Here is a 71756-nt window from a genome sequence, read left to right as displayed (position 1 = left end):
ACCAAGACAAAGATGCCCATTGTCACCACTTCTATTCAACATAATACTGGAAGTTCTAGCCAAAGCAGTCAGGCAAGAGAAAGAAATAAAGGACATCTAAATTAGGAAAGAGGAGGTCAAACTATCCCTGTTTGCCAATGATATGATCTTATATCTAGAAAATCCTAAAGACTCCACCAAAAGACTCCTAGAATTGATATATAAATTCACCAAAGTCTCAGGTTGCAAAATGAATGTAAATAAATCAGTAGCATTTCTATATACTATTGACAGTCAATGTGAGAGTAAAATCAAAGGACTCAATACCATTTATAATATAATAGTTGCAAAAAAAATAAAATACCTAGGATTATATATAACAAAGGAAGTGAAAGAACTCTGTAAGGAAATGACACAAGTAAATGGAAAAACATCCCATGTTCATGAATTGATAGAATCAACATCATTAAAATGTCCATACAGCCCAAAGTGATTACTGATTCAACACAATTTCCATCAAAATATCAGCATCCAATTTCACCAGTCTAGAAAAAAAATAATCCTAAGCTTCATTTGGAGCCAAAAAGGAGCCCAAATATCCACAGCAAAAGGAACAAATCTGGAGGCATCACATTACCTGGCTTCAAATTATACTATAAGGCTAGAGTAACTAAAATAGCATGGTACTGACATGAAAGTAGAGACATAGACCAATGGAACAGAATAAAGAACACAGAAATAAAATCATCTACCTACACCAACTGATCTTCAACAAAGCAGACAAAAACATACACTGGGGATAAGACACTCCTTTCAATAAATGGTGCTGGGAAACTTAGATAGCCACATGCAAAAAAATGAAACAGGACCCTATCTAGCCACATACAAAAATTAATTCAAGATTGATTAAAAACTTAAATGTGAGGCATGGAATGATAAAAATTCTAGAAGAAAACATAGGGAAAACTCTTCTAGACATTGTTTGAGGCAAATAACTTATGACTAAGTCCCCAAAGACAAATACAGCAACAACAAAAATAAATAAATGGGACTTAATGAAATTAAAAATCTTCTGCACAGCAAAGGAAATAATCAACAGAGTAAAAAGACAACCTACACAATGGGAAATATATTCACAAACTATACATCTGACAAAGGACTAACATCCAAAATCTACAAAGAACTCAAACAAATCAGCAAGGAAAAAACAAAACAAATCCATCAAAAAGTGGGCCAAAGACATGAACAGAATTTTTTCAAAGAATGTAGACAAATGGCCAATAAGCATAAGAAAAAAATATTCAACATCATTAATCATCAGGAAAATGTAAATTAAGACCACAATGAGATACCACCTTACTTCTGTCAGAATCACCATTATGAAAAAGTCAAAAAAACAATAGATACTGGTGTTGGTACAGAGCAAAAGGAATGCTTATATAGTGTTGGTGTGTCTGCAAATTAGTACAACCTCTATGGAAAACAGTATGGAGATTTCTCAAAGATATAAAAGTAGACTTACCATTGGATCCAGCACTCCCACTACTGGGTATCTACCCAAAGGAAATGAAATCATTTTTATCAAAAGGATACCTGCACTTGAATGTTTTTTTTTCCCACACAAACAGCTTTTATTGCAGAAAAGAAGGGAGCTATACAAAGCAAGAGTACATTCCATAGAGGAACAGGTAAGTCTCCACGAGTGGAGAAAGACTGCACTTGAATGTTTATTGCAGCACAATTCACAATTGCAAAGATATGGAGTCAACCTAAGTGCTCATCAATTCATGAGTGCATAATGAAAATGTGGTGTGTATATATATGCGCACACACACACACATACACACACAGCTTGAAGTACTACTCAGCCATAAAAAGGAATAAAATAATGTCTTTTGCAGCAACTTGGATGGAACTTGAGACTGTTGTTATCCTAAGTGAAATATCTCCAGAATGAACAAACAAATACCACCTATTCTCACTAATAGGTGAGAGCTAAATGATGGGTATGCACAGGAACAAAGAGATATAAAGAACACTGGAAACGCAGAAGGAGGGAGGGTAGGACAGGGGGTTAGGGATACAAACTTACCTATCAGGTACAATGAAGACTATTCTGGTAATGGGCACACTGAAAGCCCTAACTTTATCTTTATGCAGTGTATCCATATAACAAAAACATTTTTACCTCCATAATATTTTGAAATTAAAAAAATGATTAAAGGCCAGGTGTGGTGGCTCACACCTGTAATCCTAGCACTCTGGGAGGCTGAGGCGGGAGGATCGCTCGAGGTCAGGAGTTCGAGACCAGCCTGAGCAAGAGTGAGACCCCGTCTCTACTAAAAAAGAGAAAGAAATGATCTGGGCAACTAAAAAAATATATATAGAGAAAAAATTAGCTGGGCATGGTGGCACATGCCTGTATTCCCAGCTACTTGGAGGCTGAGGCAGAAGGATTGATTGAGCCCAGGAGTTTGAGGTTGCTGGGAGCTAGTCTGACACTACAGCACTCTAGCCAGGGTAACAGAATGAGACTCTGTCTAAAAAAAAAAAAAAAAAAAAAAAAAGAAATTAAAAAATTGGGAATATTTTCAGCCATAATTTCTTTATATAAGCTCTTGGCCCAATTTTTTCTCTTTTTCCTCCTTCTAGTACTTTTATAATGTGTATATTGGTACACTTGATGGTGTCCTGGAAATCCTGTTGGCTATCTTCCCTCTTTTTCACTTCTTTTACATTTTTTCTGACTAAATCATTTCACATGACCAGTCTTTAAGCTTGCCCATTGTTTCTACTGTTTGGACACATCTGTTGTTAATCCTCTTTGTGAATTTTTCTATTTAATAATTGATTTCTTCTGCACTAGAATTTGTTTGATTCTTTTTTATAGTTTCTATCTCTGTGTTGATAATCTCAATTTGTGGCTTATTATTTAATTTTTTTTTTATTTTTTTTATTTCAGCATATTACGGAGGTACAAATGTTTAGGTTACATATATTGCCTTTGCCCCACCCAAGTCAGAGCTTTAGGCATGTCCATCCCCCAGATGGTGTGCACCATACCCATTAGGTACCCATCCCCTCCTCCCCCCTCCCATCTGCCCAACACCCATTGAATGTTATTATTATATGGGCACTTAAGTGTTGATCAGTTAATACCAATTTGATGGTGAGTACATGTGGTGCTGGTTTTTCCATTATTGAGATACTTCACTTAGTAGAATGGATTCCAGCTCTATCCAGGATAATACAAGAGCTGCTAGATCATCATTGTTTTTTTGTGGCTGAGTAGAACTCCATGGTATACATATACCACATTTTATTAATCCACTCATGTATTGATGGGCACTTGGGTTGTTTCCACATCTTTGCAATTGTGAGTTGTGCTGCTATAAACATTCTGGTGCAGATGTCTTTTGCTGGATCAAATGGTAGCTCTTTGAGGTATCTTGTACCTCTTTGAGATATCTCCATATTACTTTCCACAGAGGTTGTACTAGTTCATTTAATTTTCTATCTGTGTTCTCTAGTAGTGCATAGAGGTTCTTTATGGTGATTTTGTTGAATTCTTTCTCAGATAATAAATAGGTCTCTGTTTCTTTAGGGTCAGTGTCTGGAGATTTATGTTATTGTTTTGATTGGGCCATGGTTCCCTGTTTCTTTGTGTGCCTTTTTTTTTCTTGTTATTGTTATATTTGGGGTGGGGGGGTGAACAGCTATCTTTTCTAATCATTATGGACTGTCTTCATTCATGGAATGAACTTTACCAGTTTGGCCTGGCTAGACATTCTGGGGATTCTCACACCTTTTATGAAGATGCATCTTCTTTGGGTTTGTGCATGTAATTTCCTAGTTAGAATCTTGCCAGTTTCTTTTTCAAGAGCTTATAGTCTCTTGCTCCCTCTGGTGCCTCACTGAAGTACTGTAGGTTCTCTGGAACTTCCATAAGCCACTAAACATTCTTTTGTTTTCAGTGGCTCCCAGGCATTGAAAGTATGTTGGTTCCTTGCCACCAGTCTGAGTCAGGCATGACAGAAATCAGTCTTTTGATCAGTCTCTGGAAAAGCCAAAACGTTGAACACACATTCAGCTCTTCTCTTTTCTTCCCACTAGTGAATCCATGAGCTAGTTGCTTTTTCCCAGTTATAGCAAGCTGTGTCAGCTTCTGTCTGTGGTGTTAAAAGATACTCAGGGCTGCCACAAGCTGCTGAGCCCTCTTTTGATCTCAGTGGTCTCTAAGCATTCAAAGTATTTGCATTCCCCATAAGCTCTCAGAGCCAGGTGAGGCAGAATCAGCCCTCAGGCAGCCATTCAGAAAGCCAGAAAGTTGGACATATGTTCTACTATTCTCTTTCTTAAAGAAGGAACTCTGTGTTGGACTTTTCTTCCCAATTGGTAGATGTGCCAACTTGAGGGAAGGGCTGATGTGGATGAAATGCAAAACATTTTCACATGCATTTCAATGCAGATGTTCTTAGCTTTGAGCTTGCCTGGGGTCCTGTGACTTCCTGACTGGTTTCTTATGTTCTCATAAAGGCTTTTTGGACTTTATATTCTTGTTTAGTGTTTTTATGAGGGACTGAGTCAGAGGCTTCCTATTTTGCCATCTTGCTCATGTAACCATATTTATGTGTACAGTTCAATGGTATTAAGTACATTCACATTGTAGTACAACCAATCTCCAGAATTCTTGTCATCTCGCCAAACTGAAATTCTATACCTATTAAACAATTCCCCATTCCTCCTTCCCCCCAGCCCTTGGACACCACCACTCTATTTTCTGTTTTTATAAATTTGACTACTTTAAGTACCTCATATAAGTAGTTTGTCTTTTTGTGACTGGCTTATTTCACTTAGCATAATTTCCTCAACTTCATCCATGTTGTAGGAAGTATCAGAATTTTTTTTTCCTTTGAGAACTGAATATTTTACTTCATGCATACACCACAATTCTTTTATTCATTCATCCATCAATGGACACTTGGATTGCCTCCATCTTTTGCCTATTGTGAATAATGCTGCTATAAACGTTGGTGTTCAAATATATCTTCAAGGCTCTATTTTCAAATATTTTGAGTATATATTGAGAAGTGGGAATTCTAGATCCTATGGTAATTCTATTAAATATTTTTCATTTTCTGAGAAAGCTCCATACTGTTTACCATAGTGGCTGCACCATTTTACTTTCTCAGCAACAGTGCACAAGGGTTTTAGTTTCTCCATATCCTCACCACGACTTGTTATTTTTTGGTTTTGCTTTTTTTAAATAATAGACATCCTAATGAGTGTGAAATGGTATTTCATTTTAGTTCTGAGTTTCATTTCCCTAATGATTAGTGATGTTGAACATCTTTTCACATGTGCTTATTGGCTATTTGTATATCATCTTTGCAGAAATGTCTATTCAAGTCTTTGGCCCATTTTTAAATCAGATTGTTGGTGTTTTTGATGTTACGTTTTAGAAATTCTTTATATATTCTAGATATTAAACAACTTTCAGATATATGATTCAAAATATATTCTCCCATTCTACATGTTGCCTTTTCACTGTGTTGATTGTATCCTTTGACACACAGAAGTTTTTAGTTTTAATGTAGCCCAGTTTATCTATTTTTACTTTTATTGCCTATGCTTTTGATGTTGTATCCAAGAAATCATTTACCAAATCCAATGTCATGAAGCTTTTCCCCTGTTTTCTTCAAAAAGTTTTATAATTTTAGGTCTTATGTTTAGGTCTTTCATTCACTTTCAGTTAATTTTTGCCTGTAGTGTACAGTAAGGGTCCAACCTCATTCTTTTATATGTGGATATTTAGTTTTCTCAATACCACTTGAAAAGTCTGTCCTTTCCCCATTGAATTATCTTGGCACCCTTGTTGAAAATCATTTGACCATTTGTATGAAGGTTTATTTGTGAGCTCTCCATTCTATTTCATTGGTCTATAGGTCTATCTTTATGCCAGTGCCACATTATTTTGATTACTGTTATTTTGTAATATGTTTTAAAATCAAGAAGTGTAAGACATCCAACTTTTTTCTTTTTCAAGATTGTTTTGGCTATCCTGGGTCCCTTGAGATTCCATGAATTTTATGGAGTATTTTCTTTTTTGCAAAAAACCGCCATTGGGATTTTTTTTTTTTCTTGAGACAGAGTCTCACTCTGTTGCCCAGGCTAGAGTGCCATGGCGTCAAGCTAGCTCACAGCAACCTCAAACTCCTGGGCTCAAGCAATCCTCCTGCCTCAGCCTCCTGAGTATCTGGGACTACAGGCATGTGCCACCATGCCCAGCTAATTTTTTCTATATGTATTTTTAGTTGTCCATATAATTTCTTTCTATTTTAGTAGAGACAGGGTCTCGCTCTTGCTCAGGCTGGTCTTGAACTCCTGAGCTCAAACAATCCACCCCTCTCGGCCTCCCGAAGTACTAGGATTACAGGCATAAGCCACCGTGCCCGGCCTCCATTGGGATTTTGATTGGGATTGCATTAAATCTGTAGAACACTTTGGAAAGTATTGATATCTTAACATTATTCAGTCTTCCAATCCATGAATATGCAGGGTTTCCTTTTGAGATGATGAAAATGTTCTAAAATTGACTGTAGTGATGGTTGCACATATCTGTGAATATACCAAAAATCACTGAATTGTATGTTTTGAATGGATAAATTGTATGCTATGTGAATTACATCTCATTAAAGCTATTTTTTAAAAAGACTGAATATACAGTGTCTTCACCAACAGCTGCACCTGCTGCTTTTATGTATGCAAAGACATGGTTTGATGTGCTGTAGATGAGTTCAGAACATTTCACGTGGTACCTAACTTTGCAATAAAGATGGTTTTATTGTTATAGTTTATTTATTTATTTATTTATTTATTTTTTTTGAGACAGAGTCTCACTCTGTTGCCCGGGCTAGAGTGAGTGCCGTGGCTTCAGCCTAGCTCACAGCAACCTCAAACTCCTGGGCTCAAGCGATCCTCCTGCCTCAGCCTCCCGAGTAGCTGGGACTACAGGCATGCGCCACCATGCCCGGCTAATTTTTTGTATATATATATTTTAGTTGTCCATATAATTTCTTTCTATTTTTAGTAGAGACGGGGTCTCACTCTTGCTCAGGCTGGTCTCGAACTCCTGACCTCGAGCGATCCACCCGCCTCGGCCTCCCAGAGTGCTAGGATTACAGGCGTGAGCCACCGCGCCCGGCCTATTATAGTTTATGATATATCATTTTATCCTCTCAAAACTCAATTATGTAGGTAAGGCAATTACTGTTATCTCCACTTAACACATCAGGATACTAAAATGCAATGAATTTATGGGACTTATATAAGATCTTATAGCAGTGAAGTAGCACAGCTAAAACTTGAACATACATCTGACTATAGTGTCAGCACACTTCCCACCACACCACACTACTTATAATGACATATTAATTTTGCAAACTTTTTGAGGTTAGGGACTATTTATACATTTGTGTATCACAAATAATTCCTGGCCTATAGAAAGTACTTGATAAATATTTATTGGGTTTTTAAACTCATCTTTACATATTGTCTTATTTAATTTTTACCATGACCAAATAGATGGTGTTATCCTCACATTTTGGATATTGAAATTGAGGCTCAGATGGGAGGGGAGGGAGATGAAAAAATAAAATAAGATAAAATAAAATTAATGCTCAGAGAGGTTAAATAATTTTCCCAGAGTCTCATAGCTATAAGTGTAATCAAGACTATAGCTTCTTGGCAAGCTTTGAAATTAGGAAGCAAGAGTCCTCCGACTTTATTCTTTTCTTATCAGATTATTTTGGTTATTCAGGCTTACATTTCTGTATAAATTTTAGTATCAGCTGGCCAATTTTTGCAAAAGAGACAGCGAGGATCTTAGTATGAATTGCATTGAATGTGTAGATCAATTGGGGTAGTATATTCATTTTAATAACATTAATCTTCCATTCCATGAACATGGGATGGATTTTCATTTATTTATGGCTACAATTTATTTCAATTAAATTTTATAGTTTTTGGTGTACAAGTCTTACATTTATTTGTTAAATTTATTACTAAGTATTTTATTCTTTTTGAAGCTATTGTAATTGAAATTGTTTTCTTAATTACATTTTGAGATTGTTCATTGCTAATGTATAGAAATAGAATTAGCTTTTTATACTGATCTGGTATTCTGCAACATTCCTGAAATTGTTTATTAATTATAATAATTCATTTGTGGATTCCTTAGCATTTTCTACATAAAATATCATGTCATTTGCAAATGGAGATAGTTTTACTTCTTTCTTCCTGGCTTGGATGTCTTTTATTTGTTGTTCTTACCCTACTGTCCTGGCTAGAACTTTAAGAACAATATTGAATAGTAGTGGAAAGAGTATTTGCACCTGTTTTGTTCCTGAGATTAGGGGGAGAGTTTTCAGTCTATCACCATTGAGTATGATGTTAGCTGTGGGTTTTTCTTAGATGCCCTTATCAGGTTGAGGAAGCTCCCTTCTATTCCTAGTTTGTTGCATGTTTTTATTATTAAGGGATGTTGAGTTTTAACAAAGGCTTTATCTATATCAATTGAGATTATCCTGTGGGTTTTGCCCTGTATTACATTATATTGGTTGCATACAGTGATTTTGTTTATTACATTTTGTATATTACATTGATTGATTTTTGTGTGTCGAATCAACCATATATTCCTAATGATCCCATTTAATCATGGTGTGTAATTTTGATATGTTCCTACATTTGATTTGCTCATATTTTGTTGAGGACTTTTGTGTCTGTATTCATAAAGGATATTGGTCTAGGCTGGGTGCAGTGGCTGACGCCTGTAATCCTAGCACTCTGGGAGGCCGAGGTGGGCCCATCGTTTGAGCTCAGGAGTTCAAGACCAGCCTGAGCAAGAGCGAGACCCCACCTCTACTAAAAATAGAAAGAAATTATATGGACAGCTAAAAATATATATAGAAAAAATTAGCCGGGCATGGTGGCGCATGCCTGTAGTCCCAGCTACTCGGGAGGCTGAGGCAGGAGGATCCCTCGAGCTCAGGAGTTTGAGGTTGCTGTGAGCTAGGCTGATGCCACGACACTCACTCTAGCCTGGGCAACAGAGTGAGACTCTGTCTCAAAAAAAAAAAAAAAAAAAAAGGATGTTGGTCTATAGTTTCCTTTCCTTATGATATCTTTGTCTTATTTTGGCTCCAGGATAGAAGCCCCAGCACCTGAAGCAGTGCTGAGCAGGGAGGGAATGAAAAATTAGAACTTTCTAGCTTCAAAGATCCAAATTGGCATAGTGATTTCATAATGTGGAAGGGCAGCTTTTGGATCCCCTCCTAGTGACAACATCTAGATAAGAGAGGAATGCAAGGCCGGGTGCTGTGGCTCACGCCTGTAATCCTAGCACTCTGGGAGGCTGAGGCGGGCGGATTGTTTGAGCTCAGGAGTTTGAGACCAGCATGAGCAAGAGCGAGACCCCTGCTCTACTAAAAATAGAAAGAAATTATATGGACAGCTAAAAATATATATAGAAAAATTAGCCAGGCATGGTGGCGCATGCCTGTAGTCCCAGCTACTCGGGAGGCTGAGGCAGGAGGATCCCTTGAGCTCAGGAGTTTGAGGTTGCTGTGAGCTATTCTGATGCCACGGCACTCTAGCCTGGGCAACAGAGTGAGACTTTGTCTCAAAAAAAAAAAAAAAAAGAGAGGAATGCAAGCCCAAGAGCAGTACTACTTTAACATCATGTTCCAACAATATAGTTGTTGGTAAAGCAGCCTATCAAGCTTGGGGCCTGATGGACAACTGGTATAGAACTTTATAGTTTATAAATAGCTTTTACGTGTTTCACATTTAATCCTTACAAAATCCTATGAAATAGGTACCATCGTCATTCCCATTTTACAGGTGAAGAAACTGTGGCTCAGAGAGGTAACATAGTTTTCCCCAGATCACATAATTAATCATGGTAGGGTTAGGACTATAATTTAAGTCTCCTGACTCTCATTCTACTACTGTAGTTGCTGCTTATTATTAAGTGGCTCATTCCACTTTCTGCTATAGCCAATAGTAACAATATCTTACATTTACACAATTTCACAGTTTATAACATCCTTTCAACATCCATATTCTAATTTTATCCTCACACCAGTCCTCTCAGAAGACAGATAAGAGTGTCCTCATTTTCTGGGTGAGGAAACTGAGACTCAGAGGTGATGTGACTTGCATAAAATCACACAGCTCTACTAAGTGGTAGAGGAAAGATTTGAACCCAGATTTCCTGACTCCAGCTCGAAATGCAGAAGGCTTCTCACTAAACTCAGACTCTTCTTGCTGTTCCTGTATGTAGCCTTGAAGGATCACTTGCATCTTAGGTTGATGGGGCAACCAGGAGAGTACCTATGTCATAGTATGGCTGACGTACTATTTGATATAACATATATTGCATTATTAAGCATTCCTTGTTCTGAAAGCCTCTGAAATATTTTTAAAACTATATTTCTTATGACCTTCACTGGCCACAGAAGTACTCCTGATGCTGAGATAGAACAGAGCAGTTGTTGAAAAAAAGCAATACATAACTGTCTGAGAAAAGAACTGAAAACAAGTAGTGTGTTGATGGAAATGAGGAGAATTAAGGCTTATGAAAGCCTGGTAATCCCTAAGACCCTTCTATTTCCCCTTTTCCTCGTATTCCCATTTGCCTCCCAATGCATCTTGAATTTCATCTTCAAGATTTTCAGAGCTAACCAGACTTGAGCTAACATCATGGCTGCAATACTGCAGCCACCCCTCAGAATTGCCCTGATAATTGTGTCCTTTCTCATTTTAGTCTAATGATTTGAGTATAAAGACAGAAAATAGAATGTACTCTATTCCACTCATTTTGCCAAGCAATCGAATTGGAGAGAATCAAGAAGATCAAGCCCATTGTCATTAACTGAATGGGATGCTCAAGATATGTTTATTGCTATTAAAGTCATAAGCAAGGCACTATTTTTTCCAATTTACTGTATGTTATGAGATGACACAGCCACATTTCCCTATAGCTTTTGACCAAGAATTTTGCGATGGGAGTAGGTGCCACAGACAGAAAAAGAGAGGGAGGAGAAGAAGGAGAAAAGGGGAAGGGGAAGGAGAAGGAGAGAGTGAGACAGAGACAGAAGAAACTTCACCAGTGAATCATAGAAGTATTCTCTGGAGAAGCCACTTTCATAACAGCTTCTCAGACATCACTACTGGCCAAAGAACACACATTCACTGAACAGTTACTCTAGCAGAGACCATCTCCTATAGCTTATGATGCAGCTTCCTGCATGAATTTCAAATGATCTTTCTCTAGACCTTCTTCATATAGAGAAAAGAAAATAGTAAGTATGTATGTAACCTGCAGCTTTCTTGTTCTTCTGTAGTGTCAAGCTTTAGGAATGTTTTTGTGTGGGGGAGATTGAATCCAGTATAAATTAAGGTTACATTTGTCAGTGTGGTTTTAATTAGTTTGGACAACAATTAAACAAGAGTGTGTGTAATGCAAGATGATTTAGATGTGCTGTGGACATTGGTCCTTCCTAATGGGATAAGTGGCAGTGAAAGGCAGCAGGAAAATGAACCCTAGTTCAAAACCGGGGGATAACTGGTCTTGAAATCAAATCACGTGTCTATTTTCTTTGAGGTCTTAAAAGGATGAATGGGTAATGAAAGTCAACAGACTGTTGCTTTCCTATAAACATTTTGCCTAAAGCATCAACATTTGATGTGAGAGAGGGGGGACAAAAATTGAGGTATTGAAGATAAAAGGTAAAAAAAGAAAGAAAAAGCCAATTTTGTTTGGAGGATAATGTAAAACAAGACAGGCTGACGAGTGCTCTTACTGCTAGAGGGAAATCACACTTTTATAAGCCACAGAAAATATGCTATTTCTTAGACTTATTTCTTTGCTAAGTGTTACTACCTATAAACCATTCGACAGCACACAAATAGGTAGGGGTAGTTGGAGGTTGAGGAAGCAATCTTTATCTCCTTTATGATATAATTGCTATATGTGATTGATTTATTATAAATGAAAATTGGAATATTTGAATTTTGGATTTTTCTCAGAGTGCCTTCATGAGAACCTTTTTCATTTTGAAAATCAGTAAAGTTTTCAACCCCTTTGCCTCCCAAGCATTTGAGAAAGCCTTCACTTTGTATTTCTCCCTGAAATTTGTGTAACTTCTTTAGCTGATGTGCTTGACACAGTGAATTGGAGGTGGGCTATAAAAGTCATAACATCTCAAATCTGGATTTTGTAGGTAATGACATAACTCTATTTAGAGCATGCATGCGAAAGCACTTAGGCAACTCTAAGATGCAATGCAAATGTAAATGATTGTTCATATTTTATCACCATTGTTGTAGTTTCATAATAACTCTTGTTCTTTTTGTCATTTTAAAGTAAAATGTGATGGTTTAATACAATACAAATTTGAATTTCTTCTCTTTAAAGCTAATTCTAAAAGCAGTGGTCCAATGCAGAGAAGAGAAACCAAGAAAAAAGCTTAGTATTCTTATGATGACTGAACTATAGTCATTTCTCAATTATCTGGGCCCCACAAAAAAATCCCACATAGCAGATAATTTTTGATATGTGTATTTACTTTAAGGATTCCTTTTATGAAAAAAAAATTACTAGAAGGGGGAGGGAAAGGCAGCTGTGTAAGCCGGTGTCCCTAAGTCTGTACTAAAACATGCATTCCCAAAACACAATAAAGTGGCTTAGCCACCTACAGATACTTGATAATTTAACATTTTTTTTTCTTCACTTGGCCACTGCTGGGTAGCTCTGACCTACCTAGTTATTGGGCTTTTTGGAACATTTCCAATGGTTTTGTCTCAGTAGACATGGCCAGATGTTAAATCTCTATATAGGGTGTCATTTGGCAGACTTCGGAAAAGATGAGGTACAGTTTGTAGTAGAACCTGAAGATTGATCTTAGAAAATTGTTCTGTGCAAATGCAAACTGAATGGATTGTATTTCGTAATAAAAATATTAGGGAAGAAGGAAGAAAATAGGAAAAGATTTGGTCTTTTTTTCTTGGTGGAAATTCTTTGAGGTCACTTTTATTTTAGTACATTTTGCCTGCATATGTTTCTCTGCTTTTTTTAAGATTCAGATACAAGTTTGCAATAATTTGCTTAGTTTATTCTTAAGTTATAGGCAAGCTCTGTACCTATAACATGTAGCTATCTGTTGACAAAGCTCTTAGCTTCTTAAAAAAAATTGCATCCAGTCCTATAATTTCATCTGACTAATGTGATTTTCCAAAGTATGCCAGTCTTTAATGCATTCATTTGTGTTTTTTTTCCAATCAGTAACAATGAACAATAACAACTCTTTTCCACACCTGTCATAAGTAGTAGCTAGAACATCATCTTTGAAACTTTTCTCCCCAGTCACCTTCCTTTTTGGGCAAAAGTAACAATTTTCCTTGAGCCATCCTCAATGCTTTCACTTATCACTCCTCACCAGTAATATTAGGTATGAGGTGTTGACTAAGGCACTATATCATATTAATCTTCATATATTCATAATTTTAAAAACCCTTCCCTGCCCAGCAAATTTTTACTCCTTCCTTTAAGGCTCAACTCATAGCTCCCTATACCTTTTAACACTTAATCACTTAGCCACAGTTTATAATTATGAAATATATAATTATTGGATTGTCTGTTTCCATTTCCCACCACCATTATAATAAGCTCCTTAAGATCAGAATCCTTGTCTATTTTTATATCTCCAGTCCCTAACATGTTTCCTGGTATACAACTGGCACTAAGTAAATATTTTTAAATGAATTAATAAATTAATGAGTCAACAAATGACTTCATATATTATATCCTTCTTGAATTATTCACTAATCTCTTCAACCACTACCCCTGTATCCCACCCTACTGACAGAGTTGAACATTCCCTCTTCTGTACGTCAATGGAAATTTGCCAGTTAACTTGGGTGATCAACCCATCCAGGTTTTCCTGGAACATCCTCAGTTTATGCTGATTGTGTCTGCATAATTGTTAGTAAACACTCTCTTCATTCTCAAAAGTATCCTAGCTTGAATTGTAATTGCTGTTCTCAACCTCTATATAACTATTTCAGTACTTCCTAGGGCCACTTCTAGCCTATATTTTGCTAGTTTGCAAGTTCTTTGAGGACAGGCTCAGTTCTGGTTTCTCTTCCTAACCCAGGGGCTTAGCACAGTATGTAGCACTTGGTGACTGTTCTTTTGAATGAAAAGACATTCCTTGTACCTTGTCTCAAGAAGGTCACATTCTGAAACAAAACACACACACACACACACACACACACACACACACAACACATGACACCCACTTACACAGGTTTTAGCACAGACAACCAACATTTTTCTTAAAAACTTCTTGCTTAAGGCTTTGTAAGGTAAATCCAAGTTTATTTTTACTAAGTTATTTATTTCTCTTCTACTTTAGGTTACTGAGTAGGAAACTTTTGCAATAATAACTAGTAATCTCAATGAGGGTTTCCTATATTTGTGGTATTTTCTCTGATTTTAAATTTGCTATTGTATGTCTACATGAACATGGTGAATGTGTTCACACCAATGTCAGTTTGGACAGAACTAAACATCAGATAGTGGAAAATGAAAAACATTCTGTGGTTCACTAGCTAAGAGTAGTCAAACTTGTCTTTTACAAGTACCATTTATTTACCAGGAAAATATACATTTAGTCTTATAAATGGTTGATTTTAAGTGACTTTGGAGCTTTGAATAAATGTAGGGGGAAATATTTGTACACTGGAAATTATCTTGAAGAGAATAAAATTTAAGTCAGATAGTAAATGTGGAATGTATACAGGAAATGGGCTTTAAAATTCAAATAAATATTAATGCAGAAGTGAAAGTGAAATGGCTGTCTATGTGGTGGCTAATTCATTAAGGAAAAATTTTAAAGTCACAATAGTAGTGTAATCATTAGAGAAGTCATTATATGGTGCCTGAAAGTCAGTTCTGAGAAGTCACTTCTGTGTGACTGTGTTTCCAAATGTGACTCCTAAAGTAAGCATGCAGTTGTCCATAACAGTCTTCAAACTATTAGTGGCTTTTCTTCTCACTTATAGAAATAGGACTGAGGTATAACTGGAAATCCCTGGTACACTGGTGATATAGGTAGCCTGGTTTTAGATGGGTGAGCACAGATGCTGCCTGAAGACCTCATCAGTGCTCACAGGTCTGCAGCCTGGCCTGTCAGACCTCTTTTTTATTGAAAAAAAAAATCTTGGTGTCTATTGCCCCTTTTATATGTATATATATATATTGAGAACCTACTGTGTTCTGTTCACTTTTCTAAGCACTTGCCTTACACATCTTATGTAATCCTTAACCTGTGAGGTAGCTACCAATATCCTCATTTTACACATAGGAAACTGAGGCTCAAAGAGAAGAAAACACTGTGGCCTGATGAGAACTGAAACCTGCCAGGACAGACAAGGTAGGTGAAAGGAGGGGTTTAGAAATAAAATTGTCCCTAGGTCTCTTCTGCAATTAATATTCTTTTAAATATATTCTGGTTTCTCATGCAAGTTGAGTTGTTTTTGTCCTTTTGTTTACCAATTACAATAAATAAAAGAGGCTGAAGATACATTCAGGAGTATATACACACCCCTTTCCTTATCTGGAACACACCTCTTTGTTACCCTTACAGGCTACTCCACTTATTTGAAAGCAAATTTAATGGTTGTCTCCCTAGTAGATGGGGTTCCTGATATTGTGCAGAGAGTAATTCTAGAGAGGATGTGTTCTTCTGGAGTAGATTTCAGCCTTATCAAGAAAGATCTGGTGTGGGATCTGGAAATATTTCCCTGGCAGAAAGGAAGAAGAGAGTCCTTCCAAGATTTTATATATATATATATATATATATATGTGTGTGTGTGTGTGTGTGTGTATATTTGAATATATATATTATTGAAATACAATGTTTCTCTTTCTCCAAGTTGTTGTGATAAGCAGAAAACTTTAGCTATTTAGTTATTTTTTGTGTGGGAGGGGAGATTATAGCATTATTGCCACCACTGAAATTTGTATGTCTAAAATCATTAGAGAATTAAGGACTCTATATTTTTAATGTGAGCCTACATCATTGTAAGCAGAAAAATCAAATGCCAGAGAACCTGTAGTTTCTTAGGAAGAAACCTCTGTATTATAAAATTATTTTCCAGAAGTTTAATAAACATGACTGTGGTATGTATGTTTATTTGTAGGGACTGCTAACATCTGAACACACCAAACCAAACAAGCAAACTCTTGCACCATTGCTACTACGACATTTTATCACAGAGGAATGCCACTGTATGTGGATTCCAAGCAGGCTAAAAAGAAAAAGAGCTGATTAGACCCCAGACTGCCCACTGAACGGGATGACGGCCACAGCTGCAGCGGAGACACCAAAAATGGAGAAGAGTGCCTCCAAGGAAGAGAAGCAGCAGTCGAAGCAGGACAGCACAGGGCAGGACAATCCTGATTCTGAAGAGTGGATGAGCTCTGAGAGTGACCCTGAACAGATAATCCTTAAAAGCGGTGACAAAAACAACAAAAGGTGCCAACCTGGGGATGGTCAGTTGAAGAAAAAGGAGATATCCACCAAGCCACATCGACAGCTCTGTCGATCACCCTGTCTGGATCGCCCAAGCTTCTCCCAGAGCAGCATTTTACAGGATGGTAAGCTCGACTTGGAGAAGGAATACCAAGCCAAGATGGAGTTTGCTCTAAAGCTGGGCTATGCAGAGGAACAGATTCAATCTGTGCTCAACAAGCTGGGCCCAGAATCACTTATTAATGATGTGTTGGCAGAGCTTGTCAGACTTGGTAACAAAGGTGATTCAGAAGGGCAGATCAATTTAAGTCTATTAGTGCCTCGTGGGCCCAGCTCCAAAGAGATTGCAAGCCCTGAATTGTCTCTTGAAGATGAAATAGACAACAGTGATAATTTGAGGCCAGTTGTCATTGATGGAAGTAACGTAGCAATGAGGTAAGCCTGGTATGTCTTTTTTCCCCCCTGTTTCTTTAAAAACTGCCCTGAGCTCATAGAAATCATCTTCCTTTACAAAGCACTGTAAGAGGCCCTTGGTTGTTGTATGTGGCTTGTGTTCCTGTAGGTGGACAAAGGCTAAAATGATCCTTCCTTTGCCTTTTCTCTCTCCTTTGAAATTGCTGCCAATTTGTTTTCAAGTGTTCTAAAAGCAGCTTAGACATAAGTGTTGCTTCAAAGGAGATAGCCATTCAGCTTTTTTTTTTTTTTTTTTTTTTTGAGACAGAGTCTCACTCTGTTGCCAGGGATAGAGTGCCGTGGCATCAGCCTAGCTCACAGCAACCTCAAACTCCTGGGCTCAAGCGATCCTTCTGCCTCAGCCTCCTGAGTAGCTGGGACTACAGGCATGCGCCACCATGCCCGGCTCATTTTTTCTATATATTTTTAGTTGTCCATATAATTTCTTTCTATTTTTAGTAGAGACAGGGTCTCCCTCTTGCTCAGGCTGGTCTCGAACTCCTGAGCTCAAACGATCCACCCACCTCGGCCTCCCAGAGTGCTAGGATTACAGGCGAGAGCCACCGTGCCCAGCCAGCCATTCAGCTTTGTTCCTCTTGGAGTCTGCTGTCCCAACCCTACTCAGCTACTCATCCTGAAAATGCTATTTTTATAATGTCACTTGGGGGGCTTACTTAGGAACTTTCAGTAACTCTCAATTGCTATTCTACCAAGTTTGGATCCCTTTCCCTGGCTTTAAGTTTCTTTGTGATCTGGCCTTTCCCTCCTCCCATTTGATTGCATCTCTCACACTTATTGTATTTACATCAGTCTCTTTAATGGTCCCCATGTAAATTATGCTGATTTCTAACCCCACTACCTGCGTTCATGTCATTTCCCAACCTAGAAGTGATCTCCTCCTTATCTTCATACCCATAAATATGCACCACTTCCACAATACCTTCCTGATTTTTCAGATCCCAGTGACTGTCTCTGAGCTACAGTGTCTGTGGTAGGCTAAATGATAGCCCCCCAAATATGTCCACATCCTAATCCCTTGAACCTGTGAATACGTTATCTTACATGGAAAAAGGGATTTTGCAAATGTGATTAAGTTAAGGATCTTGAGATGGGAGAGATTACCCTGGATTATTAGGGTGGGCCCCATGTAATCAGAGTAGAAAGAGATGTGATAGCAGAAATAAGAAACTGGAGTGATGTAAGAAAGGGGCCTGAGCCAAGGAATGTGGCTGGCCCCTAGAAGCTGAAAAGGGCAAGGAAACATATTCTCCTCTTAAGCTTGCAGAAAGAACACAGCCTTACCACCACCTTGATTTTGGACTTCTGACCTCTTAAACTTGTAGGAAAAGAAATTGGTGTTGTTTTAAGCCACTAAATATGTGGTAATTTGTTACAGCAACAATGGGAGGCTAATACCTATAGTGGCTTCATACTTTATTCCATATTCTCTCATATAATTGTTTTTATTTCATGTCAGAGAGCCTTAGGAATCCCTTCTTCTATTTCCCAAATGAATTGTCATCCAGCCTTGGCTTAAAAATTCCCGGTGATCAGGAGACTATTTTCTACTGAGTCCATCATTGCTTGATGGACTTACTGGAATCCTTAGGCTGTAAGCAATAAGAACAAAGTAAAAAAGCCTTACTCTAGCAAGTTTCAAATTAGATTATCCCATTGTTTTTGAGGGCAAATTACTGATTTGTATGTTTGATAAGTTATTGATGAGTCTCATTTATTCTACAATCACATTTCACATGATCAAAATTCAGTGCTATTGTCTGCTTATGAGTTTGTTATTGCCATTAATCTAAATTCAGTTTGTTTTCCCTGTTAGCTGTAACTTTATCATGAAATTGGTATTTCTTAAACAAACTACATGTTAACATCTGTTGTTCCTCAGCATGTTGAATGAGCCTGCATTGAAATTATGATGCTTTGTTTGCCATTGGCAGCATTTGTTTAACATTTACAGTAGTGGTGTACCTATGATTCATATACCAATATGTGCTGAAAGGTACATGCTAAGATACTGAAAGGTACATGCATTCTGAGAGCTGTCTTCTTTGGGAGGAAAAATCCATTTCAGGGGAATTAAGGCTTTAAAACATAAATACCACCATATTCTTTGTTAAGTCTAAGAGAAGCCCAAACATTTGAACCCTACTAAAAAAAATTTGCAGAGGGAGAGGCCAGTGACCCATCTGCTATGCAGAATTTGGCTTGGGAACCTGGATCATAATATATTTCTAAGCCAGTTTATAGGACAAAGTGAGCTGTAGTGTTACCAAGATATTCTGTGACTTGCAAGTCCTTTGGGCAAAAATGGGTCACTTATAAGCATTACTTTATTTTTTTTAAACATTTATTCATTCCTTAAATATTTATTGGGCCCTAAACTTTGATACTGGGTCTTTATGTAGGTCTTCATTGCCACCTGGCTAAATGATGAAAGTGCCTTCTGATTTTTATTGGGCATTTGTTGTGCCTCATGGAATGTTTCAATGACATACTTTTAATATATTTTAATAGGATACTATAGGTATGTTACATTTTTTAATATAATTCTCAGTGTGTTAATAAATTTATATCAGAATACAAATGCATCAACAATGTTTGTCTCTGGATAGTAGTAAAACAGTTGGATTTGGGTTTTTCTTTATATTTTATGTATTTTCCACATTTTATACTATAAGCTTATATTACTTTTGTAATGATGAAAAACTGGGTTTTTTTGGGGGGGTCTTTTTTGTTTTTTTCTTTTTTTGTTTTTTGAGACAGAGTCTCACTCTGTCGCCTAGGCTAGAGTGCCGTGGCATCAGCCCAGCTCACAGAAACCTCAAAGTCCTAAGCTCAAGCGATCCTCCTGCCTCAGCCTCCTGAGTAGCTGGGACTACAGGTGCGCACCACCACACCCGGCTAATTTTTTCTATTTTTAGCAGAAACAGGGGTCTCGCTCTTGCTGAGGCTGGTCTTGAACTCCTGACCTCAAGTGATCCTCCCGCTTCAGCCTCCCAGAGTGTTAGGATTACAGGCATGAGCCACCATGCCTGGCCTGAAAAATTTTTCAAACAAAGAATTTGGCAGTATAAAATATAAAGTTGGAGTGTCTAACATCAAATGTTATTCTTGTATTTATTTCTGGACTTAGACTATGTTTGGGAGATCACACTTCGTAGCACTGCAGAGTCAAATGAAATTCCATCCATCCCCTTCCTCCAAATCCTCCCGCTAATGGCAATTCTGATGATTTCCCAAGTTCTGTTACTCTTTATACTTACGAGCACTGTAACAGTGGGAAAAATCAAAACTGGACATCTTCCTTCCTGCCTGTTTCATGCTGTGTTCATCCAATATTAACCCTTTAAGCACTGTGGCCTTGCCCAATTTCCCTCTTGTTCAATTTTTTAGAAGCAATCAGTGGTAGCTGTCTCTAAGGCTACCTTGAAGTATATTGGCAGTTAAATATATTTTTCCTTTTGTTTCTTACATGCTTTCAACTTTCAGTAGAGTAGTATAATTGCTTTATGGTACTCACTGGGGACTTTTAAACATGATTAGTGTATGCTTGGAAATGTTAACAAACACATTTAATAAATTTTTGCAGTGTGCCTCAAGATTGATAAGACAGTGGGAAGTCTTGCAGTGTGTGAATTCATGAGGCCCCTGAGATTATATATGAATTCACCCAAAGGGAACAATATAATTGAATCTAATTTCTGTTGTAGTTGAGCAAACTAGTTAACAGTGAGAAGGTGAGGAATCTAAAGCGAGAAGCCCCATCACCTGGTCTTAATTAACCTTCTAACAAAACAGTAATTTTCTTCTGATCAGTCTTGTTTGACAAATAATATCCACTTGATTGTAATAGAATTGGTATAATTATGCCAATTTATTTTACCACTCAAGCAGTTTAATTAACTAAATTTAGTGTAATTTATGTATATGTCAGGGCACCAGATACCATGCTAAAAGACATAATTTTCACAAACCAGGTACAAATCGGGTGCACCATTTTTGAGTTTTTAAGATGATGGCAAATATATCTTTCCCCAATTTATCTGCTAATTTTCCCTCTTCCAATTTCTATTCCAATGAATTCTGTTTGGCTTTTAAGTTTTCACAATGGTTATTCTTATAAGTAATTCTAATAGAATTCTTTCTCTTTTTGTATCATGTTCTGATTATAAAAAGAATACTTGATTTTTTGAAAAAATGTTGGAATTAGATGAAGAAAATGAGTCACTTACAAAATAATAATTTTTATTAATATTTTGGTGTATGTCTGATGTTTTTTCTGAGCTTTTACATTGACTTTCTTCTACAAAATTGGGATTGCATTATATATAATCTGTATTCTTTCCTTTGTTTTTTAGAATTATATTGTGAGCATTTCCCACCTTTTTTTTTTTTTTTTGAGACAGAGTCTCACTCTCTTGCTTGGGCTAGAGTGCCGTGGTGTCAGCCTAGCTCACAGCAACCTCAAACTACTGGGCTCAAGTGATCCTCCTGCCTCAGCCTCCTGAGTAGCTGGGACTACAGACATGTGCCACCATGCCCAGATAATTTTTTCTATTTTTAGTTGTTTGGCTAATTTCTTTCTATTTTTAGTAGAGACAGGGTCTCCCTCTTGCTCAGGCTGGTCTCGAACTCCTGAGCTCAAATGATCCTCCCGCCTCGGCCTCCCAGAGTGCTAGAATTACAGGCATGAGCCACCACGCCTGGCCATTTCCCACATCTTAATATTTTTAAGAATACAATTTTTGTTAGTACATTATATCAATTAAATGGACATATGTAAGAAGCATTTTCAGTGAGCATTTTTGTGTCTTTTTTGCTGTCAATGTTATTTTTAAGATTAACATATATGTGTTTAAGACTCATCTCCAATTAATCATCCATATAAACTTTATGTAAACTTCTTTACATAAAGAATTTACATAAAGAAGCTAGCAAGATAGTTTGGGGAGAGGTTGATGGTCTCAATTTAGATAATTATTTTTCTAAGTTGTTAAATGTATATAAAATGTTTTTATTAAGCATATTTTTGATAACACTTCATCTGGTAACACCTCTTCTTTTTTCATCTGTTGTGAATATCTGAATCTTTGAAAAGAAGGTAGCAATAGAAACAGAAAAAGAGGAGAAAAATGGAACTAGTGATAATAGATAGCCCCAGGGCTGCAATAAGTTGGGAGTTGTTATTAACCATCCATAGCCTTGAATAAAGTTTGTAATAATGATGGCAATATTTGTAACAATTGAATAAAAAAGAATTTGATTTGCTTTTTAAAAAAGAATACATCCATTGGCATCAAGAAAGACAATATCTGGTCTTAATCCCTCGGTACTAAGGAAAAGCCTGTTTTGCATACTTATTTGCTATTTATTATCAGTCCTCTGTCCTCTTATTCTCTATCTTCCTAAAGTCATGGGAATAAAGAAGAATTCTCCTGCAGAGGAATACAACTTGCTGTGGATTGGTTTCTAGATAAAGGCCATAAAGATATTACTGTATTTGTGCCTGCATGGAGAAAGGAGCAATCCCGCCCTGATGCACCAATTACAGGTACTATCTGAAATAAGACATTTCTTCTCATCTAGAGGCAAAACTAACAAGATAGTTTGGGGAGGAGTTGATGGTCTCAATTTAGATAATTATTTTTCTAAGTTGTTAAGTATATATAAACTATTTTTTATTAAGCATATTTTTGATAAAGTGATCCAAATGCAACCATCATTGTTTTGTGGCACATGGCAGTTAAATGGAGAAAACTTCAATTCAGTAAAGGATAAAGCACAAAGTTGAAAAAAAGGAATGCTTTTCTATTTGACTTTAGACTTCAGACTAAAGGGGGATGAATCCGGTTATGAATATGGACTGAATTTTTCAAGAGACTAAAGACATCATGGTAGACAATGGATCTCATTCTGCACCAGAGAAGTAATTGTGGGGTTTGCAAATCAGGGGGTGAAATAGAGAGGAAAGTTCCATGTGAGTCAGAGCCAACTTATCCACGAGGCATAGCAGGTTCAGCTCTAACGGGTGATGATACTGTTAAAGTCCCATGGAAAGTCTTTATTTTCACATCAGAAGAAAAAACAGAATATAATAAAAGTGAATATATAATGATATATCTAGCTTGATTATATTTGGCTTTATACCACTGCAGTTGTAGAGTAAAATGTTTAATATTTCTTTATGGAGGGAGGGGGCTCATGAAGGCAAAAGTGCCTATGGTCCACAAAAGTCATGATGCAGTCCAAGTGGAAGTAGGATCATTACATTCACTTACAACAGTATCTGAATTATATGCCATTTACAGCATTTGAGAGCATATAGACGCCAGTCCTCTGAGTATCAGCTCTTGCCTGATGTGCCTAATGAGAAAATCCAGTGAATGGCAGGCTGAGCTGTATGTGGAGCTATTTGCCATCTGCTGAACAGGCCCTCGAGCCTCAGTCTGAGAGTAGATCCTGGCCCTGCTCAAGGCCAGCCATCAAGCTTTCTCTCTCCAGGAATTAGGAGGCCAAAAGCAAAGGGGGTCAATACTCACATACTATAGCTTGATGTTTTTCACCTTAGTTTTGGCTTTTCTCCAGGCAGAAGCCAAAAATGTAAGTCCCTAGGAGTGATGGTATACTCTCCTCCTGACAGACACATCCTCAGCATACTGCCCTGTTTTCTTTAACAGCCAAAAAGCTGGTGCTTTTGCCAAAGGTCAAAACAAGCATCAAGAATGCTAGGATATTAGTGTTACTTCTCACTCTTCATGATAGTTTTGTTTTTGGTTTTTTTTTTTTTGAGTCAGAGTCTTGCTCTATTGCCCAGGCTAGAGTGCCGTGGCATCAGCCTAGCTCACAGCAACCTCAAACTCCTGGGCTCAAGCAATCCTCCTGCCTCAGTCTCCCAAGTAGCTGGGACTACAGGCATGTGCCACCATGCCCGGCTAATTTTTCTGTATATATTTTTAGATGTCCATATAATTTCTTTCTATTTTTAGTAGAGCAGGGGTCTCACTCTTGCTTAGGCTGGTCTCGAACTCCTGAGCTCAAACAATCCACCTGCCTCAGCCTCCCAGAGTGCTAGGATTACAGGCATGAGCCACTGCACCCGGCCTTCATGGTAGTTTTTAAAACTTAGGTGTCATTGAATCCATTTCCTTCATTTCATCAAAAAAAAAAAAAAAAAACTCTGAAGTCCAAAGGGAAAGGTGACATGCCTAAGGTCACAATCCAACCATAAAGAGAGCCTGCTTTCCCTCTAAGGGCAAATAATATCTTGATCTAGTATCAACTTTTGTATTTGTAATATGGAGATAATGTTGTTAATTTCCAAAGATGTTTCTGCTTTGTAGCATATAACCATGTTTCGACAGATCAAGATATTCTACGTAAACTGGAGAAGGAAAAGATTCTTGTCTTCACACCATCCCGAAGAGTCCAGGGCAGGAGGGTTGTCTGCTACGATGATCGGTTCATAGTCAAACTGGCTTTTGATTCTGATGGCATCATTGTGTCCAATGATAACTACCGAGATCTTCAAGTCGAAAAGCCAGAATGGAAGAAGTTTATCGAGGAGCGGTTGCTGATGTATTCTTTTGTGAATGACAAGTGCGTTTCTTTCCAGTAGGCCTATAAACCAGTTATCAGTAGGAATAGATTTCATTTTATTTCAATAAACATTTACTGAACACTTACTGTGTACCATACATTATGCTGGTTGCCATGGAGATAAAAGGCTAGATAAAAAATAGGATTCACCCTTACGGGATGCAAAGTGTAGTGAAGAAGAGAAAGAGACAACCACAATGTTTTGTGATAAGTGCTACAGTTAAAGTTTTTTTAAATTGCTTTGTCTATATGAAGCAATAGGAAAAGGACTCCCAAAGGAGATGACATTTGGGATGCAGTTTAGAGAGGAAATGAGGCTGGTAGGCATGACAGGGTGAAGGAGATATCATGAATAAAGCTATGAAGGTGTGAAACTGGGTAGCATGTTGGGGGAACCAGCAGGAATGCCAGTATGGCTGGCACATATAGTTCATGGAAGAATGATGTACAGAGAAAATCATCCTTTCTGTATGATCAAGTGGGAACCAAGGGAAGAACTGCCAGATTAGCAGAAGATAGACTTGAGGCAGGAAGGGCGGTTAGAATGCTGTGACAACAGTACAGGCAAGAGAGGTGATGGAGACCTGGACTCCTGATAAGAGGTAGTAAGAACAGAAAAGAAGACGTTCACACCTGGTTTGCTTGCTTTCAGATTTATGCCTCCAGATGATCCTTTAGGACGCCATGGCCCAAGCCTTGAAAATTTCTTAAGAAAGAGACCTGTTGTTCCTGAGCATAAGAAGCAACCATGTCCTTATGGTGAGTACCTGTGCGCAGAACTGAGTTCTGTACTAAGGGAAACATAAAGGACTCTGAATACTTTTCTCTTCCAGGTTTCCCTTTCAATGGGAAATCCTCGCTTGTCCACTTTCTATGAGTTAGAGTTTATGTCTTCATGTGCTCTCAGTTATGTATTTAAAGAAAAATCTTAGAAATCGCATGAGGAAAAGGTAACTAGAATTGAAGGGAAGATTAGTTGTCACTTGTGAAAATAACGTATGTGCTCTAGGCTGCCTAAGTCTTGAACGATGTTGCTGGGAGCAGGGAAATGCAGAAACCTACATGGCCTATGGAAACAGAAAGGGCAATGCCAGACTGGGTTTGGCCCCAAGAAGAACATGTCTCTCATGCAGGTGGCTCAAGCCTCTGTCAACTAATACTACCCCTTTCTTCTAATCTGTACTTTCAAATTTGCCTTCAAACTTCATGTTCATTTGCTTTTAAAAAATGTAGTTTCCTAGAGTATTTTGACAATCTTACCCAAGTCCCTCTGATACAAAGTTTGTGAGCCTAACAGTGCAGCATGGGCTTCTTGGTCTGAGGCTACCTTGGATGTTTTCTTTTGGGGAATAATCCTTTGTTTTATGGGGTATTTTGGTTTTTGTCCTCAACATTTAAATCACAGAGTACATTCATGTTCATTATCTCATTTAATCTTTACAATGACCCTATAATATAGGCATGATTATGAACCTTGTTTACAGAAGAGGAAAATGAGGCTCAAAAAATAAAGTAACTTATCAAGATCACACGGCTAGTAAGGGACATAGCTGGAATTGAAACTCAGGTTTGACTGGCCTCCAAACCTGTGCTCTTTGCACTACACCATGCTGCCTTCTGTTACTCTACACTGCCTCAACATGCAGATTATGCCTAAGCAAAGTAATACATTACTGGAAAATTAAGCCTAGTCAACTGCTCAGCTCTTAGTCTTTACTCTGCAATTTCCTCCCCAGCTTTCCACTTCTTCCCTCTACCCTCACAGTGTGTAATGCCTTCTTGGTGTTGTCCGTCTTTCATCTTTATGGACAGTTAATTTTCTGCCTTAACCCAAAATAGTAAAAGCCTAACCTAAGTGACCAGATTGTTATGACAGTTTCTGGCACAGAGGGTTACACCACTATGAGAGAGAGTCTTACCCCAAGGCATTATTTTTCAGGCAAAAAATGCACCTACGGCCACAAGTGCAAATACTACCATCCGGAGCGGGCCAACCAACCCCAGCGTTCGGTGGCTGATGAGCTCCGCATCAGTGCCAAACTGTCCACAGTGAAAACCATGAGTGAAGGCACCCTGGCCAAGTGTGGCACAGGGATGTCTAGTGCCAAAGGTGAGATAACCTCAGAGGTCAAACGTGTGGCCCCCAAGCGCCAATCAGATCCCAGCATCCGGTCCATGGCTGTGGAGCCTGAGGAATGGCTGCCCATTGCCCGTAAGCCTGAGGCCAGCTCTGTCCCCTCGCTTGTGACCGCCCTAAGTGTCCCCACAATCCCACCTCCCAAAAGCCATGCAGTGGGTGCACTCAACACCCGTTCAGCCAGCAGCCCAGTGCCAGGATCCTCCCATTTCCCCCACCAGAAGGCCTCATTGGAGCACATGGCCAGCATGCAGTACCCTCCCATCCTGGTTACCAATAGCCATGGGACCCCTATTAGCTATGCTGAGCAATACCCAAAGTTTGAGTCCATGGGGGACCATGGCTACTATTCAATATTAGGTGACTTCTCCAAACTAAACATCAACAGCGTGCATAACCGAGAGTACTACATGGCTGAAGCAGACCGGGGGGTGTATGCCCGGAATCCCAACCTCTGTCCTGATAGCCGAATGAGCCATACCAGGAACGACAACTATTCCTCTTACAACAACTTGTACTTGGCTGTAGCTGATGCCCATCCTGAAGGCAGTTTGAAGCTGCACCGCTCAGCATCTCAGAACCGTCTTCAGCCTTTTCCTCATGGTTACCATGAAGCCTTAACACGAGTGCAGAGCTATGGCCCAGAGGATTCTAAGCAAGCCCCCCACAAGCAGTCAGTCTCCCACTTAGTCCCCCAGCACCCAGCAACTGGAGCACGTTCCAACTGCCCTGGAGACTATCCTATGCCTCCCAATATCCATCCTGGGGCAACCCCCCAGCCAGGCCGTGCCCTGGTGATGACTCGGATGGATAGCATTTCTGACTCCCGCCTCTATGAGAGCAACCCCATGAGGCAAAGACGACCTCCTCTGTGCCGGGAACAGCATGCCAGCTGGGACCCACTGCCCTGTGCAACCGACTCCTATGGCTACCACTCCTATCCCTTGAGTAACAGCCTCATGCAACCATGTTATGAGCCAGTCATGGTACGGAGTGTGCCTGAAAAGATGGAGCAGCTTTGGAGGAATCCTTGGGTTGGGATGTGCAATGATTCCAGGGAGCATATGATCCCAGAGCACCAGTATCAGACCTACAAGAATCTCTGCAATATTTTCCCTTCTAACATCGTCCTTGCAGTGATGGAGAAGAATCCCCACACAGCAGATGCCCAGCAACTGGCAGCCTTGATTGTTGCTAAGCTTAGGGCTGCACGTTGACATGACATAGGACTTATTCCTCTATAAAAATATGAATATTGGTACTAATAATGCACTAATACCATGATTATAGTAACTAATAATTTGTGTTGCGCTTTACAAGTTCCAGAGTGTTTACATCATTTAAGCGCATAACAACCCTGTGAGGCAGGTCTTACTAACATCCTATTTTACAGAGAAGGAAGCTGAAACTCAGTGAGATTAAGTGACTTGCCAAGGTCACACTGCTAGCAAATGACCAAGTCAAGACACACACCCAAGTCCTCTGACTCCAAGTCGCATCCCCTTTTGCACTGCACCATGCAGGTAATGGAGGACAAAACCTAGGGGGAGAGGATTAAATGCAAGAAACCCCAAGGGATTCTATTACCAGCGTTTTCCTAGTCACACATTCTGTATCACAAAGTATGGATGATGTATCCAATTTAGAGAGCAAAAGCATCAGGATCACATAGTATATTGAATTAACCATTTAGGTTTTTTAAATAGGAATATTTAAAGTTATTTAAAAGAAAATGCATACTTTATTGCATGGTTATCTGGTTATCTGATCATTCAATATCTTTATTAACCAAGCTATAGGGTCACATTGAAGCTTCTAGAACTATATTTCAGACCTATTATTAGCAATTATATTGCATGTATGAATGTATATATTTGGTTTGAGATGTGTGTGTATCTCTGCATAACCTTTTATATAGTGAGAAGGTAGGCTCTACACAGTCCTTAGTCTACAGCTGTATAGATCATTAATCTGACTTGATGATTTTGTCATATTTCATAGTTTCAACTAGTTTTGAGGGTGAAATTACATGCCAATATTTGAACATCGCTTTCTTAGGCATCAGAGCAAACCAGCTCTATTTTCTTTGCACTGTTTACTTGCCAACATTTATTAACAGTTTTTAGCTTCCAAGTCTCTTCACCTCAGCAAATTAGGGATCAGGTTACAGCCTTCTTCTGCAGAGGAGCTGATGGTTAAGCTCAAATTCCCAGCATAGTACATGTGTGCTACACAAGCTCAGAAGAGTTTGACCAGGACCAAGGGTCTTATTACCACATTCTACTCCCCTTAACCCAGAAGAGAGATGACAAAACCCATGTGGCATTAAATGGTGAATACAAAAGCTTCAGTCAAGGAGGGACTATTGGATGCTCTTTGGACTTCTGACCTATGCAGTATTCAACATCACAGGATGAAATATAATGGAGGACAGTGAATAGCTATGTAATCCACTTTCTCCTGCTGTCCACCCTTTGGGCAATAAGGTCAATCATTGGTGGAGCAGAATTCCTTTAGGACCCAAAATCAGTGGACTTTCTAGGTGGAAAAAAGGCAGCTTCCAAAAGGGGATGCTGCATCTCTGCTAATAGCTGGCTCAGTTATGCACTTGAAATCCATGCAAAGAGGGTACACCTGCTATTAGATAATTCTTAGATGCATTACTAAAGAAGGCAGGACTTTTGGGTTGGGCAGCAACTTTTGCGCAACTTGTATCTTGCTCAGGGTGGGAACCTTTGTAGCTAAATGCCTCTAGAAGAGGTGTTTATTGTTTTTTTTTTAAGCTGCACAAATGAACCCCCTTTTTTGAATCCATTGTATATTTCAACATTTTGAACCATGACCAGCTCACTATTTCTTGAGCTGGTACTTGCTAACTTCTATGGTCGTTTTTTCATGAAAGTTGAGAAGGCCTGGCCTTGGCCTTTTGTTTTCTTCATGAGAAGGTGTGACACTGCCTATAAATGTTTCTTACTGTGAAACACTCCGAATGTGAGGCTGTAGTCAGGGTTGTTTCTGGTGGTTTGATAAAGGCTTGCATGCTGCTTTCTGTCTCTGTCCAAGTTGATTAATACTGCATCTCAACCAATGTTTCTCTTCAGTTAACCACAGCTTCACATTCATCTCCTACCCTCTAATCTTCCCATACCCAAGCATACTGATAAAGTATAAAAGTATCTTCTATCATCAAGTAGTTCCAGAGAGTGACAGTTGCCACTGCAGTGCTTGTTATTTCACACAAACACCATTTCATACCTTCAACTTCTTGAACTTTCTAAATCTCCCCCATGTCTAAATCAGGGTATTTGACAATCTCAGATGACTCTAATGCCTTTGTGCCAGTTACTTCATCTTCCTACCAAAATCATCAATGGCACTGTAGTATCCACTAGCTATACAATTTACAGGGAAGCACAAGATTAATCTTGTCAGCTGCAATTCATCTTGAATTTGTTCATATTTAGTACTCAAAAAATTTGCAAGCTCTTCCCAATACACGAAATACTTTTAAGGTAACATATGTATTTATTTCCTAAAAACAATTGTCATTCTTCTCCTCTCATGAAATGTGTATGAACCAAAGCGGCTAGGAGCAATGCCTCAAATAACCAGAAATGACCTTTTGTTGATACAAATTGTATCTCTTTTTTTCCTGATTGTATAGAAACAAATGTACAAAACTCATCTTAAACTAGGTTTGGTACTGAATTTTCACCATATTTGTGGCACTGTGTGTCACAGGAAGTAGCCCAGGGGTTGTGAGGGAGCTTTTATTTCCAAAGGGCAGTAGTAGTTTGTAGACAAAGACAATTTTTTCAAGGTGTCTTTATTACTAGGTGCACATTTATTGTGTGTACAATTGCAAACATTATATTGCATAAGTTCTTTTTAGCCTATTAAATTTAATATGTCCTTGCAAAATGGATTTTGTGTAAAAAATGTGTTAATGAAGCATCTGCAAGAATCTATAAATGGAGCTGTACAACTATGAATGCATAAATCCAGCGTGGTTTTTAAGTTATTAGAGAAACATTTTCTTTATATTGAGGTCTACACACTTCTTGATTTTTCCCCTTTGTCTGTAATTATAAAACAGCAAATAACAAAGAAGCACCGGGACCACCTCAGCTCCCTTGATAATAAAATGAAGCTTCCTTCAAGGGGCTAGACGTATGTCCTTCAGGATACTTAGTTACCTCCAAGCACTCAGCAGGGGTTACTGCACAGTGTTTTGTGTGGTTTTTGAGAAGCAGTATATTTTGCAAGAGGTGCTTTGTAATTTTAATTCTTTCACTGATTTTCTGACCTCATAGCAAGTCTGTGCCTGTTCAGGCCTTAGATTGTAGATTTTGTAATTTTTTTTTTCTTTTTGTGATTTTGTTGTTGTTGTTTTCATTGCAACCTAAAGGAGAAGTGTGACCCTGCAGTGGCATGGTCAATCTAGGGCACTCTTTCTGTAAGACAGCTCAAAGGAATAGAAGCTTTTTCAAAGTTAACATTGAGCCACTGCACCCTCTTAAGGTGCCCAGTATGGAAGGGAGAATGGCAAATGCCTTATGGAAATGGTCTACAAAGCTTTTCTTCTTCTAAGTAATGAAACACATAGCATGATTTTCTCTCTCTCTCTCTCTCTCTCTCTCTGTCTCTGCTAGTTTCCAGAAGAATACTTGTCTAAAATTCATTTTTTCTATTTTGGAATAAATTATCTTTATGCAGTAATCCAAACATTGATATCCACTAACCTTTGGCACCGAGTTTTCTTCTAACATAGAAGAGTTCACTTTGAGAGGTGCTCAGTTACCATTCTATCTATGCTGTAAGTATGGGACTTCGTACAAACGCCCTCTTTGAGGGCCAACAATTTCAATACACTTTGTTCTACTCTGTGAACCAAGTCTGGATCTGCAGAGGGAAAGTAATGCTGAGTTGTCCAAAGAGCCCTGCTCAGGTCTCCTCCTAACCCTTCTCTACATTCCCCTAGTTTGCTTCTCCTCAGGTCTGATACTGAGGAGTACATAGTCTTCAACAGAAATGGCACTATGGTTAGTTCTCATTGGAAACCAAACCAGTGTATTTCTGGAACCTGCTTGTCTAAAGTAGTCAATGCCTTTGTAAAGACTCAGCGTATTCAATATCTATTGTATTGTAGCTAGCTATATACATAGGCGGATTGACTATTTTTAGTCCTGGTTTGTGTATCATTGAGCTATAGTAGTTTGCTTTATCCATTTGTGGGATTAAACAATACTGTTTAATGGTTGTAAACTTTTATAAAACCTCTTTGGGTTTTTTATTTGACCCAAACATAATGTAAGTCTCAATGACAAAATACACAAAGCCAACCAGAGGTGAGTGAAAATATAGCCCTTCTCCAGTTTTGTCTACCCCTATAATGCACGTGCAATGCTTTGTAATTTGTTCTTACTAGCATGAATATGCTATGGCTACTTCATGTGGTTTTAATTTGTTTCACCTATAATTGTGATGGAAAATGCTGTATCACTGACAACAATGAACTGTAACTACACTTATTTACTGCATAAACTATCTACTAACCACTCACGGCTCTGTTTCTTTAAGAACATCAACAACAAAAGCCATACCACACATACATATACTCCAGTTTGCTCCTAAAATATTACATTTCTGTCCTTGCAACTTGCATCTTGAGATAAGCTATAAGAGCAGGGATCCCACCCAAATGAGTTCATCTTAATTTTACTATAGTAATCATATGCTCTCTAATTTTTGAAGACTAACACAACTTCAAGTGCTAGTCAAACAGGTATTTCCCACAGGGCAGGGCTGGATCTCCAATGGTAGGTCAGAACCTGATGGCAGGCTCAGGACCCAAACTTAATTTCTGTACACAACCTGTAATTTCTCCCCTGAATAGCTTCAGGGCCACAGAGACACCATCTGCTGAGCCTTAGCCAGAATATCAGGGCCAGAAGGGACCTAGCACCCTACACTTCACACTCAGGGAGTGCTTAGCTACATCAACCCCTTCAGGTTATAGTGTGGGAGCTCAGGCTCCAAAGAGTGCTGAAGAGATTTGACCAAGGGCCAATGAGCCCTTTATCACAGTGGTATCTTTCCTCAGGCCTCTCTGGAGCCTCCTACCCAACGCCCATAGCACTCCAGGCCAGTCTCATTCTAAAGGCAGGAGTGGAGGCTTTGGAAGGGGCTACTCTTGAATCTGATAAGTCTTTTTAGAATCATCCTCCACGAGACTAAGAGTGCTCATCTCTCCCCACCCTTTTCCTCATGTCTTTCTTATTCTTGCTGCCTCCTCTCACGTTCCTTAGGCATACATGTATCAAGTTCTTACTGGGTACCAAATAGAGGCCAGGCCTATATTGGGCTAGGCAGACAGAAGAGGAAGAAACAGTCCTTGTCTTGGGGAATTTGCGCACTCTAGTGGGTGAATGAAGCACACTCAAGAGAATAGATTAAGATACTCAGACTTCCTTGGAGGGAAGTGGCAGCATGAGGGTAAGGAGAATGGTAAGAACAATTAGAATTCCATGAAGGGACAATTCAATGTCCAATACTTCTGCCCTAATCACAGATGGGAAATCAACTACTCTGGCCATATCCCTCTTCAACTCATTTCTCTGGCCTCTTGGCCTACCAAGCCCTTCGGATCACCATATTTAAATTATCCTGGACCCTGCACTGGTACCCTCAACCATGCTCTTTCACAACCTTTTCAGACTTTGACCTTCCTTCTGCTCCTTGTTCTGACTAGTAAAGTCTTGCCTTTGAAGACGCAGTGCTAATGTCACCTCCTCTATCAATCTGTCCCACCTCCTGGTCCAGCCATTAGTCCCTCCCCCAGTGGGCATTGCAGGAATATTGAAAAATATTTGTCACTTTCTTATAATTATGTTGGCACAGTCTCCACACCACAAAACAAGGAGTTCCTGGGGGGCAGGAACCATGTTCTTCATCACTGATGAATTATTCCTATCAGAGAGAGGGGTCTCTCAATTACTGTTGTTGGATAATAATATAATCTATGTTCCATTCCCTTGACCCTCATCCCTGTTTTCCAGTTGAATGTGAACAGTTCAAAGACTTTTTCTAATCAGTCTCTGATTTCTAATCAAAAGGAAAAGGTCCGAGGGCACCAGGCTAAAGTTGCTTCTGGATAGCTCCACCTCCCAACTCCCACCCCCAGGTTTCAGGAGGACTCCAACAATGATCATTGGCTTTTACTCTCTCTGGACCTGAACTAGAAATGAGCTCAGATAGTCTGCTCCTCATCTTTAGCTCAGTCATCGAGGGCCATGGGAAAGGACTTTGTCCTGGGATATATGAAGACCTGGGTCCTGAGTTAAAGGCTCACCAACCTTGGCACAAATCCACACCACTCACACATACAAAGCTTGGTATGTTTTAGACAGCACTTTCCCATCTATTATCTGTTTTGATCCTTACAACAAGCATGTGCAGCAATTATCATCCTACTTCTACAGATGAAGAGACCATGGCATGATTTGCCCAAGGTTGCTCCTGTTAAGTGGTGGAGCTCACCTGGAATCCAGGTCTTTGGACAGCTTTTTCCTCTTATACCTGCAAGTCTCAAACTTCAGTGCACATCAGAATCACCTGAAGGGCTTGTTAAACCATAGATTGCTGTCAACCCTAAACCTTTATGGTTCAGGTCAGGAGTGAGATCCAATAATTTGCATTTCTAACAAGTACCCAGGTGATGCTGTTAGGAGAAAACACTGATCTATACCAACCTATTAACTTACTCTGTGGCCCTGAGCAAATCTCTTCCTTTTTGTCTGCTTCAACTTCTCAATGCATATAATGAGGGGGCTAGACTAGAATGTAACTTCCAAACCTTATTTTTTTTAGCAGCAAAACCCATCTTTCAAAAGAAATCTTACAGATGATTCCGATACATAGACAATGGATAGTCAGGGCTGCTCTGGTGCAGAGGTGGAGGGAAATCGGCTTGCAGGACCCATCTCTCCACGGACCAGATGCTGGTACACCTCCCAGAGCACATTTGCAAATCCCTTCAATAGATGTGACCTAGATGCTCTTTGAGGGCTCTTCCCAGCTGACATTCCAGGATGCTGAAAGACTTTTAGCATTTGCCATTGTGAGGGGAGACTGGAAAAGTTGAAGGGAAACTGACTGCATTAACCAGTGCACAAGACTGCTTTGTCCATGCCATGGGCCCACACAACAAAGGAGATCTTAACCCTGTTGGGCTAATGGAACCCCTTTGACAATCTAATAAAATGTGTGGGCCAGCTCCCTAGAAAAATGATGATATATACATACACATAATATTTAGTATATCCTTTCGGGTGTTGACATCCTAGGGGTCCTAATGCCTTTAAACCCTTGATTGGGCCCTTCCATAGCATTTGCAACAAATTCCTCCTTGGCATTTTCTTAGCATAATCTCTCTCCTTCCTTTCATCATTTCTTGGTACAGACACTAACAGAAATCCCTTAAGGTAACTTGCAAAGGCATCATCAGGTCATCACTTGGTGACTGTCTTTCCTCACTGGACTGAAGGAAGGCTCTTGAGGGGGCGAAAACATGATTTATTCATCCTCGTATCTTGGCAGCTCAGGGGAGGCACTCTAAGGTGAGGTGAGAATGTCTGAGGGTTAGGGTTGAGAAGGGGCTCTGGGTCAGTCCCTAAGACATTTCTCTTGCTCTGGTGCCCACCACAGGGAAGCCCATTCTATCTTTTCTAGACCAAAAGAGTGGAGAACTGACAAAGAGAACCTTCTCTCTGCCTTTCAACTGATGTTTGGTGCCCAGTGAGGGCAGGTGGGGAGATGAACAGGAAGCCTGCTGGGTAGCAGCAGGAAGGCCATGAATAAACTACCTGGCTACTGGCTAGGCTCAGTGGCCAGCTATGCTTCTCCTCTGGGGCCTGATACCTCCAAGTGAGCTGGCACCATACTACAGCAGAAATGGTTTGAGGAGTCAGGCAGAAGGTATGGGTGGAGCCTGGTTGTGGAAGCAATCAGGGCCAGTGGGCCCATGGGGCCTCAGGACCTAGCTCCTGCTCAAAACCCTGTTATGATCCCACCTTCTCTGAAGCTCCCACAGTAAAGGGAATACTCATTGGTCTGTCCCCGCACCCATCTCCTTCATCTCACAAACACCAAAATGACAATTACCTGTTTATTGTTTTTCAAAAAACAAAACAAAACAAACCCAAACGACATTCAGAATTCCACTGTGGTGGAAAGCTGCTTTGATGTGGCTGATCCGGGTTGTCTCTCAGGTTGTCTCAGGGAGCATCAGGTACACTGGGGCATGGGCTGTTGCCCTGGCAGAGGTGGATGAACACTTGCACCAGGGCTGGCATCAGAAGAGCTGCAGGCCAGTTTTGAGCCCATGCAGCTGCCCCTGGCTCCAGAGAAGGCCTTCAAAGTTGCTGCTACTGTTGTTGCTGCAGTTGCCACTGCCAACATCACAGGTCAGGCCCAGGGTGCTGAAGAGAGAGTGGGTGGTTAGTCAGGGAAGGAGGCAGCTTTAAGCTCTAGTGAGGCCAAGGGTGCTTGATGTGTGTATCTGTGGGAAAGGCCCACCGTCCTGCCTTGCTTTATAGAGACTGGAGGAAATCTGAGAGACAACTTCAGCTGAGCCCCAGGGATGGCTCTGACTTCTCAGTTGAGGAATGGATGGAAGGGGGAAGGAATGGAACTTTTCAAATGAAGCTTTATGCATGCAGAGTTCCACTACATAAACCATATAAAAGCAGAGCTATTTGGGTTGAGGTAGGGGAGGGGACCCTGTACCATCCCACCCCCAGGAAGACATTTAAAGTGGCTTCTTTAACAGGGCCTCCTTTCAAGGCACTAGAGCTTGGGAGCCCAGAAGACTCTGGGCTGGATCCCTCGCACACTCAATAGATGGCTAAGTGGACCAAGGCCAGGCTCGAGCTGTAGGGCTAGGCCCAGTTCCCATTCCACAATTGCAAAACTGCTTCTAGAGAGGGTAGCTCTCCCCTCCCTTCCCTGGCCCTGCTCAAAATACTAGTGCTTCCCGTGCTTCCCTGCAGGTCAAAGGTCCTTGTAGCTGGATAAGGGTGATAACTGAGAGCAAAGCCATCATCCTTCCCCTCAGGCAGATCCATGGTTACACTACTGCAGCTGAAAAAAACCTTAGAGATGATCTAGTCTCAACCCATCCAATAACTCACAACCCTACATACAAGGAAACTGAGGCCCAGAGATGAGAAAGGACTTGCCCAAGGCCAAAGAGCCAAGTCAGGGGTGGAGCTGAGATAGGAACAGGGGTGGGCATGCCCCTCCCCAGCAAAGGAAGCCTCCCTACTACATGGGGTGTGGGGAGCTGGGCTGGGGTGTGGGGAGCTGGGCTGGAGTGTGGGGAGCTGGGCCAGATCAGCTTCCTGCTTGATTGAACAGCTCCACCCACCCACGCTGCACCCTTGATACCCTGTTGCTCACAGAGCCAGCCTCACCCAGGACCGGACTGGCTGGGACTGAGGGGAGAGGGGGCCTCTCTCTCAGACATGTGAACCTCACTCCCATCTATAGACAACCTGGCTTCCCCAGCTGCCTCCTCTCTTCTCCAAAGAGGTCTGCTGCCCCCTGTTCTCAGAGTCCATGGTGTTGCCTTGGGCATGGCCTGCTTCTGAGGCCCCTGGGTTCTACAGCCCTCTCCCAGAATGCTCATCTCCCAGGGAGTGGGCAGGCAGCACAGGGATAAACTCTCGATTTCAGGGGCCCACAGGGGTCTCTCTCTGGTACTCACAGGATTCTTCTGGTCACAATGGCCCAGCATTCCGGAATGTATAGGCCCTCTGGATGGGCTCCTTTGTGCTACCAGCATAGCCCCTCGGCAAGGGCTGCTTGGTTCCTGGCTCCCTGTTGACCCAAGGGCTCCCACACCTGTGATCCAGAGGTGAATTTCGAGGGAGAACATGGAGCCCTGTGCAGGCCTTGCTACCAAGATGCCTGGACAGTGTGAGGAAGCCTACTGATTACTCTGTGCACTTTTGGACAAATCCCTTCCCTTTTCTGGGCCTCAGTTTTCTTTTCAGGAACATAAGAAAGCTGGATTAAAGTATCAGTTCTTGACCTTTTAGGAGCAATGGACTCTTTTACAGAATCCATTGAATGCTATGGACCCTTCTCTTCCCAAAACGCACACCCATATATGCACCCACCCATCCACCCACCTACTCACACACACGAACTGAATACAATCTGAGGGGTGCCAAACCAGCTTTGCACAGTTACTTCACTGGCTCCCCACACTAGGGACAGGGGGTCCTGGCAAGGGCCCAGCCAGGGACTGGAGCTTATACTTCACTCATTTAGGCCGTGACTGGGACAGCTACCTCCTCCCCCACCCCACATTGTTTCCTTCTCTCCCTCTCGCAAGCAGCAGAGAAAGGGAATTGAGAGATCCTGCTGCCCCAGTCACTCACCTAGTCTTGCACATTGGTGGTTCCAGACGCTGCTCTAGCACAGGCTGGTCCAAAAGATACATAGTGTCATAATTCTCCAGCATGAGCTCTGCTGGGTCTTCGGTCTGACCTGGCATTCGGCCTAGGGGGAATGTGTCCCATTGCACATCTTCTGTGGAGCAAAGGGAGTTGACAACAGTGGGCTGATGAGCTGGTTCTCTAGTGCACAGGCACACCCACCCTGTCCAACCACCCACCCCACTCAACCTGCTCGGCATGGGCGGGATCTCTGGGTTTCTCCACCTTCACTCCTTTTTCCCATCTATATGTTTACACACATAGACACACACACACACAAAAAAATCAGACACATTTTTGTTCCTCTCTGCTCTTTTCCCACTTCCCCAGGCATGTTCCCACACAGACAACATCTTCAGATGGGGCCATATCACTGCCTCAGCCTCTCTCTGACCCTCACGCCTATTTCCCTGCCTGTGTATACACACATACACACACACACCACATACACTCTCTCTCTCCCCGCTAGAGGGCCTGGAGGTCCCAGAATTCCCACAGCACCTCTCCCCGCCCCAAACCCACAGATACTTCAGAGTATCAGAACGACCTAGATTTCCTACACATCTACATGCACACACACACCCCACCTGTTTGAATGCCACATCCTTTCTTAGTAGCCATGCCTGCAGAGAGGCACACATACACCCACGCCCACCTCAGGGTGGGCTCTCTCTCAGAGGTAGTTTGCTCCCCTCCCCACTGCAAGGGCTTCTTGCCCCCAGATGTAAAAAAGAGAACACCCCTCTGGAAGGGCTGTCTCACTGTACATGCCACCCCCCATGGCCACCCAAGTATGTACATGGAAGCACATATACCAAACTCTGACTTACTGAATGTCCCCAGTTTCACTCCCTGTCCCCAGTTTCACCCCCTGCCTCATTCATTGGCACACAAACCATGAATCGTCAGGTCCCTGCTCCCCCACACATATGTACACACACACGGGAGGAGCACTGGCAAAGGGGAGAGGGAAAGAGAATGCTCTAGCCTTTCCACATTCACATCCCTCACCCCTCACACACACACATGCACATACTCTACTTTAGGATGGGCCATGCCAGGCCCTGCCACCCCCTCTGTCTTATCACTTAGACACCCCTCCACACAGCATATTAAATCCCCCTCCTCATCCTTACACAAATGCATTGAATGTTTTCAGATGAAGCCTTCACTGGTGAGCTCCATGCAGATTTTGTTCCTGGCCTCCTGCATCTCCCTGGCACTCAAAGAATTCTCCCTGTCGTAATGCCCCTGGCAGTCTGTGAAGTATCAATCCCCAACCAGCTTTTTACATAATCCGGGGAGAAGCCTCTCAGGAAGGGCTGAAGAAGCCCCCTCAGGATGGGCTATGCCCACTCATCCCCCTCCACTGGCTCTCTTACAGGAAGCTGTTGCTGTCTTAATGCCCTGCATCGCCCTATGATACAGACACAACTTCATGCACAGAGGCCACTCCCTACATGGGCTCTCTGTCATTGACCTGACCATCCATCCCACTATTAACATGCCTAACCCTGTCTACGTCACTTTTGTACATGTCCCATTAGTGACAGCACAGACACACAGGCCACCTCTGGATGGCTGTCTCACTGCCAGTTCCCATGTCCCTCCATAGACCCCCACCTCTCACTGCTGCCACTTCTCTCCCTCATACAGATACCTCTTGGCCCTCATGGGTCTTGGTGGCCCTGCCTCCTCTTCCAAAAACATACATGACTGTGCGTGCATGGTCACATAGCTGCATGACAGCTCACTTTACCATGACTTCTCCTTTCACTGCCCCCTCTTTTCTCTCTTCCACATACACACACACACCCCTGCCTATGTCAATGTCCCTCCCTTTCAATATTTAGAGAGACCCCCAAACATAGATCTCCTTGGCCTAAGAGATTTCTGTCACCATGCCATGGTTTGTCCAGCAAGACCAGACACACAAACACTCATACACACAGTCATAAATGCATACCCCCACCACTGGCACTATGGCCTTTACACCCCAGCCATTCCACACCCATCCACACAAGGGCAAAGGTCACACCTTTCCTCTTAAACCAATTCACTGCCTCCCCTCTCGTTCCCTGCCACTGCCTTCCCTACTCCCTCCCTCCCTCCCTCCCTCAGGCTCCAACAGAGACTGGGCCCCTGCCTCTAGTGTGTACACGTATGTACCTGTGTATGTGTACACACATGTGCCCATGCACACACACCAGCCTGTTCTGTCATTCCTTCTGGGTCTCCCTGCTTTGAGGTTCCTGCTACTTAACCTAAACAAGAATACTCCAAAGACCACCCTCAAAGGAGAAGATTTCTATCACCAACCCTCTCTGCACCCCCCTCTTGGCTTTGGTCTCACTAACTTGTGTGCTCACCTGAAAACCACAGTACTGCTTAGTCTCCCTTCTGATTTCACTTCTCTGACTTCATGCCCTGTCCAATATAGCAAAATCCTGTTTCACCACCAGCCAGCCTCCATGTGTACATACACATGTACAAATACATAGAAAGCAGTCTGTGTCTTGATGCACATAAAAACACGTACAGAACCATATACATATTATACCCCCTTCCTCTTGCTTTCTCCTGCCTGTGTTACGGCCCAGTGCCCACTCCCACGCCATCATCCCAGAATGTACTCCCTACATAAAGCAGCCAGAAGGCTGACAATGGCCCCTGGTGTGCTCATATACTCCATCCTAAGAGGAAGGGAAGCCAGCTGTCATCCACGTTCCAGGCTGCCTCCCAAGCTTGCCTCACACTGGTAACACCTCCTGCTACTTTCTGTCTCTTTCCTAGGGGGAGAGAAGCCTCAAGAACCAGCCAGAGAGGGAAGAAATTGGTGTGGGGACAAAGTGGATAGCAGGCTTCTTACCTGAGCTAACCTGCCATGCAGAACCCTGCAGAGCTTCTCTTTTCTGGGCCAGGAGCCTGGCAATCTCAGCAGTGGGGGACTCCTGCCCTGTAGAGAAAGCCCCCACCTCCATTCTGTCTTCCTCTTCATCATCATCATCATCATCATCTTCATCATCATCATCCTCATCCTCATCATCCTCATCATCATCTTCATCATCATCTTCGTCGTCCTCTTCATATCCTTCCTCTTCCTCCTGGTCATCATATTCTTCTTCCTCCTCTTCTTCCTCTTCTACCTGGTCTTGAAAGACCTCTTTCTCTTCCTTCTCCTCTTCCTTGACATCAAGAATGCTGCCCTGCTCCTCCTGCTGCTGCTGGGCCTTTGCTTCAGACTTGAGGCTGGAGCTAGCTGGTTTGAGGTTCCAATACAGGCTGTCTAGCGTATATGGACACTTCCCAATGGCAGAGGCCTCGGAGCCCTCCTGCACCAAACTGTTTTCCCCACTCTGGGTATAAATGGAACAGATGCGCAGCAGCTTCTCCTGCTCCCCGTCTGGCAGGACCTGCCCCATGGCTTTGAAGATGCTGAGCAAAGGGAGGGATGGGGTAGGAAAGATTCAAAATCTCAAGTCACTTCACACCCCAACACTCTAGGATTTGAACTTGGTATCTGAGCTTTCAGACCTGCCTCTGAAAGGCAGTGCAGTAGAGCAGACAGAACATAGAAACAACAGAACCATGGACCCTGAACAAGCTCTGTGGTTCATCTCTGTGCCTCACTTCCATTCTCAGTAAAATGAGGACAATAATGATACCTAACGTATACGGTTGTTGGAGTAAATAAGAAAGATCACATAGGATGCCTGGCACAGTGCCTGGCACATAGTGGGCATGCAATAAATGATAGCTATTAGTCTGCACCGAGATGCTATGTAAATACACAAACCAGCCAATAAACGTGCAGGGCTGGAAATGAGAATGGCAGATCCCTCTCTCCTCTGGCCTAGCTGAGCCATCTGTCCTGAGCTCCAAGGATATGCCTGGAAGTGTGCTGGGCTCCTTCTGCGTGGAATACAAAGGATGATCCCTAAACGGGAGTAGCTACAGCCCAGCCTGGAATGGAAAAAAAGAAAAAAAAAGCAGCAGTTGACAAGACGAAGCAGGATATGGGAGGGAGGCCAGATGAGCACTGCAGACCTACTGGGGAGGCAGAAAGCACGAGGAGGGCAGGAGATACCAAGGGGGGCTTCGTGCAGGTGGGGCCCAGGAGGCCCACAGACAAAAGCAAGCACTGGGTGCTCCTGCATGCGGTGAAAGTAACCCAGCTGGAAGGCATGACCAGTGCTGAGGAGCCGTGGGAGGAAGAGAAAGCTAGGAAGGTGGGTGAGTGAGAGAGAGAGAGAGAGTGTTTATGTGTGTGTTGGGGTGTGGGGGAGTCACCTGCTAACTCTGAACACAGGTTAAGATCACCATGGTGACAGCCATGTGGAGACTGGCCATGTGGAGGGTGGCCTGGACAGGGGGGCCTGGAGGCAGGGAGACCAGGGAGGAGCCTGTTCCCATGGTCCAGAGTAGAGTTGGGGAGGGCTCACCTAGGACACGGGCAGTGGAGATGGGAGAGAAGCTGTGAAGGACATACAGAGAGCAGGGCTTGGTGACTGATGGCAGGGTCAGGCAGAGAGTTAAAGATGATGACACCGTGCACACAAAAGACGGTGCTAACAGCCAAACCACCAACAGATACAGAGATGCTGGGAAGGAGAGCTCGAGGGGAGGAAGAGAGTGAGCACCCCTCACAGAGCCTCACGTAGAACCTGGCACCAAACAGGCACCCAGTCACTGCGGGACACACGGGTGGGGTGGAGGGATGGAGAGTTTCCTTCTAGATGTATCGAGTTGGAATTGCAGGCAGTTCCCAAGGGGCTGTCAGCTCAGTGGGCTACTTTCTCTCTGGGCACACACAGACTGGTCACTGGTCAGTTGGATTAGGGCTGGAGGCTAGTGGCTCCAGTGGGAGATGGGGAGACCCTCTCTGCAGGGCTAACTTCATATTCCAAGAGAACACCGGCTCGAATTAAACATACTAGCTGGCTGAGGGGGAAGCTCTTTAAAAGTTTCCAGCTTTATCAGAGAAAAAGCCAGAGAGAAACTCTACCCTCTCACGGTGGTTCTTTAGTGTGATTAATATATCTTGAGCTGTCTCGTCTGACCACTATGGTGTAGTAGGGGTGATTCAAATCTTAAAACACATCCCATTCTTTGGGTATGCCTGGTCACAGCTCAGGCTGATGGAACTAAAGTGGACTTTGGACTCACAAGACCTTGGCCCAGATCCCTGTTCCACCATTAACAAATTGTGTGACTTTTAGGTAAGTCATGTCACTCCTCAGAGCCTCAATGTCTTATCTGTCAAATAAGGGTGTAATACCTCCACATCTCAAGATTGCTGTGTCAAATTAAATGAAATAAGCTCTACAAAAGAACACAGCACCATGCCTGACACTTAATTGCCAGTGATATTTTTATTTTTTCTCTGGGGAAAACAAAAGCCAAGTTCCATGTGTGTCTATGAAAGATGCTTTCTGCAATAGTACAATCTAGTGGAGCATTATAGAAGAGAATGGGACTAAGGACAGGCTATCAGGATCCTGGTCCCAGTTCTGACTTGCAGCATAATACCTGGGCAAATCCTCTGTTCCCCAATGTGTGTAATGGGGTGATTAGGACTATATTCACTGATTATCTGGGAAAGGCAGGATCTGTGCACAAGGAATCGTACCCAAGTGAGCCAATGTTACTGCTGGCATGTGTCGCATCCCTCTGGTATGCTTGGGTTGGGAGATCTCTGTGGTCCAGACTTCTCCAAGACCAGCAGCTTCCACTCTGCAAGCACTTAGGATTGGAAAGTACCTTGAAGGCCACCTATCCAAACCTCTCCATGCTGCTCTTTTCACTTCCTCCCCGCCCCCCCCTTACATAGATATGCCATGTTCCTTCTGGACTTTGAAACTTCCTTTATTCTTTCTCCTGCTTGAATCATTCAAATGCCTCCTCTCTGTTGTTCTGACTCCTTCAGGCCCTTTTGGTTCTCCTCCCAGTTTCCCACCCATCCATGTCATGTCTAGCCTAGAGCACACACATCTGGTGATATGACTCTTTGGTTCAGTTCCATCTCCTGGAGATCTTGCCTTGACTGACTTTGTCTACAAGGACACATTTTTTATCATATAAATCCCTCTATGCCCCAATTGCAATGAGGGTTCAAGAAAGACTTCCAGACTCAATGGGGGATCAAGGAGTAAGAGGGTCCTTTCATCTAGACTCCCACTTCATTCATTCCCCAGGCACTCCCACCAAGGACAGCAATGCTGGCAATGAGATAGCAGAGCAGAGTTCAGTTCAGTGTTTACTGAGGCCTATTTGGGTCCTGGACTTGTGTGGTGTGCTGGGCATAGACAGCAAATGCAGAGCCCTTGAAAAGCTTAGTGTGATAGAGGGAAGGAGATACTAGGGGAAGTAGACACAGCAACACAAAACCTCAGATTTCGGGAGTATTCGAGAGTTAACAGGACAGGGTAGATGGTGCCGCCACCAAGTGAGATAGGCAACAGAGGAGGAAGATTACTTTGGAGTTGAAGCGGGGAATAAGATGATCAATTCTCTTTTGGTCACAGTAAAGCGCCTGTGGGCCATTCAAGGGGAAATGTCCAATATGCAGTTGAGTATAGGAGGCTGAATCTTAGGGGAAAGGCCTGGGCTAGATAAAGAGATTTGGGCCTCAGCACTTTATAGGAACTAGTAATAAGCATAGGCATTTCAAGGAGGGAGTGGTAAACAGCATCAATACAGCCGACACAGAGACTGGTAAGGGCCCACTGGATTTGGTAATTAGGAGGTCAAAGCAACTCTGGGGGTGAATGCCAAATTGCAGGAAGTTGAGGAGTAAAAGGGTAGTGAGGAAATCGAGACTGTTGAGTATAAACTATTTTGAGATGTTCTGATGGTAGGGAGGGAGTGATAAACTGGTAATAACAAAACAGAGGGATGCAGGATCAAAGGAGTTTTCGCTTGTGTTGCTGTTATCGTTTTGTTTTGTTTTAAGGTGAGAAAAACTCAGGCACGTTCATAGGTTGAAGAGCAAGAGCCAGCAGAGCAAGGGACAGGCTGGGGTGAGGCCCCAGCAATGCTGGCTGAGGTGGCTCCAGAGCACAGGTGGAGGAGCAGGCTTTGAGGTGGGGCAAGGCCATCTCATCCTGAGACTTGTGAGAAGGTTGAGTACAGCCGCAGGTCAATTCACAAGGGCTGGACCTCAGGTCGAGAGGGCCCTGCTGGATGCCTCCATGTGCTTGAGGAAGCTAGGGTGAAATGGGAGAGGGGGAGGGGCTTGAGGTGAGTGATAAGGGTTTAGAATAGTCAGGGAATGGGAGAGAAAGTGGTCAGAAAACAAAAGTTCAGACAAGCAGAACTGAAGCCTGGCCCGAGATTAAAAATCATACCTCTGCTATGGCAGCAATCCGCAGGGCTATGTGGTTTTCTCCAGCAGAGCTCAGCTACCCGGGCTGAGGAGCAGGGAAAGCAGAATGGGGAGGATCAATCCCACCTTGGGAGTTTGCAAGTCAGAAATGGCCAAAGGGTGGGCAGAGCTGAGGATTCTGATGGTGAATGGCTGAAGTGATCAACCACAGAGAGGATCAAGGAGAAGCAAGGTCGAGGGGGATAGGATATGGAGGGATGGAGGTCTTGATGCAGGCAAAGAGCAGATGTCATGGGATGTGAGGGTGAGCAATAGAAGGACAAGAGGTGGTGGTCACCAAGTGGGATGCTGGAATGTCAGCTTTCAGAGGTGGAACAGCTCTAGGAGATAGAAATGGGTTGCTGTGTGTAGTGGAGAATGAAAGTCACTGGAGTTGAGGAGCTGTAGAGTGTTGCATGGGTCACCCAAATGAAATAGATATTGCTGCAGAAAGCAGGAAGATAATCAGGTGCTAAAGGTTTCCATGAGTATGAGGGAAGTGGCTCAGGGTCAGGAAATGACAGAGAAAAGGAAAGGGAGACAACCACAGGTATTACAGGAACCAGTGCAATATTCAGTTTGACCACAAAACCCAGGGTGGATTGGGTAAAGGGGACGCACAGAAGGTATGGTTACCATGATAGGTTGGGCCAGAATCAGAAAGATCTTTGAATGTCAGGCTAAGAAGCCTAGACTTCACCAGGAAGGCAATAAGGAGCCACTAAAGGTTGTTAAGCAACTATCACAGGTATACTTCGGGAAGATAATAGAGGAGACAGCACTGGGCTTGGAGTCAGAAGACCTGGGTTCAGTAATAAACAGCAGCTACCATTTATTGTGCACTTACTCTGTGCAGGCCACTGTGCTAAGCACTATAGGGAGATTGTGTCATCTATTCTCACACTGGACTCGGTTCAGTAGGGTCTTAAGCTGTATGATCTTAAGCAAGAATATCCTACCCTCCCCTCTCTGGACCCAGTTCTCCCATCTGTCAGTGGGATGGGGACTGGGCTAGATTGTCCTTGAAAAGGCCCTTCCAACTTGGCCATTCTAGGGCTGTGTGGCTTGCAGGGCCTCACCCTCTTACCAGATGGAATTCAAGAGACTTACAGCTGAAGGAGTTGGGGGCTGGCCCAGCAAGGTGAGCCCAAGCAGGACTCCACCACTCGGGGCCAGTCAAGGGAGGCGGAGCAGCTGAACAGCCTCCAGCTCCTTCTTGCTTCCCACTGGCTTGCAGAAAATTGGCGAGCATTCCGTCCTGAGAGAGAAGACAGAGCCTGAGGAGAAGGAACCAGTGAGCCCCCCACCCAGCCTTTCATCTTGAAAAGTTTGGCTCTGTCCTTCCCTACCCCTGCAACCTATACCTTCCAACTGCTCAAAGCATTCAGGGCACTTTGACCCAGCCCAGTTTAATTGGCTCTGAGAAGAAAAAGGAAGAGGGAGATTTGTTCACTGCTGCTGTGGGGCCCTCTTGGGCAAACCTAAACCTTTAACAAGGGAGGTGTCTGCCTGGTGCTTCTCAGCAGAGAGCTGAGGACAGTAGTAGATGCTCCTCCCTGGGTTGCCTTAGGCCCTCGGGCTAGAGCTAGTCTCCCTCACCAGTTTTGGTGTTGGCCACGATCAGTTCAACAGTCCATCTGAGGATGTAGGTGGATCGGATCCCGCTGTCCCCCAAGGCTGGCAGCTCGGAGAGCATCCTCTCCAGCAGGTCCTGCGTGAAGGTCTGGGAGTGCAGGCCCCTGAGCAGGGGCTGCCAGAACTGAGAGAACGGCTTTGGCACCAGGATGTCACTCAAGTCCACGTTTTCTGGTTTGTAAGGGATACCGTTGGGGAGGGGCAACAGGAGAGAGAGAGCAGGAGAGAGCAGGGGGGAGAAGGGGAGAAGGGAAGAGGGGGAGAGGGAGAGAGGGAGAGAAGGAGAGAGCGAGCGCACGCACCAGAGTGAAAGAGAAAGAGTAAGAGAGAAAGAGTGTATGTGCGTGCGTGTAAGCCAGCCCCACCACCCCCAACAGAGTTGCCACCGCAGAACAGAAGGAAAGAGGAGAGCAGAACAGCAGGGAGAGAGAAACAGTTAGTATCTGACAACCAATAACTGACTCAAAAAGTATAAAAGAAAAAGAGCTCTGGTTCTAGCTTCAGCTTTGTTAATAACTCACTGTGTGACTTTGCATCAGTACCTTCCCCTCTCTGGACCTCAGTCTGACAATCTGTAACATGAGGATGTTGGACTAGATGACCTCACAAGGCCCTTCCAGTTCTGTTGTTCTAGCTCTCTAGCTAGTGGCTAAATCACAATTAACATGGCACAATAATGGCATTAAGACTCCCAACCCCCCCCACCCCACCCCACCCCGCCCGACCCGACCCGACCCGACCCCATTCCAGACCACCTAAGGACAGCCCCACAACTGCAAATCAGTGGAGTTACATGTTCTGTTCACAGGAGTGCTGAGGGGCTTCCAGAGCCCATGGTGTGGCAGGACACAGACCTCACCCCCAGCCCACCTTTGGTGCGCCCGCCCAGGAAACATAGAACCCTAAGACTGCAGTGAGCTTCCAGGACCCTACCTTCATAGTCTATCTGCAAAGCTTCCAGCTGCTCAAATGTGGGGATGAGAAAGCCGTCATCTAGAAAAGCATCCAGCACAGCCTCCCTGGAATAAGAAGATGCTAGTTTAGCAAACTGAAGCTGGCAGAAGACACTCTCCTACTCCCTCACCTATCCCCAAGGCAGCTAATACCTCTGGGGCGGGGGGCAGTGGGCAGGTAGGAGGGGGTAAGAAGGCAGTTGACAGATCTCAGGCTTTGGCCTCCTGGGTCAAGGGCTGGGCCTGAGGCTGGGATCAGTGGGTTTTGAACAAGCATTGACCAAGTACATGCTGATCTAAGACCCATAATGAGGGCAGCAGTGGCTACACAAGCCTCAAAACACAGATGGGGAAAAGTCCCAGGTCCACAAAAGAAAGAGTTAAATTTCTGGGATCATGGAGTCAAGGGCTTTTAGACTTCAGTTTCTACTTGGGTCTTTTTGTTTCTGACCATTCTCCAGTCCCCTCCTCCTCCCCTTCTTCCAGGCTGCCTTCTTTTAGATCCTAGAAGAAGAAACCTTGGAGATTCAATTGCTGCACCAAGTATGATCCATAGGCCTTATTTCTGGGGACTCTAAGAACCCAGGAAAAGTTAGAGGGGTTGCACGAGTAGGCTATAGGAGTAATCACTTATCTCCATCTAGCTCAAACCTACACCAGCAATAGCAAGCTGATTCCTCCGGAGGTAGTGGCTCCCCAAGAGACTCCCTGCTATGGTTTGGATGTTTGTCCCCTCCAAATCTCATGTTGAAATTTGATCCCCAATGTTGGAGGTAGGGCCTAATGGGAGGTGTTTGGGTCACAGGACCAATCTTTCATGAATAGCTTGGTGCCATCCTTGTGGTAACGTTTAAGAGTGAGTTCTTACTTATTGGTTTCCTCTCCCCCTCCAAGAGCTAGCTGTTAAAAAGAGCCTGGCACTGCCCCCCCCCAACCCCTTGCTTTTTTCCTTGCCATGTGACATGTGATCTCTACACACACCAATTCCCCTTTACCTTCTTCCATGAGAAGTGGAAGGCGCTTACCAGAAGCAAATACCAATGTCATGTTTCTGCAGAACTGTAAGCCAAATAAACTTTTTTTCTTTACAAACACAGTCTCAGGTATTCCTTTATGACAACACTAATTGGACACAGACACTCTCTAGGCCTGGGGAGAGGGGAAAAGAGCTTAGATGTCCTAATACTTAGAGAAAGTTGACATACTCAGATCACTCCCTGAAGCAGATCAGTCTTGAGGAAATAGTTGTCCTTCCATCTATCTCCCATCTCCTTGGGTCAACATTGGAGAAGAATGCTTAAAGGAGCCAACCAGCTGCCTGCTCAGCACTACCAGGCAGACACTACTGTGGAGGGGCACAAAGATAGTTTTCCCAGCTGCTAAGGAGGCCACCATCCACCCTTTTGCTTAAGGGTGGAGCCAAGAAGCCTAGGCTGGGCAGATACCAATAAAACACCTTTGGAACTAGTATCCTGGGAATGAAGAGAAGACTCCAGGAATAATCCCAGCCTACACTGAAGACTCCCATCCAGGCCCGCTCTGCCACCTATACCACCTAACCACACTCTCTTCTCCATCTCAGATCCCTTCTAACCTTTCCCTAGCCAGGAAGGTATAGTAGTGCCTCCACAGGTTCTTAAGGGAAAGTTCCCCAAAGCCTTTTCCAGCTGAATTTAGGTGGAAAGCCCCCAAGAGCTAGGGAGAAAAGAAGAATGGATAGAGATACTATTTGAATTGAACTAAGCACTATTTTTTAGAAAAAAGAAAGCTCATGGCCATTCTGAGAGAAGGCTCCTCCTCTGTGCCCTGAACCATGACTACCCAGCAAATGATGACACCCCCCAAAAAGAAGTTCGAAAGAAAAGACTAACAGTGCCCACCATGTACATTTTACCTCAAACTTGGACAAGGGCTAGGCAATGAGGTGGTAAGGTTCAAGAACTTTTCCCAGTTGCCAAGAGCTCCACGTCCCACCTGACAGAGAGGAATAAGGTTGGCCAGGGGATGGATGATAGTGGGCATTCCTGCCTCTGGCCATTCTAGTGACTCAGAGTATGCAATCCCCACCAGAGGGTCATGCCAAATGTAGGGTCATTGTGTGAGGGATCAAGATTACCCCTGGAATTTTGTACAACAGAGGCTGGCAAACTAGGATATGCAAACAGATTTCAGTGGAGCTGCTACCCTCTACCCTAGAGAATAGGCAGCCCCTGGTTACCTAGTTACACACCTGTTCTCCCATGTAATGCCCTTGAGCTCTGCCAGGATGCACTCTACACGTGGGGATGGGTCATTCCACACCTTAATGGACTGAGGTAAATGCCTAAATTTCTCCAGCACCTGCCAGCAAAGAGGGTCCCATCAGAAGGCTGGTTCAGCCAGGCAACCCACCCCCACCCCTCCAAGCTCCCTGCCCATAGGACCTCTCAGCACTGCCCTGCAGGGGATAGGGCAGGGCATGCAGGGGTAGGCCCACAACTCCCCTATTGGCCATGGAACTAAAAATAACCTGAATCTCAAAAGTCAGACGTTCCCCTCCTCCTCCTCCCTTCTTTCCTCCCCCCACCGAATTTCCTGTGGCTCCCAACAACCAGATACCCCAATACTTAGATGTCTGAATTAGGCCAAGGGTCAAGGGGAGGCAATGGGTTATAGAAGAAAGAGAATCAGAAAACCCAGGTTCTGTCATTAACTGTATAATGTGACCTTGGGCCTGTCCCTTCACTTATCTATGGCTTCAATTTCTTTGTCTGTGAAAAGGGAGGGTTGAACTAAATGGTTTCTGAGCTACCTCCCTTCTTAATAAAATAGCACCCCTTTGCTTACCTGATCTAGGAAAGCTCTTTCGCCCCACCTGCTGGTCAGCTGTGGGACTGCAGGGTCATACAACTACCCATTCCCAGTTGTCCCCTACCACCCACCCAGTGGGGCAGACTATCCACAAACTTCATCATGTGCTCCTTCCATCGGCGTGGAGGATCAGACAATTGGACTCTGCTCCTCTTGTATCCTTCCTAGTTCCCCCCTCTCTCTTTCTGAGAAGTTCCCTCATGCATTGCCACTTTTCTTTCAAATTCCTTCTCAACACTTCTCTCAGGTAGCTGGCAAGAGGGAAGAAAAAATGGCTGGGGCAGATGAGAGCACACCAGGTCAAGGGCACTTTCTTACCTTAAACTGTTCCTCTTCATATGACACCAGCAGTTCTCGGGCTCTTTCTGGAAACAGAAGGGAAGACAAATATGACTGCCAGCCCAGACCCATGCTCCTGCTGGGCTCCTCTTGAGCCCCTCTCACCTCATTTCTTGAGTTGTAAATTAGGAACTAGAATTCCTTCCCCTCCTACTTCACAGGGCTCAAGGAAGATGGTTTATGGAATCGAATGTGATAGCCACTACACTATGGAAACTAGCCAGGGAAGATAGTTTGTGACAATTTTTTAAGCTGAGATTCACCACTGCACCAGAGGAAATGCTGAGTCAGAGAAATAGCCAGTGCTAACTCTAAGTCTGAGCCTTCCAGGCTCATGAGCCACTGTCTGCCCCTTAGGACACCTACCATATAGCTCTTTATGTCTCAGAGCCTTTTTGTAAGAAGAATCCATGTCTTCACTGCCTTTGCTGTCTCCATCAGCCCTGACAGCTGAGTCTTCATCTTTCTTATTGTCCTGAGGCTCTGGTTTCTGTTCTGTGATGTCATCGACAATGAAGTTCTTATCTTCCTCCTGGTCCTCTTCATCTGTCTCTTCCCCATCTTCCTCCAACTCCCAGGTGTCTCTCAGGCTGTTCTCCAGTTGGCGGCACCAGTAGGTCTTCTGGAGCCAATCCAGGACAAAGTAGCAGCCTAGAGGAGAGGAGAGAAGAAGACAGTGCCGTAGGACCAGCCACAGGCAAGCAGCTAGCAGGCCCTGAGACATCTCAGCCCCCAGCTTCAGCTTGTGACTATTACAGGAAGGCCACAGGGAAGGGGCTTGGCTCCAAGAAGACTCAAATCTCAAATATCCAGAAGCAGCCTCTCTCACTCTGGGTTATCCCTGTTCTTTTGCCTTCTGTGCACCAGCACCTTTCCTAGAAATAACTAATACTGGACTTAGAAACAGGATGCCAAAAATAGCAAGGGGCTGTGAGAAAACTAGGATACAGCCCCGCTAGCTAGTTACATGGCCTTGACCAAGTCTCTTCCCTTTTCTAGATCTCTGTTTCCCCATCACAAGGGATGAGGCTAAATCAGGGATTCTTAACTGGGATGGGGTGGGTGCCCAAAGAACTCCTGGGTTCATGACACTGTTGATGGCTCATGCTTCTCAACCCACCCCTCTCCCCCCACTAGGGTGAGGGGAATGAGGCTAACCAGGCACTAACCCCAGGAGCAAAATTTAAGGGGAGGCCAAAAACCTCTTTAGTCAAGGTATCAAAACAGAATCAGAACAGTACCCTGCCAAGCCATGTTGGAGCCTGAAGCAAAGGCGAAACCAGTAATAATAACCCTGTTTGGGGGGGGGGGTTGTTTGTTTTTGAGACAGAGTCTCACTCTATTGCCGGGGCTAGAGTGCCTTGGTGTCAGCCTAGCTCACAGAAACCTGAAACACCTGGGCTCAAGCAATCCTTCTGCCTCGGCCTCCCAAGTAGCTGGGATTACAGGCAAGCACCACCATGCCCGGCTAATTTTTTCTATATATTTTTAGTTGTCCAGCTAATTTTTTTTTCTATTTTTAGTAGAGACAGGGTCTTGCTCTTGCTCAGGCTGGTCTTGAACTCCTGACCTCGAGCGATCCTCCCACCTCGGCCTCCCAGAGTGCTCCCACGGGCATGAGCCACCCACCACGGCCTCCCACCATGGCCTCCCACAGGCATGAACCACCACGCCCAGCCTAATAACCCTGTTTTATTTAAAATTTTGATATTTTATCCTGGATTTTTCCACATTATAATGTTATTTATCTTGATTACTGAAACTTTTGCCCCCCTCCTTAAATGTTGTGCCCAAGGTAAGTGCCTCACTTGTGTCACCCCAGTCCCAGCCCTGATCCCAGGTGCCCCTTCACTCCCAGGTACCTCCAATGCCGGCCTCAGGGCTTAACCAAGATAGGTATACCCCTTGGAGACTCACCTCTGCGACAGTCATTTATATGAGGCATTTTCTTGTGGGTCAACTCATGGCGAAGTTCGACAATCCAATCCGGAATGTTCACCTGATTATAGGGGAGGGCATGAGTATAAAATTACAAATATTAAAGTTGGAAGGGACCCAAAGATGAATTCACCTGACCCCCCCACCCCATTTTCCACATAAAGAAACTGATTCCAGTCTTAGTGGCAGAGCCAGTATTAAAAACCAGGTTTCTGGATTCTTTTATACTGTGCTGTGGAGGTGGTATTGAAAATCAGAAAAGGCACCCATCTTCCCCAATCACCAACTGCCCTCTTCCAATAAAGAGATTCCTGTGAATGAGCATCAATAATCACCTTCCTCAGCCTCCCTCTGCCCTATCCCTCTCCACGGGTCCCCTTTACCCTTCCCTCCCTCCCACACCTCCTGCAGGAAGCTCCCCCAGATAACTAATTGCATGCCTGCCTTCGGGACCTCTACACACTTCATATACTCAATCAGGGCAGGAATGTATGGCATTTTTATGCTACTGGGCTGAGCTGTCTCCTCCCTCAGACTGTCATCCTAAGGGTAAGTGCTGTAACTGCCACCTCTTTCCTGTCATCATCTGGTGGTACATTCCGGCTCCTGAGTTTCACTGGGCCATACCCAGCAAGCTGGGCAGGCCAAGCCCTCTGAGAAACTAGTCATGAACAATGGAGCAATGCTGTTTCTTTCAAGCTGGAAGCTGAGGCTCTGCGGTTCTTGCTGGACTTGGCTGATAGTGATGGGATGAGCTAGTTTGACCATGTGCCCACATTATCCCATTCCCCATTCAGTAAGCCCTCTTTAAGAGAGAATTGAGCAAGGCCACTTTATCATACGCACCTCCTGAGCCAGGAACTTGAGAGGGAGCTTGGAAAACTTTGTCTTCCTCTCCGAGATAAGATTCACAAACCTGGGGTTGGGGGAGAAATAAGTGGCACAGCCCAGGGCACTGTTTTACTCAAAACACCTTGCTGAGTTACTGACACCTTGCATTTCCACAACCTTTCCACTGACTGTCCTGTCCTGTTCTTATGGTTGGTGTCAGCCAGAGCAGGGATGGTTCCATCCACTCCAACACTTACTGAGAGTCTGCCCTGTACTGAAGCCATACGGATGAATAAGACGCTGCTCTGGCATTGAAGAGTTCGGTCTAGGATAAATAACCATGACATAATAATATATTACGCTAAAATGTAATATATTATAAATGCTACAAAGAACTACATCAGATGATAACATGGAGCACAATGGAGAAGGTAAGAAAAGCAAGGAAGGCTCTCAAAGCAGACAAGAGGAACAGTATATGAGATGAGCAAAGACTTTGACAGATGAGAAAACTCAGTGGGAACCTTTTTCCCAATGTGTATGAAACAGCTAGAACCACTATGAGCCACTTTGTAAGTCAGGAACTCTGAACTCCACTTTTACAACTCAGCAACTTTTTAGTGTTCATGGGGGAGAGAAGGGGAATAAGGGTGGTGCTAGGTATAGACAAGGGTAGGGTTGGAAAGTCCACATTAAATCACAGGCAAGGACATAGACCCACTCAGAAAAGTTCCTCTGGGTGATGAGTTAAAGGGGAAGAAAAAAATATCAGACCCATAGAGAGATCACCTGGTCTGAACACCCCTCGACTCCCATATACCAAGGAAAGAAAAATGGAAGAGAGAAGGCTTTCAGGAAAAGGGAAGAAAAAGAAGAATGTGTTGACGGGCGTACCAAAAGCTGTCAAGTCAAGCAATAATCACGGGCTGACCCACACGCAGGGTTTTTCTTCAGGTGGCACCTGAAGCCAAGCTTTGGATTATCACTTGCCTCCCCCACTCCCCGCCCCCCAAGCCAATCCCCACCCTTACCCATGCAGGTCTTACCTGACCAATGCCATGCCATAGAGCAGTCTAAGTTCATCAGTGCCCAAGCCACCAGTTACATCCATGAGCTTACAGCGTATCAGGTCAGCAGTAGAAGCCACTGCCAGGGGGAGTTCGTTGCCTAACCTAAAGGGCCACAGTCCAGCACCATCATAAAGGCCCCTTACACTAGTCCACCCTCCACCTCAGAACCTAGGTTGTTGTAGGCTATTCCCATCATATACTGGGTCAAGAGTGCATGAACAGACACAGAACAAGAAGGTGGGAGGTGAGAGGGCAACATCCGTGAGATTCAACAGTATACAGGGGACGAGGGGCTGGCTAGGGTGAACACAGAACACCTAACTGCCAGACTGTAAATCAACAGTTGTGTGGACATGTCCCCTTTCTTTCAGCCTGAAACCCTCAACCCATTCAGCTAGAGAAGCCCTTTATCCCTCACTAATCTGCCCGCCAACTCACTCTTACCAGCTGGACTGAGGCGCCCTTGCCCTCCCTGATTCAAATAGGAAATCCAATCCAGAGTGCTAACCTACTCCTTAAGCCCTGGATCAGGCTCCACTGGTCCCTCTGGGACCCTACTCAAGTTGGGAGAAGGTCACTTTTCGGAGGTAAGGGGTAAAGCTCATAGATATAACAAGAGAATTATTGAGGCACAATCCCTTACTTTCCATCCACAAACGGGATGACAGCAAGAGTTTGGCTGCGGCTTTACCTCCAGGCACTTGAAGAGGGACAATAGGCAATTTAGGGAAAGCCTGGGCAATATGGCCTTATAGAAACTCGACAAAGAGGTGAGGCGTCACCAGCACTCAGGAAAGAAGGCGGAGCCCGCCGCCTTACCTGCTTCTCCACACGGTGATGCGGTTCAGCGCGTAGCGCTGCAACTTATGGTCGTCACAGAACAGATAAACCGTCACCTGGTCCCACTCGGCCCTAGTGAGCCAGGCGACCACGATGCTCTGACCCCAGAATGGCGACAATTCTTTCACTTTGACCCACTTTCCGTACCACGCACTCCACATGAGATCCATTCCCGGGGACTCAGACCTGGCCCGGCCCGGAATTCCCACCAGATACTGGGATCAAGGCCAGGACCCGTGCCACGGCGATCTACACAGTCTTCAGCTCAACGTGCTACCCTCACTCCAAACCGCCGCCGCGCCAACAGCCAATTGGAGAGCGTGACCCCTACGCAAGCCCGCCTTCCAGCGACAGCGTGACCAATGGGAACGTGAGCGTTAGGGGCCACCCTAACCACATGCGAGGTTACGTGTTTGCCGGAGGAAGTGTTCTTCTCGCAAATCAACACTACCAGGTGCAAGCGGTCAGCCTCAAGGTTCCGCTAATTTCCTGATTGCTAATGGGCAACGAGACCCGATGGAATGTGTCTGGACTGCAGGAGGAATTTTACTTTGCGCCCCGTGGCGGGCAGCGGAGGGATTGTAATCAGCCAGTGTACTTCCCGGAAATGTGATTTTTAAGTATATTTTTACTGCCATGAATCAGGACCTAACCCAGTAAAACATTATGGACACTGAAGCGAGACTACAGGGAGAATATCTAATATCTAAATAAATAAAGTTGGGTTGAAAAAAATCTGCTTTTTTGGCAGATATCCAGGGCCCCTGCCTTCTAAATTGGTATCAGCCTGTTGCACAGTGATAATGAGGCCTGCATTACTGGGATGAGAGTTATCTTGAGAGTATAGACACCTGGGTTCTGCTCTTATCTTAATTTTGCCACTGTGTGGCCTTGAACAAGTCTCTGCCCCTCCCTGGGTCTCAGTTTTCCCATCTGTACTGTGAGGGTTGGTTGTAGACTCTAGATTCTCTTTGTCAACGGAAAAGAAGCCAAACTCTATAAAATAGTTTAAAGGGGGTTATTCTGAGCCATATTTCAGGAGCATGACCCAGAGCTACACTCAAGAAGCCTTGAACAAGTGGACTTGCTGTGGTTGGATTACAGTTTGGTTTTATACATTTCAGAGAGACCGGAATTACAGGTAAAGTCATAAATCAATACATGGAAGGTATACATTGGTTTTGGCTCCAAAAGGTGGGCCATCTCTGGGGGGCAGCTTACAGGTTATAGGTGAGGTTAAAGATTCTTTGACTTGTAATTGGTTAAAAACATGAAGCTTTGTCTAAAGGGCTTGGAATGTTTTAACATAAGAAAGTCTGTTAATCAGAGACAAGCTGGGACATATTTGTTGTGTAAATTAAGGACCTACAGGTTTGTCTTGTGTAGCCTTAGGCCTGTCAATGAGTTACAAAGGATATTTACAAGAAGGGTGGGGGGGCATAATGAGGCATGTCAGGCCTCCCTCCTTGTGGCAGGCAATTCAGTTTTAGGGTGTGCCCTTGGCTAGGAGGGGTCCATTCAGCCAGCCGGTCAGGGGGAAGGGGGAAGCCTTAAGATTTTATTTTAGTTCACATCTTCCATAGATGAAAATTGTAGGATTTTACTCTGCCAATATTCCACTGCTGTGTTGGCTTCAACATCCCTAAAGGTATACTTAGTTCTTCTGCATAGTTTCTTGGTATTTTGGAGTTCTGGGAGGAAAGCAATATTATGAAGCCTTTATGATTTTACAGGTTGGCTAAAATGTGTTTAGGACTCTGTCCCAATCGTCCTCACAGAACTTATTTTCCAATCTAACACTTGAGAGAAAGAGAACTGTTAGCCATCGTAACAGCATTTCTGCGAGTGGCCCTTTTACACTTTGCAGCAGCAAATCCCAATCCATTCTCCGTATGTGCTTTCTCCAGCCAACTTCTCCTAAGATGTAGTCTGCTCATGGTTCTTGACTGACAATTACTCTGTCCTGAGCAGCCATGCCAACTAGTAGGCCAGGTGTCTGCTAGAAACCAGATATCCTTTTACCTGCGCGATCTTGGCTGTGTTCAGGCAAAGAAGTCAGAGAGATGGTTCATATGATTCCTCAAGATACAGTCCAATCAGAGGACCTGCCAGATCTGCAGCAATTATTCACGCACATTTTGGGGGTTTATAGGCTAATCATTTTGCATAGTGCTTTTCAGGTAAAGAACAGTATTTTCCCCCTTTTCTGCCTGCCACATGGAGCTGAAGTTCCCCCTATTCCATGTGTTCCAAGAAAACTTGGCCAAATCACATAACAAGAGTGTCATCTCTTTCTTTCTTTCTTTTTTTTTTTTTTTTTTGAGACAGAGTCTCACTCTGTTGCCCGGGCTAGAGTGCCTTGGCATTAGCCTAGCTCACAGCAACCTCAAACTCTTGGGCTCAAGCAATCCTTTTGCCTCAGCCTCCCAAGTAGCTGGGACTACAGGCATGCGCCACCATGCCCGGCTAATTTTTTCTATATATTTTTAGTTGTCAGGTTAATTTCTTTCTATTTTTCAGTAGAGACGTGGTCTTGCTCTTGCTCAGGCTGGTCTCGAACTCCTGACCTCCAGCGATCCTCCCACCTTGGCCTCTCAGAGTGCTGGGATTACAGGCGTGAGCCACCACGCCGGGCCAAGAGTGTCATGTCTAACATGTGGCAAGTGGGGCCTGAGACCTACTGAGAATTAGGGATTAGTGGATCAAGTGTGTTAAATAGTAGTATCTTTAAGGGCACATTTTATTAGTTTCCCCCTATGGCTGCTATAGCAAATCACTACAAACTTGGTGGTTTAAAATGACAGAAATTTATTCTCTCATAGTTCTGGAGGCCAGAAGTCTGAAATCTGTATTACTAGGCTGAAATCAAGGTGATGGCAGGTCCATGGTTCCTCTGGCTGCTTTAGGGGAGAATCTATTTCTTGTCTTTTCCAAGTTCTGGTGGCTACTGGTATTCCTTGGCTTGGAGCACATTATTCCAATCTTCAAGGCCAGCATCTTCAAATTTCTCTCTGCTCCATCTTCGTTTTACCTTTTCCTCTGTGTGTGTAAGATCTTCCCCAGCCTTCCTTTTATAAGGATACACGTGATAGCAGGGCCCACCCAGATAATCAAGGATAATCTCTACATCTCAAGATCTTTAATTACATCTGCAAAGACCCCGTTTTTTCTTTCTTTCTTTCTTTTTTTTTTTTTTTACCATATAGAGTAACATTCAAGGTTTCAGGGATTAGGATGTGGGTACCTTTAAAGGAGCAATGTTTTCAGCCTACCACATGCACTATGGATCTGTCCCAGCACATGCTCAAGAATCCCTAGGCATATGGTGCTATAGGACACTTGTAGCTGTGGCAGTCAGCTTGCATTAAGTAAACACTATTTATGAATATTAGACTCCAAGTCTAAGGCATTGCCCATGAAATCTGAAGTTAATCAAATTTGTCTTCAAACTACTGCTTCCCCTTGTTTGTTTCACCATTTTCTTCCCTCCAACTTCACCTCACCCCCATTTTGTGCATCCCATTCACCTAGAACAGTCCTGTGGCCCCTGCTGAACACACACCTGTATGATGATGTCCTTCAAGTACCCAGCTCCAGTTTTCTGTGGGACTCCAGACACATTTAATCAACCACGTGCTGTACTTACGTAGAGTGCACAGGCACTCGATATCAACTTATCCAAAACTATAACACTTTCCCCTCAAATCTGCCCCTCCGCCTATATCCTTCCATCCCAATAAATGGCAACATGCCACACAGTCAGCCAAACTTCAGTCTCTGCATTCTGATAGCCTGGGCTTGAATTATGGCTTCACCACTTACTATCTGAAACCTTGAGCAAGTTACTTAACTTCTCTATGCCTCATTTTCTTCATCTGAAAATGGAAATAAGAGCACTTATTATTAATAGTGATCACATAGTAGTCTCAAAGGACTGTTGTGTGGATTAAAAGAGGTATGTTTAGAGCTCTTAAAACAGTACATGGCCCACTATAAGCACTTAGAAATATTAGCCTATATTGTTATTAACATATTCATCTTCCACTATTCTACCTCCTCCTTCATCCTATGCACACCCTTCCCCAGAAACTACATAATCTGTCTACCTACTATCTTTTTAATTAGCTTTCTTCTTTTCATCCTCATGGCCACTGCCCTAGTTCGGGGCTTGGTTTTCTCTGGATCACTGTACTACCTTCCTAACTGGTCTCCCCGCTAAGAGAAGGGGTCTCATAAACTAGAACCTCATCTTGTTAAAATAGTAAATTCCTAGACTCCTTTTCTGAAACAGTAGGTATTAAATGGCTTTCCAAGAGTTTCTACAATCTAACTCAAACCTACCTCATGTCCAGTTACTTCTGTCACCCACCACCACCACCACATTGAAGTTACTGCTTGCCTCTGAATAGGCAAACCTCTTTTAAGCTTCTACACCTTTATCCATCATGTTAGCTCTACCTAGAACACTCTCCTTTTTTCCTCTTTCCTGCAAGTCACTATTTTATCTTTAAGATTCAGGATCCTTTATCAAATCCAATTTTCCCAAGCAGAATAAATCTGTCACACTCTTCTCTGAATCTCTACAACAGTTTGTACATCCTTCTATTGAAGGAAAAGAGGGAAACACTTACTGAATGCCTACCATAGCTCAGGTTTTATGCTAAGTGCTTGATGACATTGAACTTTATGTGAGCCCTGGACTCCAGGAAAGCAGCCACAGTTGAGAAATCCTCCCACCTTTTTGTGTTCCTAAGCCAGCTAATTGCAAAGAAACACACTGTCCTGGCAAATTCCCTGACATAAGATCCTCTCCATCCTTCATGACCCCCTCAAGATTTGTGGATGACTCCCTTGTTTACCTGTCTCTCTATAAAGCCCTAAATTTCTTTTCTTGGAGTATTCTCCCTGTGGCAATAGCCTGAATAACATCATCTCCTTAATTGCCCAATGCACTTTGTCTTTTCATTTTTGTTCTCATTAGTTTACAGACAAGAAAATTGAAGCTCAGCTGTATGGCCTAAGATGGTACCATTAAGAAAGGAGGAAAATGTGATTATCTCCCAGGTCTCTGTAGCTCTGAAGCCTAGGATCTGTCCCCAGCCCCGGCCACGGGGCTATGATTTACCTGTTTACAAAGAGCTTCAAGAGCAAGGAACCCCAGTGCTTAATACAGTCTTAGGCCCCAATTATCTTTAATCCTTGTCTGTTGAATGAATTCCTGAATATACTACTTCACTTCCCACTAAGGAGGTGTTGCAGTATTTCTCAAACTTTTTTTTTTTTTTGATAAAGAGAAAGAACCCAAGCCTATGTTTTATAAATAGGAAAGCAAAACAAAACCAAAAAAAAAATGGGAAAAGCTAAAATGCTGGGCCAAAGGAGAGACAGTACCTTATCCAAAGGAAGGGGCCCTCTGAGGAATTTTGGATTTCAGGTCTGATTGTGGGAGTGGGGGGGCTTACATCTGTGAACTATTAATAAAATACAATCTTAATCACCCCAGCTGATTGAATGGATCCCTTCATGTCCAAGGGAACCCCAGAAATACCCTAAAGCTGAGTTGCTGGCCTGAGAAGGGAGATCAGACAAGATTAGTCATGTTCCAAGAAGGATATCCTTTGTAACTCATTACCAGGCCTAAAGCTATGCAAGACAAAGCTTGAACCACACTGGTAGGTCCTCAGTTTTCCCAACAGATCTCATGAGTCTATGTCTGGTGGCTTGTCTCTGATTAGCAGACTTCCTTATCTTAAAACATTCCAAGCCTGTAGACAAAGCTTCATTTCTTTAACCAATTACAAATCAAAGAATCTTTAAACTCATCTATAATCTCAACCCCCCACATCGCCCCCCCTGCCCAACCCCCCCCCAACATTTCGAGATGTCCTGCCTTTTCGGGCCAAACCAATGGACAGCTTCCATGTATTGATTTATGACTTTATGTGTAATTCCTGTCTCCCTTAAATTTGTAAAACCAAACTGTAACACAACCATAGTGAGACCACTTGCTCAAGGCTTCTTGGGCATAGTTCTGGGCCGTGATCCTCATACTTGGCTCAGAATAAACCCCTTTAAATTATTTTACAGAGTTTGGGTTATTTTCCGTTAACACATCCTTTCCAAAACCTCCAGGCTTCCAAAGCCCTAAAATGGCAGAATTTCCTCAAAGAAGTAGATAGTCCACTTGAGAATAGAAACTCTGTTTCAATAGATGAGACACATCTGATGTTCTATCCAACAATACCTCAGAACCAGGTGCTGGGCCAGATAACACATCTCAAATTAACTGCCAGTTTCTGTTGTCGGATCCTCTCCAGAATCAAATAGCCTCCCAATAAAGGGACCACAGAGGTCATCTTACCTAGTTCCCTACCTAAGTAAATTGTATCTCAGTGAAATGGGAAACTATGCATTCTTAAGGATTTTAGATGCTAACAACACTCACAGTAGAAAGGTGTTCATGTCTCTCCTCCAACTTTCATGCAGCATTAGCAACATGGTTTCTCTCAGCTCTCTCCAAAATGACAAACATGATAGATTCAAAGTTCCCACTGCCCTCCACCCCACCCCGCCCAACAATCTACATGATTGGAATCTGTTCAAATCCTCAGACTATGTATTTCTTTCCTAACAAAGCTAGAGGCTTCTCTAGTAGCATGGAGGGTTAGATTGGAGCAGTGCAAGGTAGCTGAGAGAGGGGATCATCTCTTTTAGGGGGTATTTTTAGAATCTTTCTAAGGCAGTAACTTTCAAACATTTTTGAATCCAGACTCATTGAAAGAAATAGATTTTACTTCATGATTCATTTCACACATACATAAATATAACTGAAACGAAAGTTCCACAAAACAATACTTACCTTTACTAAATGCAATTCAACTCTAGTTAGTTTCATTTTTTGAAAAATGTTGGCCATCACATAAAGGAGTCATGAACATATACCACTAGTACCTGAAAACCAAAGCCTTCAATCGCCATATTCAGCCTGGGCACCAAGAACTGAAACCACACTTTACTGTCTACATTAACATGACTTTGCTATTCTACTATCTTCATTAGCATGACTTTACTTTTGCAAGACTTCCCTGCCCAGGAAAATGACATCATTGTTCATTATGAGGACATCCCCAACCACGAGGAAAAACTCATCAACTCTTCAATGGAAAACATCAATAGAGAGTTTGAAATTCCCTAAGAGTCTTTGAATCTCTCACATCAAAATTCTTGCCTTCCACCAATCCTGGACTGTTCTATCACAATTCTTACCTAACTCTAATCAAGTCCCTGCATTGAAAGACCCACCTCAAACCAAATTTCCAATTCTCAAATTCTGACCTTGCCTTTCTCCCTCTGAGGTACTGCTAAAGCTTTGCAGAGGTGGTGTTCTCCTTTACCCCAGGACACTATAAACTCCACTTTGCCTTATCAACAGGCTATGTTGATGATATTTGAGAAGCTAGCTTTTGACACACCACAGGATGCAGATATAACATGGGGTTTATTGGAGGAAAACTTACAAACAAGCAGAGAAGTAGCAGAGTGCACATAGTCCTCCGAATTCTTCTTGTTCTGTGGCACAGATATCTGTATGAACTACAGTAAAAGTCCTAGGAAAGAGGGGCCTGACTAGCCAGCAGGCCAACTATGCCACTATGAGCACTCCAAGAGAACACAAGCTCCGCCTGCACACTGGGAAAAGGGGGTAGGGGACACTTAGTTTCTCCAAGTAACAAGAAATGTATCAATGATCTTCCAGATCAGGAACAATGCTAGGGAGTGTGCATGCCCAGGGCCAAGGTCTGCATACAGAGGGCCCTGGGAACAGCCTTGCCTGCCAGAAACGCTGACATCGGCCAAAGGCCTTGTCTTTCCACAACTGGCTCAGTCCAGTGCAGCCAACTGTCTCAGTTAAGCTGAAAAAGGGGAGAAAATGAGCCTCCCTGGCCATCCAGATTTGTTTTGCATCAATCACCCTGGAAGTGATTCCACAAATGACTATAGGGTTGCAACCTGCAGTTTAAAAAAACACTGTTCTCATGTTTGGGGTAATTAATATATTTATCACATTGATTGTAGCCATGGTTTCACTGGTGTCTACATATACCAAAACTCATCAAATTTTATAGTTTAAATATATGCAGGTTATTATATGAAAATTATAACTCATTAAAGCTATGAAAAATTAATAAGGGGTGGGTGAGAGTAAAGTGTATAGATGCAAAAAGATTGGTTGTATGTTGATAATTGTTAAAGCTAATTTTGTCTATCTTTGAAAATTTCCTGCTTGATTTTTTTTTTTTTTTTGAGACAGAGTCTCGCTTTGTTGCCCGGGCTAGAGTGAGTGCCGTGGCGTCAGCCTAGCTCACAGCAACCTCAAACTCCTGGGCTCAAGCAATCCTTCTGCCTCAGCCTCCCGAGTAGCTGGGACTATAGGCATGTGCCACCATGCCCAGCTAATTTTTTCTATATATATATTTTAGTTGGCCAGATAATTTCTTTCTATTTTTAGTAGAGATGGGGTCTTGCTCTTGCTCAGGCTGCTCTCGAACTCCTGAGCTCAAACAATCCGCCCGCCTTGGCCTCCCAGAGTGCTAGGATTACAGGCGTGAGCCACCGCGCCCGGCCCCTGCTTGATTTTTAAATGAGTTTTACCACACAAATATGCCAAAACAAACAAACAAACAAACCTTCAAAACCCAAAAACCTGTTCTCAGGGTCTGAACCATGGCAGCATGGTTATTATAAGGACAGTAGAGAGTGAAAGAAGCTCCAGCAAACACAAGTTTCTTTGGAGCCTTCTGTTACTCTGGTGAAAATTTTTTTCTTTTTTGAGACAGATTCTTGCTCTGTCACCTTGGCTAGAGTGCAGTGGTGTCATCATAGCTCACTGCAACCTCCAACTCCTGGACTCATGCGATCCTCCTGCCTCATCCTCCTGCCTCATCCTCCCAAGTACCTGGGACTACAGGTGTGCGCCACCATACCCAGCCAATTTTTTCTATTTTTAGGGTCTTGCTCTTGCTCAGGCTGGTCTCAAACTCCTGATCTTAAGCAATCTTCCTGCCTTGGCCTCCCAGAATGCTAGGTAGGATTACAGGCGTGAGCCACCACAACCGGCCTGAAAGAATTTCTAATATCCTAACAACAGAGAAGAAATCTGGGGACCAAGTGACATTCATGCATTCAGTAATTCACTGAAGAAATATTAATTGAGCACCCACATGTGCTAGACACTGTCCTAGGCACTGCGGATGCAGCAGTGAACAGGACAAAGTCTTGGTCTTCATGGAACCTACATTCTAGTGAAAGGAGAAATGTAATCTACAAGAAAACAAATACCTGTGTAATGTAATTTCAGGATATGAGGTATGAAAAAAGAGGAAATGGGCTTATAGGGATAAAAGAGTAGCAGGGAGTTCAAGGAAGACCCCTAAAGAATGGGTTCAGGCCAGGCACAGTCGCTCATGCCTGTAATCCTAGCACTCTGGGAGGCCGAGGTGGGAGGATTGTTTGAGCTCAGGAGTTCGAGACCAGCCTGAACAAGAGTGAGACCCCGTCTCTACTAAAAATAGAAAGAAATGATCTGGACAGTTAAAATTATATATATAGAAAAAATTAGCCGGGCATGGTGGCATATGCCTATAGTCCCAGCTACTCGGGAGGCTGATGGAGAAGGATTGCTTAGGCCCAGGAGTTTGAGGTTGCTGTGAGCTTGACGCCACGGCACTCTAGCCCTGGCAACAGAGCAAGACTCTGTCTCAAAAAAAAAAAAAAAATGGGTTCAATCTAGAGTTGAGAGTGAAATATTGGAAATGGAGACAGGAGAAAGAACAGAAAAAGGGGATTAAACACTAGAAATGAATGTTACTTACTGGATATTAGAGGCAAAATGCTAAAGAGAGGGGAAGTATTTGCTCAAAAGAAAAGTGCCAAAGGCCCTTCCTCCACCCCCACCTGTAGAGGGGATAAATCAGGGTTTAGGAGGCTGAATCCTAAGGGATTGTGGCTCAGGAGTCCAGTCTTGACAGAAGCCCAGGGACCTTTAGGCAGGAACCAGCTTACCTGTCTTTTTCATAGGTAAAAGAAGTATGTGTAGTGGCCAGCTCAGGTATAGAAAATAATACATTTAGGATTAATTCCTTTGCTTTAAGGTTTAGGAACACCCCTCACTAGTCTTAGCCAGATTTAAGGACAAATTGCTCAAAGCTAAAGGTGTTGGGGGAATGGGAGCTAGGCAGTGAGGCTGGAGAGATAGGATTGAGATGACAGGGAGTCAGCAGCCCAGGACCACAGAGAAAGAGAGATGGTGGGGAGGTCTATAGCTTCTTTTTTCTAATACTCCCCTAACCCCACACCCTATCATCTGCCTCAGGATCCTCAAATTCCAGGATATTAAGAGGGACTGTCTGGTGAGATTTAAGGGCACACAGGTGTCAGGAGGTTGTGCTGGCCTGCACCCAGTACTACTTCAGCATAATGTGGAATGGCCTGCTTGGCCTACAAGCCTCAGATTCCAGAAAGTGTACTGACATTAGTTCTGCACTAGGTGGCAGGACACCCAAGTTCCTGTCCCTCTTTCCCCTCAAGATAGTGAAACAGACCATTTTCTGGGCTTCATTTTCTCCATCTGTAAAATGAGAACTTTGGGCTAGATTTTATCAGCAGGCCACCTCTGATTTTCTACAGTGCAAGATGAAGCCCCTCTTGGGAGCTGGTTTTGGCCTCAGGGGGCTGAGGACATTCTTGTGGATGCCAAAAGCTGGAGGGGTGGGCTCACTGCCTCCGCATGACTGACTATTATCTTGGCAAGGATAACTTTCCACTCTTATCCTCTTTATCATCATGCTGGTTCCTTGTGCCCTGTTTGCACGCATGCACACATGTATGCGAGAAGGGGTGCGGTAGGCTGCAGGGTACAAAGCCAAAATGGATTGAGAGACTGCAAACCTGATTTTTGGAGATTCCACTTCTCCAAAAATCTATAGCATGGGCTGTGTCTTATCATGCCAGAAGTGTGATAAAGCCAGATGAAGTGACAAACAAAATGTCTTTCAGTGGCATTGCAATATTGTAAGAAAAGAACGGGATCTAGAGTCAATTAGCCTGGGTTTGAACCCTACCTGGGCCACTTTCCAGCTCTTTGACCTTGAGCTACTTACTCCAAATCTCTCAGCCTCAGAGCCTTTAGTTGTAATATCTATTGGGCTAACAATATCCACTAGCCCAGGGTTTTTCAACCTCAGCAGTACTGACATTTTAGCCCAAATAATCCATTGTTGAAGTTGTCCTGTGCACTGTAGGATGTTTAGTAGCATCCCTGGCTCCTACCCACTATATGCCGGTTACACTCATTTCCTTCCAGCTTGTTGCAGCAAAAAATGCCTCTAGACATTACCAGATGTTCCCAGAGGGTACAATCACCTTTGGTTGAGGACCACTGCCCTAGACCATAGAGTTATTGGCAGGAATACACATGAGAAGCATCTTGCAGTTTGTTGAACCTATGTATTTTTTTAAAATAAATCTTTAGGCTTTTTATTAGAGAAATAAAAAGCATATTTGTTTGTGAGTCAAACAAATGTGGTCACAGGATGGTTGGATTATGCCTTTATTCGGAGAGTTGAGAAGGGATGACTGATAATAGAACCATCAACTATACCAGTTTGCCAGGTCTGAGGTGGTTTCCCACAATGTGAAACATTTAGTGCTAAAACCAGGAAAGTCCTGGGTAAATCAGGATGTCGCTCTAGTCAAAAAAAGGCACCACCAGTATGTACTACATTGCCAGGCACTTTGCCGGACACTTTACACATATTGTTTAATCCTGGCAGCAAGCTTGTGATAAAAGTAATATCCTTATTTCCAGAAGCAACTGAAGCTCAGTACAATAGAATGGTCTAGCCACATTGATAGGCATTTGGGCAAGACCACTCAAAGGAGATGTGAGATGGTTTCAGGTCTTTCAAAACCCCAGTGGGACAGCCTGGACTACCTTCCATCACACTCTGAGGTCTTCTTCTCCCTCTGTCCTTGACCCAGGACACACAGGAGACCTACCAGAATGCAGCCAGTGACTTGCTGGTGACAGTATCAATGCACAGTTCTGAACATATGTCCACATCTTCAGCATGAAGTGAGCTGGAGTGGGCCTTCTGAGAGTACTAGAATAATTATCCCCAAGGGTAAGGAGATGGTCATGAAGAAAGGAAAGGGGGAGGCTCAGGAAGATGCATCTGCAAAATTGTCTTGGTTGCTTCTGAATCATTACCCCTTAAATAGGAGAAGGTGGAGTGGGAGAGGGGAGTAGGGTAACTCAAGGCAGGAAATAGACAGCAAATCCACTGTGCCATTCTGGAGCTCTCATTTCCTTAGTGCACCATCATTTTCCAGGAGTTTTTAGCATCTCACCCCAAGCCCTACCAAAAGGAAAATTTTGTCCCTAGAAAGCTCTGCCTGGTGGTCTGGCATCATAATCCCTTGCTAGGCCTTTGGGAAGGAAGCTGTCTTTCCCAGGATGTGGACCTTTCTTAAGGGAAGTCTGGGGCTTTCTCTGCTAAGTGTGGGAAAAATCTATCTCTTCTGCTCCCTTGCCTGCCTGTATTTTGGTGTCCTAAACAGCTATCCTTGCTCTATCCTTAATAACTTGAAAGCAAAGTTGCATTTGATCCTAGTACCCACAGTGGAATCTGTGAGCTGCTCATTTTATCCCCTGTGCGTGCTTTTTGATCAAAAGCCAGCATTTGTTATAGTGCTCCTGTTTGCCTAACAAGAACTGCCCACTCTCATCACAGCTTTATCTGTTCCTCTCTGAGTCCAAGGTTACCGGAAAATAATGTTCTTTGATGTCCTCCCTCCTGTTCCTTCTCCCTGGTCTCTGGACAGCCAGAGAGACTTCAGGAGGGGCAGTTAGGAGGCATGCTCACAGGAATCCACTCTTACACCTAAAACTTCTGTCACAAACTCTCCGAGACACATGGACTGTGGAGATAGGAGGACCTTCCTTCAGAAGATCAGCCAGTTTAACTCTCTTAGCTTACAGAAGGGGAGGCAGTGATAACCCAAAAGGCCAAGGGCCTATCCTAGGATCACTCAGCGAGTTGGGGACTAGGCCTGAAGCTAAAACCCGTAGCCGCCAGAATCTAAATTTTCATTTGGAAGACTTCTTACTTTCTGAATGTCATCCTAACCCTGGTGCACATGAGGGGATTGGAAGTTCTAGCCAGGAGTCTGGCTACTTAACACCCTTCCTTATCAGTCCGCTGATTGGAAAGATCAGTGTCTCCACCCAAATACGTAGCCCTAGCAGGACAGCCTTGGAGTGGGGAAGGACAAAGCCAGATCCTCAGAGGGATTGGTGAAGTGACAGCTATCTCAGTGGCTCTTGCTGAGAAGTGTGATCCTGGATATAACTCATTTGCCTAGCTTGGCATAATTAAGTTAAAGAATTGACTTTTCTCTCTTTAAGCTTTTTTTTACTTTCATAAATCTTTCTTAAACTACTGCCACACACCAACGGGCAGCAGCAGTGTTAAGACTAAGGGTCTGAACAGCTTCTCTAGTTTCATTTGTTTGTTCATTCGTTTCCTGGACATGTGGATCATGATTTTAAGCACATGGTGTACAGTATGTCGTCTGTTGGAAAAAAATGTTTTCTTAGTTTTCATGAAAGAATCAAATAAAGAGCAGGAACTTTGGAGATTCCCATAGATGAGGATTCTAGCCCCAGCTTGAATTCATTGCATAAATCTGGCCAAATTGCTTAACCTTTCTGAGCCTGGCTTTCTTCTCCAGCTGCAAAATAGGTCTTGTCATACCCACTTCAGTGTATTGTTGGAAAGATTATATGATATGATGTGGGTAAAGTGCTTAGCATAGTGCCTGGCACATAGGCTGAATTTCTGCTCCATGAATAGGGCCTGTTAACATAGTTGTAATGTTCCTAGGTGTCCTGCTAAGAGCACTGAGAGAGATCTCTAGGTATGTTGCTCCACTCACCTAGGAAGCAGTACTCCATCCCCATAAACCCTATCCCAGCTCCCCAACGCCATCTTCTATCCTTCAAAACTAATTTTGGAGTGTGGTGAGGCAAAAGGGAAGCATAGCGATTAAAAGTTCCCCTTGCTTCCTGATAGCCTGGGTACATTGTTAATATCATGGGTATGTATCATTATCTCTGCTTTTTTGCATTGTTTTAGAATTATCTGTTTATGTCACTGTGTCTGTCTAACTAGACTTGAATCAGGTCAATGACTGTCTTAATACTTTCTGACCCTGCAAGGCCATGCATTAAACCTGGGGCAGAATGGGTATACAGGGAATATTTGAAAAAATTAACAAATTAATGAGCTCCCAAATTCTAGGGACAGAATACTCAGGCTCTTTCTGATTATAAAAGGGTCCTTCTCTCTCCTTAGCTTACTTACCATCTGTAGGGGGAAAAGAATGCAGACTTGAGAGATCCAGATGTTTCCTGTAAGAGAAGCCATATTGAGAAGGTTTTTTGTTTTTTGTTTTTTGTTTTTTTTGCCTCACCCATCCATCCCACTAGAACTTACTTTTCTTTTCTTTTTTTTTTTTTTTTAGGCAGAGTCCCGCTCTGTCACCCTGGCTGGAGTGCCATGGCATCAGCCTAGCTCACAGCAACCTCAAACTCCTGGGCTCAAGTGATCCTCCTGCCTCAGCCTCCCGAGTAGCTGGGTCTACAGGCACACGCCACCATGCCCGGCTAATTTTTTCTCTATATATTTTTAGTTGTTTGGCTCATTTCTTTCTATTTTTAGTAGAGACGGAGTCTGGCTCTTGCTCAGGCTGGTCTCAAACTCCTAACCTCGAGCAATCCACCCGCCTCGGCCTCCCAGAGTGCTAGGATTACAGGCATGAGCCACCATGCCTGGCCAACAATAATTCTTTATTACCTAATACTAAGGATGACTTTGTAGGGTCTCCTGGGCCAATTTTGTGGCTGGTGATGGCATTCACCAAAATGGGGGTGGGGAGGATGAGCAAGTTTTGTGGGTGAGGAGATAAGGAGTTTGGTTAGATAAGTACAATCAAAATTGGGAGATCACTGAATGATTAGAAGAGAAAAGGGACTACCAAAGGTAACATGGCACTGTTAGGTACTTACTTGAAGTTAGGAGGTACAGATAAATGTATAGGTTATCCTTTGAGCTGGTCAAACCTGTGTTAGTGACAATGTTGGCTCCTCACTTGTTTGTAGCATGTGGCCATTGACAAATCCATCATTTCATTTGTCCCTCACAACATTTTGAAGTAGCAAATGCAGATCTTATTCTACCCAATTTTCAAGGAGGGAACAGAGGCTCAGAGAAGTGAAGTGACTTGCCCAAGAATGTCTAGTAAATGTCAGAGTTGGGATTCAAAACCAAACCTTCCAATTTAGCTTTCTGTGTCTGAGGTAGGTCCCCCTTAAGCACTTCCCTCTTCCCTCTCCAGATGACCAGTGCCAACATCTGCTTCTGGTAAGGGTTTCAGGCTGCCTCCACTCATGGAGGAAGGGGAAGGGGAGCCAGCGTGTGCAGATCACATGAAAGTGGAGGGGTCATGGGAGAAAGAGGGCTACTGGGTTGGGAGTCAGGCTTTTAGACAGTCCTTGTGGGAGTTAGAGGTCTAGAATCTAGACAGAAAGCCAGAAGGT

At 43.3% G+C, this 71756-nt stretch overlaps 2 protein-coding genes across 9 annotated transcripts; one reads left to right on the top strand and one right to left on the bottom strand.

The window, feature by feature from the left end:
- The first annotated feature begins 16401 nt into the window (after window positions 1–16401).
- Window positions 16402–27995, top strand: ZC3H12B (zinc finger CCCH-type containing 12B). Its single transcript, XM_069464085.1, has 5 exons — window positions 16402–17012; window positions 22457–22596; window positions 24407–24641; window positions 25294–25400; window positions 26581–27995. Exons 1-5 carry the CDS (start codon window positions 16402–16404, stop codon window positions 27993–27995), a joined length of 2508 nt encoding a protein of 835 aa, XP_069320186.1.
- A 7960-nt stretch (window positions 27996–35955) lies between these two features.
- Window positions 35956–56384, bottom strand: LAS1L (LAS1 like ribosome biogenesis factor). Of its 8 annotated transcripts, XM_069464335.1 has the most exons (14): window positions 56078–56366; window positions 55235–55360; window positions 54204–54273; window positions 53337–53418; window positions 51786–52070; window positions 51399–51445; window positions 50461–50570; window positions 48211–48296; window positions 47242–47448; window positions 46753–46900; window positions 41149–41714; window positions 38223–38373; window positions 37544–37680; window positions 36217–36257 (listed from the first exon to the last, which is right to left on the bottom strand). In XM_069464335.1, the coding sequence occupies exons 1-13, from the start codon at window positions 56266–56268 to the stop codon at window positions 37557–37559; spliced, it is 2193 nt and encodes a 730-aa protein (XP_069320436.1). In that variant the 5' UTR covers window positions 56269–56366; the 3' UTR covers window positions 36217–36257; window positions 37544–37556. The 8 variants fall into 8 exon arrangements, with proteins under 8 accessions (XP_069320435.1, XP_069320434.1, XP_069320436.1 ...); XM_069464334.1 differs by lacking the exon at window positions 37544–37680 and having other exon boundaries at window positions 35956–36257; XM_069464328.1 differs by lacking the exons at window positions 36217–36257; window positions 37544–37680; window positions 38223–38373; window positions 41149–41714 and adding exons at window positions 43633–44497; window positions 47799–47849 and having other exon boundaries at window positions 56078–56384.
- Between the last annotated feature and the right edge of the window lie 15372 nt (window positions 56385–71756).

Source organism: Eulemur rufifrons, chromosome 30 (genome assembly GCF_041146395.1).
Source record: "Eulemur rufifrons isolate Redbay chromosome 30, OSU_ERuf_1, whole genome shotgun sequence".
NCBI classification, from domain to species: domain Eukaryota; kingdom Metazoa; phylum Chordata; class Mammalia; order Primates; family Lemuridae; genus Eulemur; species Eulemur rufifrons.
The sequence above is the reverse complement of the archived record's forward strand: the minus strand, read 5'-3'. Positions and strand labels throughout refer to the sequence as shown.

Coding starts and splice junctions, on each gene's coding strand:
- ZC3H12B (XM_069464085.1), top strand. CDS start 16,402: ATGACGGCCACAGCTGCAGCGGAGACACCAAAAATGGAGAAGAGTGCC. Junction 17,013..22,456: donor GGAAGTAACGTAGCAATGAG/GTAAGCCTGGTA, acceptor ATCTTCCTAAAG/TCATGGGAATAAAGAAGAAT. Junction 25,401..26,580: donor GAAGCAACCATGTCCTTATG/GTGAGTACCTGT, acceptor ATTATTTTTCAG/GCAAAAAATGCACCTACGGC.
- LAS1L (XM_069464334.1), bottom strand. CDS start 56,268: ATGGATCTCATGTGGAGTGCGTGGTACGGAAAGTGGGTCAAAGTGAAA. Junction 55,361..56,077: donor ATCACCGTGTGGAGAAGCAG/GTAAGGCGGCGG, acceptor GTGGCCCTTTAG/GTTAGGCAACGAACTCCCCC. Junction 52,071..53,336: donor TATAAATGACTGTCGCAGAG/GTGAGTCTCCAA, acceptor CCTCTCCTCTAG/GCTGCTACTTTGTCCTGGAT.